Source organism: Cygnus atratus, chromosome 3, assembly GCF_013377495.2.
Source record: "Cygnus atratus isolate AKBS03 ecotype Queensland, Australia chromosome 3, CAtr_DNAZoo_HiC_assembly, whole genome shotgun sequence".
NCBI lineage: Eukaryota > Metazoa > Chordata > Aves > Anseriformes > Anatidae > Cygnus > Cygnus atratus.
In genome coordinates, this window is record NC_066364.1 from 25160356 (window position 1) to 25229569 (window position 69214).

Here is a 69214-nt window from a genome sequence, read left to right on the forward strand (position 1 = left end):
TCTCACTTGTACCAAATGCCGGTATATTTGTCCCTTGTGCCAGCTGCAGTTTTTGTTAAATCCTGGTCCTACCGTGCAGGAAGGCACCAGCCTGTCCCCACCTGTCTCCTCACACGTGCTGCCAGGAGAGGGCATCATTTTATAGTAAATCTCAGAAAGACCAAGCTAACACCACTTTTTTATACCCACTTACCGTGATGCTCACCCAATTTACCAGGTTTCGCAAGAACCTGCTCTGCTTCTCCTTCTCGAGCAGGCAGCAGGGTGTTAAAGGAGGTTACACCTTAAAGGAGGGTGTTAAAGGGTGGATTTTTGGCTGCAAGACGTGTTTGCTTTTTTTTTTTCCTTTACCTTTAAAATAAAATCATAAAATAAAATCTCATGTTGGCTATCACTTTTTCTAAGTGCTCTTGCCGGCTGGAGCCAGGCAGTTGGCTCAGCACTTCTTCTGGAGATTTCTGAAAACCTTGTAACCTCGCTTCCTTTCTGACCCAACTAAATGGGTGTTAGCCAATTCTGATTTTCCTGTGTTACAAAGGAACTTAAATGAAATATTGCATATTGAAAAAATGTTGACGAACCAGGCAGACCACTCATCACCAAATTGCCCAGTCTGACTCCAAGAGTTCCCACTCCTTTCAAAATCTTCTTGGACGGCTTTGTAACAGGGGAATGGACAGCAGTTTTCCCCAACATTTCCTGCTGAGCTGTACTTACTGTAGAAACCAGAGTGAGATGTTAAAAAGGCTTCTTAGCTCTTTATTTAAACTTCTGAGGATAGAGGGGCCTTTTTCATGATGACTTTCCAAAATCTTAAAAAAAAATGAAAAAGGAAACAAAGCCAGTAATAGTTACGCCATCTGTATGCACAGCAAGTATGCCCTGGTCTTTTCTGTAAACTCATCACTATTCTGGTGAGCAGGAGTTCATTTGCGTCACATGTCTGAAGCCTGTAATAGCTCAGTGCACCAAGAGCTGCTCACGCTCTTGCTCCCAACACCAAGTGCTGTGGGAAGCAAAGGAAACTGATAAAGTGATCTTTCAAAGAGGGAATCCTTTCCAAAGGTACACAAACACGTTGGGAGCTTAGCCCTAGAAAGACCCTGAGGGACTGAGGTCCCATTGGTTTTAATGGAAGCAAGATACTTAAATAAGTACACAGGCTAAAGCTTTTTAAAACTTATTCATTTCAAAAAGCTCCTTTTTATGCTATGTGATCTGAGATGCCGATTTCCCAAAGCAGCTGGTAAAACAGAATAGCATTTAGTAAACATTTGGCTTCTAGTGGCAGATAGAGTAGTTCACGAAGACAAGCTTCCTGCTTGCTCAGTGGGATGTGACACTATATGTCTAACCAGCTACGTTAATACTGTGATAATGGTGCTTCAGTATGCATGGAAGATATTTCACTTGCTTTCACTTTAAACACCTTGACCATGCAATTTGTCATCACATAGCATTAACTCTGTGCTGGCTAATCCTAGAGAGAATGTTGTGAATAAGGCAGAAATAGTAAAATTGTGCAATAACGTCTGTGCATTCCCCTTTACACCAAATCAGGAGAAGCAAATGCACAGATGGATACACCTCGTACAGGATTGCACTTTCATGTGAACAGATTAATTTCTCATCAAGCTTTACCTGTTCCCAAACAAAACGCAATGAGACTGATTCTCCTTTCCCACTGCTGCCCAGTCCCTGTTTGAAAATCAGAGCTCCAGCTGCCTCTTCTCAGTGTGAGGCAATCCCTATCTTGGGGAAATTTAGGTTTCTGCAGGCCATGGGCTTCCTCCACACATGGTACCCCGTGGTACCTTCCCTCAGCAAACAGGAAGTTCAACCGTTGCCTTTAAAAATTTTCCAAAAATTATAGGCCGGATTCCTGGAATAGAAGTTGCCTTGTCATGAATTAGACTTGGAAGAAACAAGGTAAAAAAAAATAAAAATAATTCCAGTTGCTTCACTCCAGAGAGCACAGTTTCCCAAATCACAAGAGCTCCAGCTGTACCATGGTGCTTGATGCTCTTTAGGCCTCCACTCTCTCACTCCCTCAACAGGGCAGGGGAGAAAATAAGATGAAAAGCTTGTGGGTTGAGATAAAGCCAGGGAGATCACTTACCTCTTACCCTCATGGACGAAACAGACTCAACTTGGGGAAAAATTATTTAATTTATTAGCAATTACAATAGATTTGGATGGTGAGAAACGAAGGCAAAAGCTAGAACACTTTCTCCCCACCCCTCTTCTTCCCAGGCTCAGTTTCACTGCCTTGTTCTGACTCTCCTACCTCCTTCCTCCTCGAACAGTGCAGGAGGGATGGGGAATGAGGGCTGTGGTCAGTCCGTGACAGCTCCTCTGCCACTCCTTCCTCCTCATGCTTCTCACCTGCCCTGGCATGGGCCGCAGCTCCTTTGGGATAAACCTGCTCCAACGGGGGCTCTCCATGGGCCGCAGCTCCTTCAGAGCTTGTCCATCTGCTCCTAGGTGGTCTACCATGGGCTGCAGAGTGGAGATCTGCTCCCCTGTGGTCCTCTGGGGGCTGCAGGGGAAATCCCTGCTCCAGCGCCTGGAGCACCTCCTTCTCCTCCTTCTCTCACCTTGGTGTCTGCAGGGCTGCTTCCCTCACTTTCGTCCACACTCCTCCTTCCGCTTGGCAGCAATTTGCTCTTCCTTGAACATGCTTCCACTGAGGCATCACCATCTCCTTTTTGCCAAAACGTGGGGGGGACACCGTGGAGTCCCATCCCCTGGTCCTACAAACCAAGCTGTGGTTAGAGCCTCATCCAGAAACTGATGGATACCGACGTTAAATGTGACCAGTGCCCCATCTTCAAGCAATCCCCTAGGCCTCCACACTACTCTGACTGGAAAACTGCTCCAGAGCCGTATTCCACTAACAAAAATATTCTTCCAATTTCGAGCCAAAGTTTTACTCTTGGCAAGCTTATATCCATTTGTGTTGTGTCAACACAATTAAAATAGCTCTTCTTCCTTCATGCAGCCTACTGTCATGGTGTGTGTGGAGGCGCCGATCGCATTCCTTCACAACCTTTGTTTTGCTCCACTCTCACTTTGCAAGACTCTGTTCGTCAGACCATCCCAGCAGCTCTTCTGTACAGCTGATCTTTTAGATGCAGCTTTCTTGAAAACGGGTGGCCACAGTCAGGGTTGGGGAAAGTGTATTCTTCAGAAGGAAAGCTACCAGAGCCTCACCCTTCTGCTGTAGCACATTCCTGTTCCTACTAAATACAGACTGGTTAGCAAATGAGATGTTTATCCTTCTCTTTTCGTAGCAGCAGCTGTAAGTTGTTGAACAGAACATTATTGATTTTTTTTTCTTTCTCTCCTCTTCAGTCATTTCCAACTAAAACTCCCAGGGAAGCAGTTGAAATTCTGGTACTGGTCCCTGAGGGTGTGACTTAACACTTACACTAATCCCATCTCTCTTACTGCAGCCACCGAGGACATCTGTTGTTGTATGTAATCCCCCTTGGCACCAGCGCTGCTTCCTAACATTGCTATCTGCAGACAACACTGCAAATATTCCTACTTTTTGTAGTCATTACTAAAAACATTATTAATAGGCTCCCTTCAGGCTGAAAGCATCATCAAGACAAACCATTTTCCCATCAGCTTGACCCTGGCTGGTGTGTAGAGCCTGTTGCTGGGTCACCATAGCCTTTAGTTAGATAATCAGTTCTGAGATCGAAATTTTTACCTATTCCCGATGGATGAAATACGTATTTCCTTTTAGACAATTATCTTTGTTAAATACTATCGGTAAGTTACGCGCGAATCACTTCCAGAAAACCATTTTTCCCATTTTCTGTTTACCTCTATGGACTCAACCACTCCCTCCATTTATTCTGAAGCCTTGCATCGTACTGAAATCGGGCTATGAAGCCTACCAGTTACTGGGTACCACTACTTACATTTTCCCTACAGAAAACATAGCATCTACATTATATATCCTTGAAACACGACGTGTATTTTTTTCTCCTTCTCCCCATCCCAGCTTGACTCAGTAATAATTTTTTTAGACTAGACATTTGTTATTATTTTTTCCCCATTTTGAGATGATTTTAGCACCTTCGACTTAAGACATAATGCCTCTTCTACTGCCATGTCTTTGAAGCCCCTGGGCACTCAGCTTCTCCTGCTTATCCAGATTTATTCTACTGAAATCAAGAAACATACAGACCCTGTTTTCTATATCCTTCAACTTACATTAAATGGTTTGAAAGTTTAAAATTGGATTCAAGTAGTTTTGGGGTTTTTTTTAGCCCTGTTCTTGCAATATCTTGGTAATTACAACTATTCACCTTTGTTGGCTAAACAATTCTTGGCTGGAGGGTGACAGTGACAACACAAAGTTAATCTCCTGTACCAACACAATTCTCAGCAGCATTTATCTAGCAAGAGAGAGATATCTCTATCCATAATTTAATCACCTCCTGCTCGGTTTCCAGCAGATTCCCAGCAGAACCCACACTGTCAAAGTAATTTGGCCTATGATTTATTTACATTTTCCTTCAGCATCCAGCTTATTTCTACATCTGTTTTTTGAATAATGCATGCCTTGTAACAGCATTTCGGTCACACACAACACACACATTTTTATCTGCTCGTGCCTCATCACGGCAAACAAACATCAGAGGTAGAGGCAACCCCTAGAAGACTCTCCATAGGGCTTTAGGGGCCTCTGCCCCAATGTTGGTTGTAAAAGTCCTATCAGAAGCTCCAGCACTTGTTTAATATCTGCTTTGTGTTAAGTAAAACTAACAATGAAAAAGACTTCCTAGATTTCCAGAGGTGTTCTCTGCTTTCCACTACCCTCTGCAAGCACCAGCAACCCCAGCACCTGGTGACCCCGGCCCTAGAGGTGGCTCACACTGCAGCAACACAGCACTCAAGGTACTTGCATCAGAACAGCTCTAGGAAAGGCTACGTGATGGACATCCAAGCTTACCTACCCCAAGCACAGTTCAACAAAAGCATTTGCCTCCCTCTCCATCATAAAGAGCTGTAGGGTCCAAGTACTGGAAGCTCAGTCAGCTCTTGATGGAACAGCTTGAAGCTTGGCCGCTCCCTTTGCAAATAGCTACTGAAGTGTTTTGTTCTCCCCAGCCTGCTTTTTCTCCAGGCCATTGGCAGCAGTTGGCCCTTTTTTTTACCTCTCCAGCCTTTACAACGTGAACAGTCTGTTCAGAGGACTCTGACAATCCCGAGCACCCAACCACAGCTTTATCTACTAAGAGAAGAGCAGGCAGTCAGGAAGCTGAGGCAACCCAAAGGCCCCAAGTCAGGTAACTGTAGAAGAGTGCCAAGGAGCCACAAACTTCTGGCCTGCAGCTGTGCACGTTACTGATGCTGTAGCTCTTTCTGTCCATGGCTGAGCTTGGAGCGCAGCTGCCCAGTCTGCCCTGGCTCCCTGAGCAAGGCCAGGTCGGTGCTGTGGCTTCTGCCTTGTAGGTACAACCTGCCGATTTGGCTCAGCATCCGAAGAACTGCATTGCTCTTGGTAACCCTCCTGAGCCCTGTTCAGAAAAAAACTCAGTTTCTTTCTTGTGTACTTGCAAATTCGACTGTGAAACTATCTTAGCAATCATCTGAAGCATCTGGAGCTCCCTTCCAGGAGAGACCAGAACAACACAAAACCTCTGAGATTTTCATACAAAATGCAAAACACATTTCCTTGGTCTACGCTTCTTGTATTAAGAGCCTGCAAACTCGAAGACAGACAGCTATGTAAGTAGTTCTGCTTTTGCTAAGTCCATCACCAAGCTATCTGAGCTTGTTGCAGTGCACTCACATGAGACAGAGCTCAGAAGTGACCACTCAAGGGCAAAAGGAGCTGTAGAGAAATTGCAAAAGTGTTCTTTAATGCTCACATTCTGGCTAGAAGTATCGTTTCCAGTTTACAGACAGTGTATAGGAGGCAGAAAGTCCCTCTCGGCCCCTGTTAAGTTTTCTGCCGGTGCTCAGCCTCAGAGCCATTTGGGATGCTCTGCTTTCAGCGAGTCACTAATTCCACTGGGAGGTTTAATCCATCACACAGATAATAATTTCTACAGCCAGGCAATGGAGCCGTGTTCAGTAACAGCCAAAGGTTTCTGTATGGAATTTGATACCAAATCTCTGGTACGCTAAATTTCTCTGAGTATCTGCAGCTGTCATTCGGCCAAGACAATTCCTTCTTGGCCTTGCGCAGGAAGCAGCAATGTGTCAGATCTGTACAAACCCACTATAGAATTCAGGCAGAGATCATCAAAAGTGTTTTAATGATTAAACTATGTCAAACATTAACAATGTAGGTATATTCAGATGAGCCAAGGGTTTATTTCTAGCACATTTAGACAGCCTATTTTGAACACTGTAGCTGCTGTACTGAGCTATGTAAAGACTCTGCAAACCAGTACCTAGAAATGAAGACACACACTCAAGCTTCGATAATGTAAACATAACAGACACTGTCTCCTTCAAAACAAGGAATGAAAACCCACAAGGCTAGCAGGAGAACTTATTAATTCCCTAAAAGATGTGCAAAAATTTTTTAAAAGATTTAATTTAAAAAAAAAAAAGAAAAATTAAACATGTTAAAACTGGCATTTACATAAATATCAAAAACAAACAGCTAAACTTGAGCAATGACCAACTGAACGTCTTGCACAATTTCATTTTTCAGAGCTTAATGAATAAGATATTCATAAGCCAAACTCCACCACGGCAGATACCAGAATAACATCCCAGCAATAGATATTGGCTTTGCAATTAGCTCCTCATACGTGCAAGGCAAGATTTTACAGGAAGGAGCAACTTTAACAAGCACTCTAAACAAATCCTCAGATAACAAGCCAAAACATTACTGGTGATATACACAACTCACATTACAGAAACAGGCATCTCCAGCACATTTCAGTAACATTTAAAAAACATTACATATGACTTAGACCGTTTCATTTTGCTTGTTTGGGGAAAAAAAAATGTTTGTTAGGCACATTTTAAAAATGAACATACGCTACATGAAGAACAGTACAGATACCAACTTAAATATAGACAATTCCGTCAGAAAAGCATCTTTCTGTCTTCGTTTTTAAATACGCTTTTGGATGTGTCACAGACTTAAACAGTAGCTTCTAAAGCGTGGATATGGCTATGGTAACAACACTTTGAAATTCTGCCAGTTTCCATATTAAAAACCACTCTTCATTTAACATTTAAGAATTCCCAGAAATAAGAAAAAGAAAGAGAAAATAAAAGATGGGTCCACCCTGTATATACCCTAAACCTCAGAGACAATAATTAAGTCTTCCTGGACTGTGTAAGCGCCAATTAATTTTACATTAGTGACATACTTCAAATAAAAAAATAAGATCTATTAAAAAGGTAAAATAACTTTTCCATCTGGTTTGTGACCGTTTAGTCAGTTAAAGCCAAATATACAAAACTAAATGTGCCATTTCCAATTTCACTGTATCATGTAAAAGATACTTAACGCTGTGTATCACATACAGAACAGTAAAATGATCAATGGATTCTTCTAAATGACTTTTTAATAAAAAGTCAATCAACTGAAAAGTTGAAACATACCCTAATTTTTAAACCAGTAATAAGCTTTGGGCCCTGCTTTTTAATTTAAGGCATGTGTGTTTATCTACTGAAACCAGCATCGTACAAATTACCTCTACAATCACATGCACGATCTACAGTAAAAAAATGGAGTTTAGATTACAGTGTTTTGAAATTGTGAATCATAATTCAGCACCTATCATATTGACTAGTAAGGCAACAGCAGTGTCGTATACTACAATAATACTCCCTTCCACAGTCTATAGCGGGGTCAGTGACAGCCCAGAATTATTTTTAAACTTTAACCTACTTTTATGTTCTGTATACAGTTTCTAGGGTGTTTGCACTGGTTAAGTCCTACATAAATCACACTATTCTAGGCAGGAATAGTTACAGTAGCCATTAGAGTATTAGTGCACAACTCTTATTGTGCTTACAATCAGATGATTTTGTTGTTGGGGTTATCAAAATGGTTTTTCAGTTTGGTCTTCAATCCTTCCTTTGTTTTCTTTGTTTCACATTGTTCTCAAGGGAAGAAAAGCTGTTTGTGTACCCGTTCACAGTGGCTGTAGAGCCATTCTGATACTCTTTCCTCCTCGAGGATGCCTTCTTGTTGTAAGTCTAGAATATACGGAAAGGCACGTGGTTTTGCTTAAACAGGTATAAACGACCACTTCCTCACAGTAGATCAAGACACACAAAAGCAAACTTGCATCCATCATTTTTAAAGACCTTGTGCTGGTGGCAGAGTCTAATAAGCTTTACCATTTTTTGTGTATAAGGCTATACTACGTGTTTCATTCATCACAGTAAGAGAATTAGTTCACTGGGCAAGAACAAGAATTGTAGTATGATGGTAGCATTGGCAGTACTGCGTTAACAGTCACTTAGAAGCAGGAAAGCAATTTTATGAGCAGACTACAGCCTAAGAATATACCCAAAATGACAAGTGAGGAAAGAGTTTGATGCAACACAGGTGACTATCTCCAGCAATGCCAGAAGAAGTGGATAAACAAGAACAGTTAGGGACATTTCAGAGACAGAAATGCAAAACAAATTTGCAGCAGCTGACGTGTGAAGTAGGAAAGAAGTGAAGACTAACAGCTCTCAGGAGATTCAGGGCACCAAAAATTACAGGCAGTGGAAATAATATATGTGGCAATCTTTTTGAAAGATTAAGAGATCTTGCCTGATAAGAATGCATTGCCCAAAGTATGTGTGTGTGTGAAGGAAAGTTAAAATCTGAGTAAAGCTGATGAAGAAATTAAAGCAATATTTGGAATATACAATCAAGTTTAATTTGCATGTTCCTACGAAGCAATTTATATGAACCATAGAACTTATTTTAAGAAGTACCAGATCATAAAGGTGAAGCCTGCTATGTTTTCCCGCTATAGTCTGGACCTGAAATATTTGACTCTTTCAAGAGACATTTAAAATATGTCTCAGAATTGGTTGTTTGGGGGCTGGACCTTGCACAGGTTTGATTTTTTGAAGATGGGGACATCTCTGCGCAGAGCCTGATTATGACCTACCCCGAACAACATATATCAAAGTCCAAATCTGTTCAGACATGAAACAAATTTCACAGAAACACAATTCCAAATGATAATTTTCCATACAGAAATACAAGCCAATGCTTGTAAAGGTGAACCAAAACCAGATTTTTGTATGTTGATAATTTGGGAAGTTTCCCTGGAAATAGAATAAGCATTTACCCTTGTAAGAACAGTAGGGAACAATTCCTTTCTGTGCTTCAGAGGTTCACAGGCTGCTGTTTTATTTCAGAATGAAAAACTGTTTCTTACATAAAGCTCCTCCTCTCCCTTATCTGCAGTTGAAATTGCATTAGTAAAATTTGTTTTTGTATCGTGATTTCTAATCATTCTGAATTATGCAGAGAACACACCTGAAGCTCTCAAATTTGAGGGCGCACCAACAAGTACAGTACTCTAAGAATGTATGCATATTACAGGAAGATAGAAAAAGAATACTTGAAGCATATCAACGGAAAGCTGTTTTTCAAAGAGGTAAAACCAGCAGAATGATACACAGAATTGATGAATATTACTTTTACCTGAATGTAGAAATTTGTGAAGAGGATAATCAAAGAAATCATATATGAAATCTGGAAATACAGCCACCCCTGAGGAAATGCACATGGCCAAACAACACCACAGCTGGTCTGGAAGATTGTCAGGACAAACTGAGTCTGGGGAAAGAAAAAAATAAATAAACAAGAGAAAACAGAGCACGCTAATGCAAGATGGAAAATAGCCATTACTGACCAAAACCTAATTAGTGATACACAAAGCAAGTCAAAATATGTCATCCTGGGTGTTTGATAAATTTATCTTCTCTGCCTTTCTAAAAGTAAACATGAGTTAGGAAGACTTTCAGGTGGCAGTGTTCTGTTGATTAAGCGCTTTTATTTAATATTGCTCCATTTTAGAGCACTAGTGTAACTCACATAGAATTGACTTATACTGAGGAACAAAGACCACCGCCTCCCTAGTGAGAGCTCACCAGGGTTTGACTCTACCAGCCTAACAGAGTAACTCTGCATCTCATTGCTTCAGTTGCGAAGATTTGGGTTCACATTTCGATCCTGCCACCCTCTCCTAGAGACTGGGACTACCCTACATGTGGCTCCAGTGGAGATGTTTTGGGGTTGAAAGCTGCACATATGAAGCAGGGAAGCTGGGGGTGGTCAGGGAGAAGGACTGAGGTTCATTAGACCTGTCTAACTATCTTCAATGTTCTCTTTTGGGAGAAAAAAAAAAAAAAAAAAGAGTTTGGGCTTAAGTACTGCACAGGCCCTTAGGCAAAAATTCACCCTTACATGAAGGCTACCACATTAGGGAATGTTTATTTAAAATAAGACAGCTCTGTTCTGCTATTTTGCTGCCCTAACAGTTATGCATGCGGAGCAGGCAGGGAAGTGGAAGTGGCTGTGACAATAGCCAGGGGAGCAGATAAACCACTGAGACACTTGCACTCTGCAGCACTCAGACAACACGGATGAAGAACAGGGCCTAAGTCTGGAAACGAAACAAAACAAAACAACCTGCAAAACCACAAAGAACTCCACTACTTAGCACTGTTCCCTCCTGAAGGATGGCTAAGAAAAGCAGATTTTGGGAATCAAAACTCTGAATTACTGGTCGTCACCAGCAAATGTTATTAAACCTATTCACAGGTCTGAGAGGGGACTTTCTAAGTGGGGAGAAAAAGATAATATAATCATAACGATAAAAATCATCTCTGGGCTTTAGCGTCCCTATCTATAAAATGGGGAAGACGAAAGACCCATGCACATTTTCTTGTGGTGTTCAGACATGTTACACACATCGAAACACGTAGTATCACTACAGCACGTGCCACGTTGCTTAATTTCAGGGCTCTTTTCATCTCCAGTACACAGCATTCAGGCTTCATCCCTGTACACACAGGAAACAATACAAATGGATGCAAGGAGTCCAACACAGAATTACAAGTGAAAAAAATCTGCCCATTTAAAGTGCAGAAGGAGACCAGAAATATTGAACAGTTTTTAATAAACCATTTGCAACTGCATGCAAAAATGGGACAGAAAATCCATTGTCCTGCAGGAGTAGAATGAAGGGCCTTGTTAGCTGCGGACTGTGTTGCACTCCATTTCTGGTCTGTCATCTCAACATCAGCCTGAGCAACAAGCACCCAGAAGAGCACACGAGTCAAAGTGGGCTTGGAAGAAAAGCTTCTCCCTCCTCTCTGGCTCCTGAGTCCCTGAAAACCCAGCAGTATGATTCCCAAATACATCTCGCCACAAAACATGGGGAGGCGGAGAAAGATCCTTCTAAGCTGCTCAGCACTGATTTGTGTACACCATCAGTCCCTGCCTCCCTTTTGCCCTGAAAGCAGTACAAACAGAGGTGCAGAAGCTGGATTTCTAAGGTGATTTAGGAACTTGAAGATACAGAAGGTATTAGCCTTCATTTCCCCTTTTACATCCTGCCAAAACTCTCTAACTCAGTAAAGACAAGAAGTTCCCACTGGAAATACAAGAACCTGCTGAAGCACTGAAGAGCTCGTCACTCACCAGCTGCCCCTGAGTGATGTACTTCTTCCACCACAGATAAGGACGCATTGCTGGAACAGCAGACAATCCATAGTAGGAGTACATGAGGACGTGGATAAAGCTGTTCAGTGTGGCACCAAAGTAAGCTAAAAGAGCAAACGAGAAAAAGTACACTGCATTACCATGAAAATGCTGTTTCTTGGAGCCTACAAAGATCACAAGTTCAAAATGTTACTATTTGAAATATGATTTCCCTTAGAACAAAGGCAAAAAACTCCACTCCCCTTAAACTTTTTCTGTTGACCCAACCGAGTGGTTGAAAAGCTTTGTAACTGCACACTTTGTATCAGCCTTCCGATTGTTCTATTTATTATTTTTCTACATTCTAGTTTCTCAAGGGTATTGAGGAAGCTGATAAAAAGGAGACATGTAAACATGCCCAGCAATCAATAGCTTCTCTGATCTAATTTTAGGCTGATTTCACTTCCTTCTAGGTGGGAGCCCTTTTTGTCACTTATAATCAAAAGCAACAGGCATCTTCTGAAAGCGCAAGTAGTGCAAGTTAATCATTTTATTTGTCCTTGTTTACAGCATCTTTAGTCATTAAAGAAATTTCTGTTTTAGCTCAGCACCAAACTGTGTAGTACTAGATGACTGAACCCAACATAGAGCTTGGAAAGGAAAAAGAAAAAAAACCCAATCGCCAGAAATAGCACAGAAGTATTTTCAAGACCGCAGAAACTCAAGATAGACTCTAAGTACTTGCACTTTTGACTGTTCTATAAACAGGGATCAACTTCTTTAGAGGAAAATGTGTTTCCACATCCACATTTTTCATAGGTTCAACAGTATTCACTGTTGTGCTAACAACACAAAACAAGTAAGAGTTTCTATGTTGTTTGGCTCGGAAAGCAGACTCCTGAGCAATCCAGCTTCTTGGTCTGCACTGCTGCTAGTTCACATCCAATGGATTTGCAAAGGTTTCTCTTGGAGGAGTGTTCGACAAAGCCAGTCGTAAGCTGCACATCTGAACCACAGCTAAGCCACTCTAATGCATTAAAGAATCAAAGCAAGATTTAGACAAGAGAGACATGGATATCTTCCATTTAAGAAGCATTTGGTCACATTCATTAGTGCTCAGGGGACAAGATTTTAATTGAAATAATAATTTATAGCTACTGGTATAATGAAATTAATTTAAGAAAGTAACATCTCAAGTGAACTTGACAGAGTCGAGGGCAAGGGTCACTATTAGACATCTTGCAGCTGAAACAAACTTCTGGCCCTAACTTGGAAAATAAGTATTGTTTCATCTGAGGGTCTCCATCCACCACAAAAATGAGAAAGCAAGGTTGACAAGCATCAGACCTGGACTACTGCAGCAGATAAACATCACACTGCCAAACAAAATCTTCAAACTACATAGCCATGTATTTTCTAGATGCTCTGCAGGCATCTTAACATCTGCAAGCAGTAGCTGCAATTCAGCAAAGCAGGTTAGTATCAGAAGGAACAAATCCTGCAGCTGAAGGTACCAGAGGAGTTGGATTTGACCAAAAGAATACCAACACAAGGCCTTTGCTGCAAACATTCCCCACCATAACCCAGTACTTACAGTGACCACAAGGCACCCAGTTCATAACAAACCACCAAATATTCAGCATCGTTGCATGGTGATAGACATGCAGAACGGTGATCTGATGATTATTTTTCCGCAAAATGAAAAAGAAGGTATCCATGAACTCAATGAGTTTGGAGAAATAGTACCACCAGAGGACACGTATGATCTAGAAAGGAGGAAACAAGTTTCAGAAGTATTGCACATCGTGGGGGCTTTTAACTCTTTTGCCAAGTAGGTAAAATTCAAACTCCGTCTTGCACTAGCTGGACTGAAGACTCTCCGCTGAGATCTTCTGTAACACTTTGGCACTGAGTTCTTCCATATGAGACCCAGGTACAAACCCATAACTACAGGTGAAAACAGGATGACAGAGAGTTTTACGAGGTTATTGCTGTGCACCTGTGGTGTCCTGGCAGAAACAAGACAACACTTAACCACAAGTGCTCCTGTAGTGCCCTCTGTAAAGGCACTGTCTGAATGGGGACCAGAAGAAATCATCACTATGTTTTCCCTCAGACAGTGAAGGGGTCATAACACAGTGACTGGATACAGACTGAAGACCAACTCCCTGTTTTTTGAGCTAGGAAAGCATGAAAATTCAAATACAGCTACTCTCTGAAACTGTAAATACCAAGTATATCGTGGATTAATCATTATGTTTAACTACACATTTCCCTTCCCTATTGTAGAAGGAGAAGAAAAGAACACATAATTTGAACAAAAACTACATAATCAATGCCTTTCTGCTCTCCACTTAGGCTCAGGGAGACAATCTGAAATGTAATTAGCTCTAAGTCTTGATTACATTACCTTCATATCAGCTTCACCTCCACTGTGTGTATCCTGACAGAAGAAATTGTATCCTCCTTCCCATACTCCTGTCACCAGCTGGGAAGATAAAAGGACGAAGTGTCATTTTGGTGACAACACCACACCTCACACCTTGACAGCTTTGTTGGGACGTCTGGTGTCAAGGCGTTCTCTTTGTGACATGAGGCTCCGGGCACTTATTGAATCATAATGGAGGGTGAAGTAACACAAATTCTTCCAATTGCAGCACACCAGCATAAAAATAGGAGGCAACATCTCATCCCAGCTTATCCCACATGGCATGCGTTTTGCATGGACATAATCTACACAGATTCTTAAGAAAGATCTCTCCTTTTTAGCTGATGATGTCATTGATGGAAAAGTGAACTACCAAAGAAAAAGTAAGCATATTTCTCCTCCGATTATAAATTTTATACACAGGGATCTGACTACAATTTTTTCAGCTGTGTAACAGAGCAAACCCTTCAGCTTTGCTACCCTTAACAGCTAACAACTGATGCTTTGCCATATTTTGATTCTTCAGGATCTTTTTAAATAATTCACTAATCCCAAGCACATTACATCCTTCATTGCCCAAGTGATTTCCTCCACGGTATCTGCTGTTGCCTGCCTGACTTCCTGGCACATCAAACACAACGAAATTACTTTTAAGAGCAATGACCAGCTACTAGCCACGAGAGGATGACAGGGAACCCTTTGCCTAGGAGCTGGCTGAAACCTCTGGGGAAGCAAGATGAAATCTGGATCAAGCTGCCAAGGAGGGTGCCCATGTCCCACCCTTTTTCCCAGGGCTGATGAAGCATGCTGCTGTGCCTGAGCTCCGCATATGACGGGGCTGTGGGGAGGAGGCAGACTGCAAAAGGAGAGGCTGAAACGGGCTCTGAAGGAGGCTGGAGGAGGGGGGAAGATGGAGGAGAACACAGAGAAGGAGACGGCGAGGGTGGGACTGGAGAAGGACGGTTATGGAGACAGGAGCAGATGAGAACAAGTGTGCCTTGGCCAGGGCACAGCTTGCTATTTAATTTATTTATTTTTAAAACCAAGGATGATGCCTCGGTGGTTCTGGCCTCTGGCTTTTCTGAAGCTGCCATCAGTGCTTCTATTAAATTAATAATCAAGACGGAAGGGCTTGCTTGATGTTTATAAAGATGTTTTTTTCCTCTTGGGAATAGCATTAGGAGTAACAAATTTAGACTACTCCCAAGTGAAAAATGATTTCTTTAGGTATCCAAAATACATTTTAAAAGCAGAAGCAGATATCCTGCACAAGAGACTTGTCCATTTTTGGCCTTATCTACACTCGTGCAGAATAAAAAAGAAAAGCTTTGCAAAGCCACAGTGAAAAACTCTGTACCATAAGCCATTTAAAATGATCAGTTGATGAGAAGACTACAATAACTGGTGCTATTAAACGCTGCTCAGAACTGCGAGTGGGAAACTAATTCTAAAAGGTACAATAAAGATAATCACTTAAACGGTCTACCTTTTCCTAATGTTATTTCTTTCATGGCTCATTTTCTCCTTAAATTAGCTTTTAAAATACCCAGTCAGCCTAGGTCATGATTTCTGACCTTCTGAGATAGAATTACCACCACTATTTAGGGGGAAAAAAAAGAAGAAAAAAGACATCTAGTTATACCATAACAGATAGACCTGGAATTACCTCATGTAATGGACAAAAATCAATATTGCCATGCCACAGTGACATCAGGGCAGCCTTGCGTATCAGCAGCAGACCCAGGCAATTCCTCTATCCAAGCCGCAAAGGGAAGGCAGCCATGGAGGCTTCTCCCTTCCACTGCTGTTTAAAGGCACCGGTTTTAAAGCGATGCACCAGCTACATCTCAGAGCAGGCCTTGCACCAAGCCGCTCTGACGGCATCGAGGGAAAGCCTGTACGGCTCCTTGGGTGCCCGCTGGAATATCAGACAGAAGCCCACATTGTGCTGTAATAGTGTTGCAAAGAGCCTACAGATGGTTTCATACAGTTCTCACAGCTCAAGGAAGTGTGAGAAATAGAGGAATAATCACGTTTACCCTGTGATTACTCCAAAGAGCCAGGCTCGGTGTCCTGTAGCATCCCTGTGCTCCATGAACTTCTCCGAAGCAAAGGCTAGAACAGTGAAACCCCAAGCACCTTTCCCTGTAAGGGACATAAGTTCTCCACCTACAGCTTGACATCAGGTGTCTGGATTGATTCCAGCCCTTTGAAGGGTAAAAGCATCAGTGTGAATAACAGGCAGCTTCAGCTAAACCTTCGTTTCCAGAAGAGCATATTGTAATATCCTAGGAGCAGTAGTAGTATCTCACAGCCAAAGAGTTTTAAATGATATAAGCAAAGCAACATTTGCAGAAAACGGTAGTAACTTTTAACATATAAATAGTATAGTTGCAAAAATAATTGAAACCCTCCCTTTCCAGAATAAACCCAGCGGTCAAAACCTGCTGCCACTGCCACGAGCTGGTGCCACTGCCCACAGACCTTGCTTTGTGCACCACACAACACACATCGGCAGTGCTTTTCCAGAGGGAGCCAGCTGCCCCTTTGCCCTACACCGCTATTTGTTACGTCCACAATACTTTCAGCACGTGCTGGAAGGCTTCAGAAAACAAAAAAACAATCAGTCACTCTGATACCTGACCAACAGCAGTTCCCAAATGGCTCTGCTGTGTACCTTCATCTTCAGGTTGGCAGCAGCCCAGGCTTGCTAATGGCACTGCTGATGCCTGACCACAGGCACATCTCTTCTTGAGGAATTAGTCTGTCTAGAAAAGGCTGACTGTTATCATTTTCACCAGAGTCCACGATTTTTAAATGGCACACAAAAGAGACAGCTCCCTCAATCCAGTTAAAATGGTACTCAAATTCAATACAAAGTTCTTTGGTTCCAGGGCAAACCCTGCAGTTCAAGGTTGCTTTTCTGCTTGAGCAGAAGCTCTTCCCTCTCTCCGGCCTTTCATTTTTGTATTACTTTCATTTTGTAATTCTGTTGCTGGATTCTTTAAAATGTCGCGGCATGTGCTTTTTATCACATCTGCTACCGAAAGAGACCAGCACGCTCACACCAGTGTGAAGTGGCTGTCACAGAGGGCTGACTGGGACGGGTTTGGTGTTCTCATGATACCAGCCAAGGTCTGAGACTTGCTGCAGAGGGCCAGGCGAGGGACCCAGCACTGCAGCACGCTGTCAGAGCGTGACGAGTTACTTTACGGGCTTCCGAACAGAGCTAGATCGGAGCAGAGGTTCACGTGTCCGATCAAAGAAAGGAAATGCTTGCCAAGACGCAAAACTGCCCCGGTGATTACCCGCTGTGAGCCACCTGCGGCCTCCTGCGAGCCCACACCCTGCCCCTCACCTTCGCTGCCTCACAGGGCACCAGCCCTCGCCGCCCCTGCCCACGGGAGGAATGCTGCTCCCACCAAAGTACAAAGCCAGCCCTACCTCAGCCTGACCCCACCAGGGGCATACGACACACCTGTGGGTCCTTTGGGCACCCACAGCTCACAAACACCCTCCACAGAGGTGAGTGCAGGGCCGGCGTCCCTTGGCGTGCACGGCCCACGCTCCCCTGCTCCCCTTACCCTCTGTGCTCTCAGCCTTGGTGTTCGAGCAACGCACCTGTTAATGACTGCCTCAGATTATAAACTCGACGTTATATCAGTTAATGAGGACTAACATGAGTCCACATGGCCTCTCTCAATCACTAGGCACTGTAAATTTACACGAAATACCCTGTTATTTCCCCCTAATGAGCATGCCCTCCCCCTACAGTACAGAATGCTGCCCTCTGCTACACTGGCAGGTCAGCCGAGAGGAACCTCTCTCACTCCCTCAGACCTGTCTTGCCTTTTAAATGATCTGGGACAAGCAGCCCACTACTCTCTTTTACTTGTACCAGAACACACCCCACCTTTGTCTAGTTATTAAATGCCTGAACAAATAATTTACAATAATGATGTACGTGAAATACTATCTAGATATCCCAAATAAGAGGTATAAGACTTTTAGTGACTTTAAATGAGATTATACCACATTACATCAGCAGACCACGTGGTGCAAGCACACAGTAGCTGGAATTATGCAAATCCCACAGTTTCTTTTCTATGTTACTGCATACAAACATTCAGACATAAAGGTCAGAAAACCAAATAGGTCATCTTTCTCATCCTAGCTGGGAGCATGCCTCACTTTAATACCATGCTTTGTTCATAAAGTATTTAAACTGCGCTGTGATGCTATGATTCACGAGCTGACACCCTGACAGCTGCAACTCAGGAAAAACTCCCAAGCAGGATTTGAGGTACGCAAGCTATTAAAACAGCTTATTTTCAGACAGGATATTGAACAAGTTCATACGTGGTGTTGTTTTATGCTGTATTTCCTCAAACTAGGACTGAAAATAGTTTAATTCAATTGAAATACAAAGTGACAAGGAAGGGAGCAGGGAGTAACATAAGCACTATAAGGTATTATCTCACCCTCATCTCTTTTTGAATGCTTCAGCATTTTAGCTTGAAAGAGAGGACATGTACCATGAAGTGCTGCTACTGACGAATCACTAATCCTTCAAAGGGAAATTTCAGTGCCTGATGTGATCTGAGCGAGGCTACCACCTGCTTTGCACTGACACGGGTAATTACAGCGGCACTGCAGCTAGAAAACATACCTGGAGGTTCAGGAAGCTGATTTTTTCCCTATCACCTGGCCCTTCGGCTCTCACCCTGCAACATCAAGCAGCACGATGTTATGTCAGTAAGGCTGTCTGCTCGGCAGCATTTTCATGGGATCAGTCCTTGCTGCAGACCATTGCTTGCCCTCAAGTCTGGCACAATATTGCTGCATCAGCAGAGATGCAGCATGGCATGTTCACAGCAGAGGACATCCAGTGGTCTTCTAAGACAACTTTGGCTTCAGAAGAGCAAACTTGCTTGTAAGATGTTCTCAAAAGCATTTTTGTTGTAACTATCATGAGTTTAATAGTCTTCATAACACTGCAGTTTCGTGTTCCCATTTATAAAGTATATTTCCAGTAATACCAACGAACAATCCCGTAATATTACGTTAAGAGCAACATTCGCTTTCATATGAAGTGTTTCACTTTATAGAAAGCAGAAACCTTAATATTTCACTGTATTTTAATTGTGAAGGAATGAGATAATATGAAGGCTATTCAGCTGGTTAGAAGTATGAGGACTTCTCTAACACACAATAATCAATCCTTTCTTGGTAACTTATTCACTGTTAGCAAGAAAAGTCACTTCAAATCTTTTCTATTGTTTAAATTTATCATTTTTTTTAACATAGCAGAATATTACAATAACTTTCACTTGGAAACTATGAGTATTATTCCAAGTATTCAAGAAAAAAAGATCGGCTAATATGAGAATTTTATCCATACTTAGTACAACTGAAGAAAAGTTTACACTTGTAAACCTCCAATATAATAATTTGTATTATTTTAATCTCAAGTTATTGTGTAATTATAAATAATCTCATCATAAAAATAATCATGCAGATGTAGTATATAAGTGCACAGCAGCGCTACATTTTAACAAATTAAAGAGATCAATATGCAAATTCTGGATGCACTCCTCACACACTTGTATTTAGAATATCCTGACGGGAAGATTAGAAATGTAAGCAAATCAAGAATGCAAGTTGTTCTAAGTACCTACTGAATCCCAAAATGCTCATCCTAAAGAATCAAGTGTCAAAATTCTCAATAATCCAACTGAACACAGTGATTTCTGAATAAACACTTCACTACACAAGAGAACTTGAAATTTAAATCACTTCCTGTCTAAACTCACTTTGTAAAACACTATAAGCTACAAACTTCAAGAATTATAGCTTTCATGTACTTCTAAGCAAATGTCCCCCTCCTCCACAAAAAGAAATTAGTAGTTTTAGTTCTTTTTTGTAATCTCATGTTGGAAACAAAATGCCTCCTTGCAGAAAGGAGAAACGCTTTTGGTTAAAAGCGAGCCAGAGTATTCTGTACATTAAAACCACATGCTCCATCGTTTACTGACTACATTCTTATTTACATTGCCACAGGTTTTTGGTTTTGCATTAATCAAAAACATGCAATGCTGATTAAAAGCAGCTAAACTGCTCTATGAAAGCGGAAAACTTTATAGTGCCTAAATCTCTGTTTTGTTAAGACAGAAATTAAGTCCACAGAAAGTCCAATTCAGTTTGAAATACATTTGTGTGTTCAGATTTCAACTTTCAAAACCAGACGAATCACAATTGCCTAGATGTAATTGTTTCAACAAAAAATAAGATGACACAAGAGAAGCTATTCCAAGCTTACAGAAATAGATGCAAAGAGTGCGTGCATGACTAAACACATTCAAATAAAACACGTTTTGTAGTCCAAAACAAGACATAGTTTTGCTACCAAGTACTTTGCACAATCCACCAAAGCAATCAAGTTAAGCCTGTCTTTTAGGCAAGCAGTAGTTTTCTCCTCTGAGAAGGGACATTGAAGAATGGTAGCAAAATTTTTCAGATGTTTCCCCAGATTTATGAGGAATATCCCCATAGATCATTTTCAACACATGCCAATATAATTAAGCCAGACAATGCAAAATAACCCCAGCCCAAACCCTTTCTCCTACCTCATAAAACATATACAGAGAAAGCAGCGTGAGTCCGAGGTTGTAGACCACTAGAATACCCCTGCATGAAAATGGTTGTTTGTTCCGCATGTACTTTGGTCCTAGCCATACGATTAGCAAGTACAAGACTGAGAAGATAAAGGTAGGTGTATAATTCTCCAGAAGAAGCCATCCTTTTACTCTGGGGTCTGAAACAAACAAACAAAATTACAAACGCTTAGATTTTTGCAAGTGGAAGAATTTAATGTGTCCAGAAAAAGCTCTACCCAAGAATGCTTCTAGTGCCAGAATTACCAGAGAAAGATGAAGGGAGAACAGCAAGTCCTTTCTATTAAGGGCCAGGTTGTTAATTATGAAAAACTTACACAAACAAGAAGATTTTAGTTATACAGTTGTTAAAGAAAACAGAAATAATCCTCTTCCTGAAACAAAGATATTCCTAAATTATTACCTAATTATTATGAGTGAAATACTCACTACTGTTCCAAAACGTCATTCATCCTGAATACCAAAGATGAATTTAAATGATAAAAAAAAGGCTTCAGTGACCTTTTTCCCCTTATTCTCTCAAATTAACCTTTCCAAACAGTACCCTTCTTATTTCCTCAGAACAAGCAAAGCTAGGAGTGAAGTGCACACCTTTACAGGTATCAGCAGATCATTTTTTTCTAGTCTACATTGTACCAATACTAACCCCAACAGATATCTATATGTGCTCTCAGGATACTTAAATTTTGGAGTCCTTGTGTTAGCAATGAAACACAGAACAGTCAGTCCAGTTTGACCAACCAGACCAGCTGGCAAAATGTCGACTCTTCAGAAAAAGCACGGAAACTGCTCAGAACAAGAGCACTTCAGAGGAACGCCTAAGGCAAGCACAAGACACTTTTCTACACGGTCACTGTTGACCTACGAGCGCATGGTCCAAGCCCAGTAACAGCACGGCATTTCACTCCCTTCATCTGATTCCTGCCCAAAGGACAGAAACCGTGCTTACCAAACCATAAGCCAACAACGTCTTCATTTTAAAGGAGTCAAATGTGGATCTTGACTGTAAGAAACGAGGCCTTAAAATGTAGGTTGGGAAATAGTTAAGAAAGCCTGGGAATTGTTTGCATTTGCTGCTTTCAGTTTCAAGACATGGCAAATACAGACCACATGCAAGCACAGACTGTAAGTTTTATCGCATCATTTGAACAGGTTCAGCATGAAGATGAGTGCAAAGAGGGCACAGAGCAACTCAAAGCAAACAGAAGACACACTTTGAAGGATTGGAGGCTTGTTCCACAGCAGAACAGGAATTCCCTGGTGGATTTCGGCCCCCAAGGCAGAGGCATCATTGCAGGAGTTTCACTTGGACAGAGAAAGAGGGTAAGAAGCAGTAGGAAAGATGCTACTGAAACAGCCAGAAGAAGAAAGCACAAGCCACTGAGGAACATTGCAGGGGTCAGCTATGCACACCGCCTACAGGATCATCTGAATACTGGATGAAAGCCCCCACCACAAGGGCATCGCCTGCTCTGGCCCCACTGCCTCTCCCTTCTTCACACTGACCAGGATTTCTGCTCTCCACCTGCGAACCTCTTCCAAGTGAAAAACCCACCAAACCCACAGTTTGTTTAAAGAGGTTTTCAAAGAAGCACAGGTTTCTAAAAATCACAGGTTTTTTTTTTCGTAAGTGAAAACTTGGTGAGCAGCTTTAATTATAAGGGCAAGAGTATTTTTATTTCAAAATGCAAATTCAAAAAAGTTTTATTTTTCCCCCAACACAATCTATTATTAACTTCTAAGAAAAAAAGTGCAAAGATCTGAGTGAGCTAAGTAGGTCACGAAGGCTAACAACATTGGCACTTAACTGGTAATAAAAAGAACGGCATTGCTGAACAACTAGCAGCTCTTCAGGTCGGAAAATTGCAAGCACTGAGAAGACATTTTCCATTTATTATAGGATCACACATTTTGATGTTCTGCCGATACTAAGAAAAGTGGTCACCTTTCAAAGTCAGGATGCTAGAAATGTCCTTTCTTATGCTCTGGTGTCTACGCTTTCATATCAGTCCTACTGTTTTATTTTTTGAAAAAGCTTACCTCTGGGTCCAAACCAAACGTCTAGGTAGCTATTGATTGTTTTATCCAGACGTTCCATTCTATAATCTGTTGAAATGAAAAGATGCAGAGAAAGTTAGTTCTTCAGCTCACGGAAACACTTTAATTGTCTGAGTACCAACTGCTATGGTCAACAGAGAAAATACTAACATACAAAAATTGCAGACAGGTACTGGACATTACTAGCATATATCAAGTATGGAAAGCTTACTCTAGTGTCAGAGAACCACTGGTGTAAAAAGCCGCATTTTCTGCTGAATTATTTAATTATGGATATAGAATAAAAAATGGTTTAAAACATTACGTTCAGATTAACCCAAAGTTCCCTCTAGTTCTGTATTTAAGAGTGCAAATACAGGATGACATCTTGCAAGATCCCTCTGCAAAGAGGAGGATGAGGCTTGGATCTTAAAAAAGCAGCAACACTGAAATTCCCAAATAAATACTATGAAGCTATTTTAACAAAGAATCCCAAATAGCTGGCAACACTAGCTGAGGAGAAAGAAGGGAAAGAAAAATGTAAAAACTGGCTCTACTATCACTTTTATGAATAGGTGACTGATTACAGCTATGATTAACAGCCCATAAAACTAACAGATGAACAACTCTGGAATGAATGACATAGAGGGTTGCAGAGGCGAGGGAGGAAAATATTGCAATTCACAGCATGAACATCTCCAGTTCCCCAACTTCCTTACTGGCAAAACATTGTGAAATAAAACTCATCAAATATCAGTACAGAAAAGTGATTGAGTCATCTGTCATCTCCTTACATGGCCAATATTTATCGGGAGAACCTGGTACACTGCAGTGTGCAGGTCTGCTGTGCCTTCATACGGTTAAAGCAGGAAAGAAATACACAAAATTGTTCCGAAATTGTTCTTGTGAGAGTGGGAAGAAAATTTATTTTTGATTTAAAAAAAAAATTAAAAACTCCTTCCAATTTCCTCTTTTCTATCCAGAATTCCTTCCAATTTCTTCTAATTATTACAGATGCACTGAGCTTTCACTAAAGGAATTTTGCCCATTTTCACTAGGATAATTTTCACTTCTTGGTGTTTCTCTTCCCTTAAGTACTCATATTAACAGCAATTTTTAGTTACATGGAAATAACGTAAGCAACACATAAGCTGTCAGCACACCCACAGTGAAAACTGAAATGATTATGCAAGTTTATGCCTCGCTGCCAACAACAAAGAAATTCATCTTTTTTTTTGGGGGGGGGGGGGAGGGGTGGTAAAAGATGCATTTACATCACTTGTTGTTCTATATAAGCCTCATGTCCCTCCTACCCCATTGCAACCTCAAGGCCCCCATGCTCCTAGAGGACTTCTGGCTGCAACCCAAGCCCATCTTTCCCCACTGCAGTCTCAGGGACACACACAGAAGAGGATTTTCTAATCTGTGTGCACAAAGTATTTTTTACTGGTTTGGACTACACAAGCACACAGAAACTTTCCTGAAATTCTGTCACCAGAAAAAAAAAAGAAAAAGAAGAAAAAAAAAAAAGGGCTCGATTAAAATAATCAGAAGCCTTAAAAGACTCTTGTAATCCTGATTCACAGCAGCTGTATTTTCCAACTAAGAATCCTGAAGAAGTCCGGCCCAAATAACTACACACTTCACAAGAATGTACATTTTTTGGATTGCCTTACAGCACCAATTATGACATGAATTATGAATGCCCCTGGCATGCTGGTATCCTAGGAATAGTGGCGTTTAAGAAGGCTATTCTATGCTAGCACAAACACGAATATCAGGAAGACTTTTAGAAATAAGTATCTAAATTCCAAGGAAAAGAAAGAAAATTATCCAGAGCATGTTTCTTTCTTTTTCTCTCTCTTTTTTTTTTTTTTTTTTAAATCTGTTAGCTATTAAATATCCGCAGGAAAAGTACTCCTCAGCTGATAAATTATTTTATTGTTTGAAATCCTCACTTACTCAATTTGTCACTTGTTCCTTTGATCCAGTAACAATTTAGTTACATACTCATCCAATAAAACATAACCTGCTTCTAACTTCAGCTTTGAGGACAAAGACTTCAGATGCGGAGTTTGATTGAAAAACAATAATTTGTTACACAAACTCAGCTCGGTTCATTACTGGCGTGCTATTTATTCTTGTTTGCTGGACCCTATAAAAATTCTGGTATGAAAATGAAACAACTAAGAAAGCAGAAACAAAGCACACCTCGCTATAGCACAGAAGGCAAGAAGTGAAACTCCACGGCCATCCTTTTTCATAAAACTGGAAGGAACATTCATTCCCCAACAGGAGGCTTTCTGCAGGGGTCTCACCTCGGAGAGCTGCTACCCCAAGAAGCTTTTTGTTGCGCTGTTAGCATACAGCGGATTGTAAAAGGAGCAGCGAAGGAAGAACTACTCCTGGTGTCAATTTCCAGAATTTGCAGAAAACGAATTTATTTCAAAAGGACCTCATTTGTATAATGCACAAACAGAGTGAAACAATCTGCTTTTGTTCCAGAGGGGGTCATGCGAAAATGCATCAAGTCTCCTGCCAATAACTGCACAACATTAAACACTGCTTCAACTGCAGCAACTACAAGGGCTCTTTTTTTTAACTGGAATAGTTTCCCAATTCAGAGGAACATCAACTTCCAGAAAAATTGAACCAGTTGCTATTTGAAACACTAACCAGCACATTTCCTAACACTGAAAATAAACAAATCCTGCAGCTTGTCACATACACGAACAGATAACTAGCAATGCTCCTTTATCCAGAAATCATCCCACAGCAAGGCACACAATTTGGTACCTAAAGTTAGAAAAAGGAAAAAAAAAACAACCAATTATGCTACATTGCTTTTTAAAACACATTATTTTTCCTAACCTACAGTGGCCAGGAAATGAACCATCCTCTCTGCTCCCAGACACTCCATTACACTCTGAATGCATTGCGCTTTTAATGCTCTCCCGGTACACACCAAGACCGTGGTAGTGCACCTAAATAAGCCCCATCGAGGTCATCCTAAATGAAGATAAGAAAGGTTTCATCCTAATTACCTGACTTTATCAGTTATGTTCAGTAGCATGAAACCAGCTCCTATTTTCTCTTGCCCTATCATTTTTATGACTGTAAGCGAGCAGTTCAAAATTCATCAAAAAATCCATTAAGGCTACTAGGAAAAAGAAGTCTGTGATGTGCCCAGATCCATTTCTGCTCAGGTTTAGAACACAAACACCCTCAACATCTCTGCTCACCAATCCTGTGCTGAAGTTGAGCCAAATGTGTGAATATTTTTCTTTAGTCCAACCTGAAGGATAGTACTACAGGAAATTTGAAGTTACTATGAAAATCTTCAGAAGTATTAAAATATACTAAATGTCAAAAGTAAAATTACCAAAGGACTGGTCAGAATTCAGGGCTCAGACATCTACCTATTCACAGGTGACCACCCAACCTACCAAAAGTCATAGTTCAGGGGACTGTGAAAACAGAATCACAGAATCATTCAGGTTGGAAAAGACCTCTAAGATCATCAAGTCCAACCTTTAACCTTTAATCTTTTTTTTTCCCAGCAGTTTGCTTTGTCCCTGACCTCCTGAGGTTAGATGCTTCATCGTATCGATGAGGGAAAATTCACGCTGACTAGGTGGCGCGGAGCATGGACACATTCAAGTTACTCAGATGACACAGTTCATGAGAAAAATAATCCTACATTTTTTAATTGGAAAAGGAGGTGGAGTACAAAGCTGTTCCTAGGAGGACTGTCGATATGAACATGAAATGCAGAACAGAGATGACTCTAACTCGGCCTTTGCCATCAAGTAGTACCAAGTACTGTTCCAAAGAAGCAACAAACACATTGAGAGATCACATCTTTGACCTTCTCCATATTTTTAAAGCTATTAGGCATCTCTAGGCAACTCTGATTTTCATAAAACTATTCCCATGTCCTTTTAATTACTGGACTTGCAATTCTCCAACACAAACACAACAAAGGCCAAAGTTTCATCTTGCTCCAACCAGATTGAGGCCTCTCATAAAAATACAATTTTTTTAAAAATCCTCTGGACTTACCTAAGTAGCGGTTTTGGACATCTACAGAATGTTCTGCATGCTCAGTCTCCTTCTAGCATGCCCATGCATATCCTCAATACAGTGCAGGTGGAAAATTTGAATGATATTGAGCTGCTCAGTCTGAACATGAGTGACCCTTGGCAGCTGAAAATACAGGCCAAAGGCTACGCTCAGCTGTGTTTTTCTTGTTGAATTTTATTTGTTTATCAATGTTTTTTGTACAGCTTAAAAATACTGAGAACCTGCTCTTTTACGCACATCACGACTCCCCGACTGAAGAGCTACTGAATACTGCAGTATTTTACCAGCTTCTTCCCTTCAAAGGAAATTCCCTCCTACGCTTTCAACAGAAAACACATTCTGGTGGGTTTATGCCAAAAACTGATCTAAGAATTCTTGGTTCATCTTCATGTTGACTTTTTCCTTGGAGTAACTTCAGTTTCCAGGTCCAAAGACCAGTCACGGAAGCCTGAAGCTTTTCACCCCCTGCCTCACACCACCCTTTTTTAAACAAACCAAGCAGCAGCAACAAAACATTTTGGGCTGAATGCTCAACATGTTAGGGGCCTGCTCCCTTTAAGCAAGAGGCTTCACTTTCATCCTGCTGCTCCAGAATTCCCCAAAATAACAGATCCCATTTATCAAATGTAAGTGCCTGAAGTCGAGTTCCAAAAAAAACCCCAAATAGGCAACTAAATAATTGTCCTGACTTCTGAGCGCAACGCGTAGTCAGGCCTGGTTGCTCGGCATTCTTGGAAATCAGCCACTTTCTCAGTTCTTAAATTAGGACTTAGAAGCCTAATTTTAGGTACTTGATTTTGAAAATGGTGAATGATATTTTCTAGTTAAACTGGTGTTTCCCAATCCTTACCGCTGCGGAGGTGACTCCTCTTTTCCCTCCTCCGAAAGTCCAACCAGCCCCTCATCCAAAAACACAACCATCACACCGCTGTTTGCAAATGCTCAGCTGCTTGACACTGGGAAGGCAGCACTAGGAAGCAGACTTGCCAGCTATTACTGTCTCCTTTACCAAAGCCATCCAGATTCTCCTTCACATTCCCAGATCTTTCACTTTCACACATATTTTGTCTTCCAGCTTGCCACCAGCCCCAGATTCCTTTTTCTGCCTTTTATGAACAGGACTCGAGCATGCTTGATGCCAGCAGTGAAAGGAATTTTAGAAGAAGCCACGGTCCATACTGATCTGAAAGTGCAAGTACATTTATTTTATCTGAAACCATATGAAGTACGAGTGCTGTGGATTTTGCAGTTTATACATTTTTTTGTGTGTGTGAAAAGAAATAAACTAATTTTAAACTTCATTTTGCAACTGTATCCCCAGCAAAGCAATGCAGATTTTCAGCCCACCTTGCAGCAGTGGCAAATCATCCCGGCTGCTGCTGACTCACCAGGACTCAACAGTGCTGAGCTTTCATGCTCACCATCAGCACAAGCGTAAAGAAGCTTAGAAATAAATTATGTGTACAAAACTCAGGGAAGTGTGGGGAAAAAAAAAAAAGGCAGGACAAAGGGGAGAAGCCAGTCTCAAGCAGTTTAACCTCAATGGTATTTCAAAAACTTTGAAAACAAAGGGAGTAAGGGAAAGCTTTGCCCAGTTAATTAGGGTGTGATTTCATGCCACTACCTTTTCCTGTCATCCCTCCCACTCCTTGCCAAATCCTTCAGCTGTGACTGCCTTCATACTGAAGCACAACGGTGGTAATTGAAGCATTTTACAGAACAGAAACAAATACAAGAAAGAATTCAAAATTCTGCAAAATGGAATTAATTGTGCTCGGTGCTCATACCTCATTAAACTAGAATCTAATCATCACATAGACAATAAAGACAAATCATGGATCCTTGCAATACAATTCACATTTTCAGCAGATCTAAACAAGCTCAAATTAGGATCTGAACATCCTAAGATTAGGACACTCACATGCATTTCATCCCTTTGCGGTCAACAGTTTGTGCTGTGCTGCGGGACAACTTTAGCCTAAGGGAGAGCACTGAGGACGATGGCCAAGTGGGAAAAACAAACTGGAAACACTCAAATAAATGCACGCAAGTGCTGAGAATAGGTGGAAAAGGGGTACACCATCACCTCTCAATCCCAGAAGGATGCATCCAGCTAGAAATAATAGTCTCCCTGTACTGCAAAGTCCCCATTAGCAGCAGAAAAGCTAGTACCCATCAGCGGTACGATAAAATGCTTTTTGCAGCAGCATGCATTTTCCAGGAGTCGAGCGTTTGACACGGTATCCTTTGCCCGGCTGCTGCGCCTATTATCCAGTAACCACAGAGCTGTTCATCACAGCTGCCAGCTTATAACGTTGTGGTGTTGGAGTCGTAAAGTGCACATTGCAAAAGTATTTACAGAAATCAAAGGAGGAGGAAAAAAAAAAAACAAAACGGCAAAGCACGCAGGTTTATTCAACTGCTCTGTTTGGAATAGCCCATAACTACAAAATGTGCAAGGACACCAGCAACTCCCTCTGGGCTGTTCAGAACTGATTTTTTTTTTTTTTAAATGGGAAAGAAATCAGGCAGAAGAGAGGATAAAACTGTAGCAAACTGCATTGGGTGGAAATACACACACACACACAGCGGATGAGTTGCAGGCTGACTGTTTTGGAAGTGAAGCTGACACACAGCATTTCCTATAGAGCTTTGCTCCAAACCCCTCCTCACCCAGCAGTATCAAAGTACTTGGTAAACAGCTACTGTTTAATGGGAAATTCTCTCTTTTTCAAAAGCTTTGCTGGTATTGCAATTGCAAAAATATTGCTAGCTGTAGTTTATTTGTCGCAAGGCAGCAACAAGCAGCCTGGGAAGCTGAAGAGAGAGCTGACAGAAAGGAGGAGCCACGGGCTAAGCCCAAAGGGCCATAAGGACCACAGCTTTCATTTTGGGTCTCCACCTGCAGCAAGGACTGCAAAATTCCTCTGTTAATAAAGTAACTTCTCTAACTTCAGACTGTGCTTATCACTCGAGCCAACATTTTACACCCACAGGAGAAGATAAAGGCCCGGTCCCTGAAGCAGTTTGTAATGAGCCTTCTTGACGAAAACATCACAGCCCCACCACACTCACGCACTGGCACTGAGCTCTATCAAACGACACACAGGGAAGTTATTTTCTAGTAGCAGAGCCAACAAAGTCCAAAGGACAGAGAAGCCCAGTCTTGCATGACCACGATGAGCACCCAGCACCTGCAGCAGAGTTCAAGGGTACTGCACGGCTTCAGCAGAGTGAGCTTCAGCCTTTTTTTTTTAAATATCCCCATCATGTAATTGCATATATAAACATAAAAAAGCATTAAAATAGCAATAAAAAGAGTAGCAAGTGGAGCCAGGCAAACCTTCATTTCCTCCAGCACCCCACAGCAGTGTCACTGACTCCTTCTGAGCCTGGCGGACATCTCAAGAGCGAAACAGAAAGTAGAGGACGCCTCAAACTCTTAATTATTTTCTTTGCATTTATTAGCTTGATGTACAAAAGCTTGCAATCTGCCCCATAAAGACTTGAAACACCGTGCTAAGCAAGAGAGCACCATGCATAGTTATCCAGTAAACAGGGCTAGCTATAAAGAGGTTATCTGGAGTCCACACGGTGACTAGATGCAGTAATCCAATTAAAAGCTGAGAAATTTGGGGAAGATTGTGAAAGTGAGGGTGATGGTCACAAAGATAACACTACACCATGCCATACTGATGAGTACTGGCATAACACAGCACACAAAACCAAAACCAGGATGCCCTGCTAAGCTGTGTAGCTACAACCCATGTTCAGATGGGTAAACAATACCTTTTGGAGGACCACTTGTGCTTGGGAAACCAAATCCCACTGAAAAAACACCTACACAACCAAGTCAACGTTAGGCAAGTTACTGCACGTTATTTGTTTTGAGTGCTTCTCTGATTTCCACTGAGCATGGATTGCCAGGGGAGATGGGAAATTCCCCAGTGGAATATAAGATGCAGAAAAATACATGCAATACACTGCATTAGCTACAGTCCTCAAAAAGAGTTTCTATACCTTTACCCAAAGGAAGAAAAGATGCACATTGACACTGTAAACCCAGCCCACAGCTTATCTTGCTGCCGTTTCTTCACACAGCCAGTCACGCTATGAGAAGTCACTCTCGAAACTTTTGCATTCTCCTGCTGTACCCCTGGAAGACACGAGTTAATCATCACAGTTGTAGCTGCACCGATAGTTGGTGCCTTCATTTTACGATGCTAAGTATCCTGCCCAGTGGCACCATTCGCTACACACAGTTGTGCTATCAAAAAGAGTCAGGCAAGCGTGAATGACTGCTGGCTTTAAATAGAAGAAGGTGCCAAAGAAGTTCTCAGAATGGTGGGAAAAGTAACATGGAGAAGAGAAGAAGGAAAAATATTTAGGGTACCACCGTTAGGCCATGGCAGCGTGCCACTCAGAACAAAACCCTGCAGCTAACAAATTCTGCAAATGCTTTCCTGGCGCAGTCTCTGCATTGAAGAATTTTCAAATTTCCTTGATGAAATGATTGACTCATGAAACACAGACTTAAGTCCTGTTAAACCCCCCTGCCTTCAAAAATATGGTGCTCATCACTCAGAAAAGCAACTGCCTTTGAAGCATTCAGATCTTACTCTCTTTTCCACAGGACAAAGGAGTTAAAACTCATCGGTGGAAGACAAGATGGATTTTTTTCCTGCCCAGCAATGACGAGCAGTGTCAGAAGTGAAGATGTCATGTCCTAGTAAAAGAGCAGAGGAAGAGGGGGCAGGAGATTTCTTACAGACGCCTCATTCTCATCACTCCCTCCTTTCCCTTCCTGTACAACACGGGCACCTGGCAGCACTTCACTTACAGATTTGCTAATAAGCCCAGCGGGCAGCCAGCTGGCAGCATTTCTGTTACAGAAGCTGAGAGCCAGGGGGGGCCTGAAGAGCTTTAGGATGTACCTGGTGCGTGACCCTACACTGACTTTGTGCTCTGCTGCCAAGAACCAGCATTTGATACGGGGCACCAAGTCAACAGCCTAACAAGGGCTGCTGGAAGAATGACTGAATCCTGGATTAACTAGGGAAGAAAGCAATTCTACCTGTAGATTTCCTTTGATGCTGGCAGCACTTTTCATAAGTACTGCTTCATCAGAAGACCCTGCTCCAGGATGCAATCCCTCACGTCTTCTTGTTTGCTTTTGGGTGAGAAAGGCCAACCAAGGGGAAAGACAGTCATGGTAAAGCTTGCTGTGATCTTACCACTGATTCTTTCTAAGAACTTTAAAAAGATTACTCAAAGGAAAAACACTGTCCGCAACACCAACAGCTGCCAAGCCATTCTCTACAAGTCCACAATACAAAAAATTCAGGCACCTGCAGAATCCAGCAGGGAATTCCAGCACAGTGATTTTCTTTCCTATAAAGAGAAGGATGTCCCTATTTTTAAAGCCAAATTATAGAACACTGTTCAAATAAGGCCAAAATGAAATGCATTGTACACACTGCATTTTACATGTGAGAAAGGTTCTGGGGGAAAGTGCAAGAACCGCAGGCAAAAAAAAAAACAAAACTTAAATAACAAAAGGTCATACCAAATATGCTAATGTCATGCAGAGCTAGCTTGTAGAGATGCCTTAAATATAATTATTATAGCATGAACTGACAGATTATTGCACTGAAAGAGCAGCAACAAAAAAGAGATAAGATGTTCGAAATACAAAATGAAGTAGAATTTAAGATGCATCACTATCTTTCTGTCTTGAAAAATGCAGGCCCAGGGATGGACTCAATCCAAGCCAGCTGTGAGAGTGCAGGGCTTAAGGTGAAGGAGGACAAAGTGAACCATCAAGAGAATGCACAGCTGGGGACTAAAGATAGACTTCTTTAGCGGGTGTTAGTTGACAAGAAGCTCGACATGAACCAGCAATGTGCACTTGCAGCCCAAAAAGCCAACCATATCCTGGGCTGTAACAAAAGAAGCGTGGCCAGCAGGCTGAGGGAGGTGATTGTCCCCCTCTGCTCTGCTCCCCTGAGACCACACCAGAAGTAGTGCGTTTAGATCTGGGGCCCCCAGCACAAGAAGGATATGGATGTATTAGAATAAGTCCAGAGTAGGGCCATGAAGATGATCAAGGGGCTGGAGCACCCCTCCTGTGAAGGAAAGGCTGAGGGAGTTGGGGTTGTTCAGCCTGGAGAAGAGAAGGCTCTGGGGAGGCCTTACAGCGGCCTGCCAGTACCTAAAGGGGGCCTACAGGAAAGCTGGAGAGGGACTCTTTGTCAAGGGGTGTAGTGATAGGACAAGGAATGATGTCTTTAAACTAAAAGAGGGGAGATTTAGATTAGATATAAGGTGGAAGTTATTACTCAGAGGGTGGTGAGGCACTGGCACAGGTTGCCCAGAGAAGCTGTGGATGCCCCGTCCCTGGAGGTGTTCAAGGCCAGGCTGGATGGGGCTTTGGGCAACCTGGTCTGGTGGGAGGTGTCCCTGCCCATGGCAGGGGGATTGGAACCATATGACATTAAAGGTCCCTTCCAACCCAAACCATTCTGTGATTCTATGACAAGGCTACTTAAATGCTTCATTTTATCTGCAAAAATATTCTGACAGAAACAGAGATAGTGAAAAGAAATACACAGAAAATTATAAAAAAGCTAAACACAGGGCTTTGGGTAAGTATGACCGAAAACTACTACACAACAACAGTCAGTCTGCAGCTAAAGACCTTAGAAGACAGAGGGGATACTCATCAGTATCCTAACTCTCAGTGTTAAATCGCATTATACTGTAAGAAAGAATAATCTAAGTCCTTAGTAGCGATTTGAGACAAGCCTTGAGTACAGCAGCCCAAGACTGAATTTCAATGACTTTCATTTCTGATAATTCCAAACAGTTTAACTCCATGCCCAGAGCTTATAATTAAATTCATTATATAGAAAAACACATTGCTAGATAATTAGGAAGTGATTTATAAGGGAAAATGAAGCTTTCTCCTTTCTGCTAACAGCAAAGTGAAAACCTAACCTACGCTACATTTTATAAGCACTAATATTTTGCCAAGAGTGGAAGATGGGAAAGAATTAAGTTGTGCTTCATTAGCCACTCTTGTAAAGCAACTCTTCAAACTCTAGGAGAAAGATAAGCTCCTTAGCCTCCATAGCAGAACTTTATGCACACCTATGACATGAATAGTAATATATTAAAAGTTGCTCAGGAAGCAACACCAAACCTTTGCATTCTGTGGTGCACCTATTTTGTGTATGTTTCGTACAGACTGTATAGGATACTGAATGTTTCAGACAATAAAATTTCTTATTAATAATGTTGGCAGCTCTGTGAAAGTTCCCCACCAATCTCTCGCCACCACCATGACTCTATTTTTCATGTACATTAAAAGCAAAACATGCTTTTGTCCAAAATAACCTCTTCCATGAACCAAATTTTTAAACATTAAAAGACGATGCTGGTGGCTGGAGGCTGTTGTTCCACAATGTTTTTATCACCACGAAACACAAGTCCTACAAACAGGTGTGCCATCTCTAAAATAAAAGACAGAAAAGGGACTCTTCATTTAGGTAGGCCTGCTATTCCAGACGAGAGAAGCGAAATGCTCGAGTTCACAGCCTCACAAAGCAACTGTTACGTGGTGGAGGAACAGAGAAAGAAAAAATAAACTGTTTAACATCCTGTTCACATGTTCACAATGAGAATAGCTTAAGGTGGGGATTTGGTTGGGCTCTTGGCAGAGAGGAACCACGTCTTTCACCCGCCGATCCCAGCCCAGGACTCCTCCAACAGCTCAGCACAGACCCCAGCCCTGCTTGTTTGTTTTGCAGAGCAACCTCCCCGAGCACCTGCTGAGTCAGCTTTTACAAGGCAATGCTGGAAAAACAGATAAAGAGAAAAATAGAGAAGAGAGAAAAGGCACAGCAAGGAAAAATGAAAAGGGAAGTAGGGTAGAAACCCCCTTAACTTTACTGATTATCTGCTGCATGCACATGCCCGGCAGTTCACTTACAGTCCCCAGCACTGTAGGTTCGGGTACAGCTGTCTCCTTCAAAGGAAGCACAGCACTAAAGCATGCACATTCGTCGCTCCAAAATGATCATTTTTCACACTCTAAATGGTGGCTAAAGCCTGGTGAAATCCCCATGTTCTCACCAAGTGTGTCCCTGAGGACTCAAATCTTTATCTTAACAGCTTCTTAAATATCTATTTTAACAGGCAAAGCCAGTCCACACAAACACGCAGAGACCTGACCCGTGCTACATGCAACTGATGCCTAGGTTTGTGCATCATTTGAGCCTGATGTGTGTTTTGTAAAACCAAGAAGCATTTAGCCTGCAAAACCGAAAATTCATGATAGCTTTGCAGTTACTCAACTAGGGCTTATACCTGAATACGTTATCTAAATGAGCTCTGCACTGAAGGCAGAAGAAACAAGTCGATTAGGTGGTCGACTTCAAAAAAATGATAGAAAAACCTTTGGAAATGACATTAGTGATCCCTTCCTGTATCTTAATGCAACCACTTAGCAGCGGTGATAGAGCAAGAAATCAATATAAAAGATAAAAAAGTATCAAAGCGTGTTATTTTTGTTCTGCAAGGCATTGTCAGGCTCACAGCTTGCCTTTGCTTGCTTCAAAGGCAGCTGATGATGGCTTTGAAAGGGCAGAAGAAAGGGTAACGAAGTTAAAGGTTTCGGGAACCTGCCAGGTAGAAGCGAAGCACTGAGTACTGCCTCAAAGACCCCTGGAGGTTTCGGGACTACTCGGGAACCTGATAAAGGTTGCAAAACCAGAAGACAGAGCTAGAGCCATGTAAAGTCTCACAACAAGGGGTACGACACCACCATCGGCTCTAAAAATGGCTTATTTCTCTGCCACATTTTTACATATAAGCAGCTATTGCATTACCAGGGCAATAATCTAGACCGAAATGCGGTGACCCTTCTGGGACAAATGTATTTTTTTTTTCCCTTTTTTCTCTCCCTGTTTGGAAAGACAACAGGCAAGGCTTCCAAAGGCAGTAGGAGTAGGAGTAAGTCCTTACTGACTTGCCTGGTGTCTTTTCTCTCCATCACCGGGTATTGGGTCTGCCACTCCATATATCGCTAGTGCTCCCCTATGGTTATGTTTCCTATACCCCTTATGGTACCTTTTAAGAAGGTGATGGGAATACTTGCCCAGAATTTCACCGTAAACATCGACTACCCTGCAACTGGCACAGCATTGTAAGCACGTGCACAAAAACGCAAGCATAACTCACGTTGTGGCCTCCAAACCAAATCCAGCTTCATGTCCCTCTACCCACAGTTGTCCTACAACTACCACGTAATGAATAAACTGAACGTACGTGCATTTAGCTAAGTGCAAGAGCCACACAAAAACTGCCACGCGAGTTAAACTTCAGCAGGCAGGAAGGTTTCTCAAGTTTCTTTTTCTAAAGGGCAGGGTTAAGCATCGCAGAATGTCACCCTGCGAACTGGTTAATGGTTTAATTATTGTTATTTAAGTCAGAGGACTACTGTTTGGTGAGGAGATGGAGATGATCAGCACTTCTAAAAGCCAGCTGGGAACAAGAAATAATCCTTCAGGAAAAGGCTAAGAGAAGCTTTCTGATTAAATTGCGTGCATGGAAATAGCATGCCTAAGGGGAAGCCTACAAAGATCAAGGTACAAAGATTTACAGTTTCCCAGATCTTGACTGAAACAAAGCTGAGGACACAGGACCAACACATGACCCACACCCCTATGCTCGGATAAGTCTACTGACAGTTGACAAAGTAGTCACAAACCTACAAGCAGATATTTTTGCCCATTTCTAAGAGCTTCAAAGCCTAATTTCTCCCTACCTAAGTAGGAATTCCATCGTTCAAGTTTATTTCGCAATCTGGTGGCAGGCTATTCTTGCTGGAATAGCCTCAGAGTTGGTGGAGGGGCTCTTCCACCAGGCCATGGTCTGCTCCAAGCCTGCCAAACCCACACCGGTGCCTGTAGGGCACCCAAGGGATGTCAGCATCTCCCCGTCACCAGCCCGAGCCAGGGACCCCTTCGGCAGAGGGGCACAGACTGCCCTCATCTTCCATGCTCCCCAGCAGGTTTGTAACAGTATTAACAACAACAACAAAAAACAAAACAAAACAAAAAAACACAAAACCTATGAGCAAAACAGGCAGCAATGCAAACACGCGTGTTTATGAATTACTAAGTTAAACTTACAGGATGCTGTAATGTGTACTTGGTCTAATACGCCTTAAGGCAATATTCTGCAATTTCGTACCTGTTTTGACCTATCGTGGGTAGCATCCCTAGGAATTGTGACACCAACAGAAACATCTCAGCACATACATTCCTCAAAAACTTGCGTGTTATTTGAACTCAAGCCCATCTCCTTCGCTTTACAGCAGAGCCCTCAGCTTGTGCATGGGAAGAAAGCCCTTATCCTCCAGTCACAGCAAATACAGCTGGCAAGAAGAATAACAGTTTTCTCAAGGTCACGAGAAGGAGAAAGAGAGAGAGGAGCACTTTGAAGCGACAGCAGAAGAGGAATAGTCACTTTGTTTAAACAACTGACCGCGGACCCTCAAGGATGCAATTGTGTAGGAATCACAGAGCACGGCAGAATTTAAAACTGCAGGAAAGAGAAGTTTATTCCATGTCTGCTATTGCTTTTCACAATCAAGTCTTGTTTCCCGAAAATATTACTACAACTTAGCATGTTTAGTCATTGCCCAAAAAACATCCCGCTTGGCAGACAAGTGTTCAGCACGGAGCCTTAACAAAGAGGTCAATTAAATCCAGACAGCTGTAGTATAAATACAAGTTCGTCAAAGGTTTTTGTATTTCTACCTCCTCGATATGCTACTGCTCGTTAATGAAGCTATCATTACCGAAGCACAACCTATATAGCCAATAAAGCTTTAATAAGGGCAGGCAAAACATCAGATGCAATGGGATGATGCTGAGACCCGATCCCAGTTTACCTCAGCGAGTTCAGCAGAAGCAGGGTGATTCATTTGTTCCTGGAGAAGTGACAACTATATCCAGCAGCCTGCATCCGTAAAAACTGTACACCTGGTGAGGGAATTTATTAGACTGCCATTGTGCTTTCCACATGCTCGACGCTTTGTGCTTGGCGTGAGTCAACCATTTGATCGAGGAAATTAAATAACTCTTCAGCGCACAGACCGCGCTGGGGAAGCGTTCACAAAGCGCATACTTTGGACAAGTTTGTTCTTGTGCTCTTATTTACCCCGTCAGATACCGTGCCCTAAACACCAACACACAAATAGAGAAACCAAGGCAGTAAACTTTAGGAGGTAAAACTGATTTAAGCAGAGTCACTGCACACGCAGTCCACTGCAACTCCGAGAGGCATCTTGGTAGCAAAAATGACGGCGGCAGCGATCTGAGCGTGGCACCTGAGCAGCACTCGGCAAAGCAGCTGAGCTGGAAGCCAGTTTCCAAACAGACTAGCTTCGACGTAATTCCTTAATTATTCTCTTCATTTGCCTGCACGTGGACGAACACATGTGATCTTTAAGGGGAAAAGCGTTTCTGACGCTAGCATGCAGAAGCCCTGTGGACCGCAGGAACAGCGCGTTTGGGAATCACAGCACAAATCAGAGAGTACACTGCAGATGACAAGACAGCTACAGATTACAAGGCTTGTTGTCAGTTTTGTGCAGCGTTTTGGAGCCTGAAAGGCATGCAGTAAGCACCAATTTCTTAAGTCGAACGGCTTAAAAGCATGTGTTGCATCCCGGAAGGATATAATCTCGCACTTTAAAGACAGGAGGATGTTGCTGCGAAGTTTAGGCCTGCAGCCTCAAAGCACTCGCATGTTTAAACAGCTTTAAGGATCTCGCTGTGAGACTGATTTCAGATACTGCAATGAAAGAGGACGAAGATTAAGAGGACAAAACAAGCAAGTTGTTTGGCTGCTCGGGGGAGAGGTTATGGCAAAAAGCACCGGAATAAATACGCGCCTTCATGACCTCCGCAAAGAGATGGCAAACCTCAAGAGGAACTTGGGTACCTCAGAATAGGCACAGGGTCAGCTCGTGCACGGCCTCAAAATAAGCAAGAAACGAGATGCAGAAGTACTTCCCTGGAGGTGTTCAAGGCCAGGCTGGATGGGGCTTTGGGCAACCTGGTCTGGTGGGAGGTGTCCCTGCCACAGCAGGGGCTTGGAGCTGGGTGGCCTTGGCTCCTCAGCAGCGAGGCAGCCCCCCGGCCTCTGCGACAAACCCTCACCGCGGGCAGTAAGGAACCCACCAGGACCCTGACTGCTCCTAAAGGCTTTTCAGGTCTTCTCTCACAAAATATTTCCCTTAGGTGATGCACGGATGGCACTAATCGGGGGGCTCCACGGAGACCACCAGGCAGGGGAAGGCAAAGGCAGCGAGTGCTTTAACCTGGTGAGAGCTCCTCTACTCGAGCACTGCCTCTACACGGGTGGGTTTTTGAGATATGCAGCAACACAAGTGTTTCGTGTTGCAATGCCTGTGGCCCAGAAATGAGGAAGGTAAAGGAACGAGGTCTGCCTGTTGTGTGAAAGCATTTAACCAGTTATCAACTGAACAAAACTTACAAAGATCACACTCCTACACAGGCAGCTCTGATTCACCCTCAGCACCGGGCTTTCCACCTGTCACCACCCGAACGGGAACACCACAAGCAGTCTGGAAACCTAAAACGTTCGGTTCTGCAGCCAAAAAATCAAGATTTTTCAAACACATTTCCCAAACTCTGCTCCCAGCGAGCTGCAAAATGAGCAACTTAAGTTAGCGCCCAGCAGCCTGTTATTTCCACCTGACACATTTACGTGGTTTGTTGTCCTGCTGAGGGCACCTTCTCTAAGCTAATTCCTCTTGTAAGCAACACAAAAGGAAGGTCAGCAGGAAAAGAAGAGATAAGAGAAGAGAATTCAAAATATTTTATTTCAGCTCCCACTGCACTAAGGGCGAGGAATGCAGCAGGAGGAATTCTTGCTGAGAGACGTGAAGGCAACAACTTACTAAAAATACTGCACTGAGCATACCCAAAGGGCGGTCAGAGAGCACACCAGCTAAGAAACCCTACGGATGCTGCGTTTACGCTACAAACACACACACATCGAGATACTTCATCTACAGCTGCTACGTAAAATACCCCAAACTACACAAAGTGCAATTGCTTTTTACAAAGAACATGCGCTTCCAGCAGGCATCACTGGTGCTGTTTGTAAGACACCCAGCCCAGAACCCACAATTCTGGCACCGTTTTGGGGCCACAAGCCCCGTTGGTGGGTGTCACTGAGGACGAGCCCATCGCTGACCTCGGCGGTCTCTTTTGCACCTCCGTCGGCTCCTGGGGAGCTGGAAGGGGACTCCCACCGAGCTGATCCCCGCCAGCTACAGGCACCGGAGGTTTTGAAGGGAAATCCTCACTCTGTGCACGCAAACACGAACACCCCAACAGACAGAACCACGCTGGGGCCATCCCCAGCCAGCAGCCAGCAGCGTGCTGAGCACGAGCCCCGGCGAACACCACCACCACCACCACCACCACGTCCCCCTTACCCTGGGAGCGACCTAACCCCAAACTTTGCCACTGAGCCCTGGCAGGAGGAGCCCCGGGCGCTCACCCCGCTCCGTCTCCAGCCGCAGGGCGTGCTGCCATCCGCACAGCGCCGTTCGCCGAGGCTTCCTGTCCGGAAGCATCCTCCATGCAGCTGCACCCGCTGCTTCGGGGGGCTCCTTCCCTTCCCCACCATTTCTTAGCCTCCTACCCACCAGCGCCAGCACCCCACTCGCGATTTTCCCCCGTTCCCCACGGCACGGGATGCTCGGAGCCGCCGCGCTCAAGCCACATGGGGAGCTCGGAGGCCGTGTGGCCGTCCGTGGCCGTGTGGCCGTCCGTGTCCTTCCCACGGGCCGGCCAGTGGGAAGACACGCGTGGCGGGGTTACGGGGACAAGGGGAACTCCCCGCCCTTCCCGTGCGCGTCTTTTTTTTAAATTTAATTTTTTTTTTTTTTTAATTTTTCCCTTTTTTTCATGCCCCCCCCCCCCCCCCAAAGGGCTTCCCGTGCCCGGGCAAGGCGCAGCCCCAAGTTGGGAGATGCGGTAGCCATGGCGATGCGGGATTGCATCATGCTCCCCAAGCTGTCTATGGGGGGACCCCCCCGGCTGTCCCCCCCGCGCCCCATCGCCGTCCCGCACCCCAAACCCCCCCCAAACCCCGTGCCCCCAACCACCCCCCCGGGCCGTACCTGGGGCGCGGGCGGCACCGGCCGGCACTGGGCGCGCTGCGGGGCCGGGGGGCGGGGCCGGGGGCGGGGCTTGCGCGGGGAGGCCCCGCCCCCGGGCCGCCCGTGGGCTGACTGTGACGTCACGGTGGTGCGGGTGGGGAGAGGGATGCGAGGGGGCGGGCGGGGCGGGAGGGGGGCGCTCTATGACGTCATGGGCGGCGGGGGCCAATCCGGCGGCGGTGGAAGGTTCGGGAGAGGTTTGGGAACCTCCCGGCCACGCCCCCGGCGGTTGGCGCCGGACCGGGCCGAGACGAACGGACCCGAACGGACCCGAACGGACCCGAAGTGACCCGAACGGACCCGAACGGACCCGAACCGACCCGAAGTGACCCGAAGCGACCCGAACCCATCCGAACGGACCCGAACCGATCCGCGTGTGGTGGCGGGGAGGGCGGCCCCGGGGGCTGCGGGGACAAAATGGAGCCCGCAGGCCCCGTCTTACCCTCGCTCCCCACGTCTGCCCCTCTCAGGCTGGCCCTCACACCTCGTGCCAGAAGACGAGCTTTTAAAGAGTTCGTTCCGTCGCTTTGCTAAATAAATGAAAATGTTGTCTAAGTTTTCTGTCTGAATGTGAGGGAGTGCTTCTTTGCTGTGAGGTGACAGAGCACTGGGACAGGCTGCCCAGAGAAGCTGTGGAGTCTCCTTCTCTGGAGATATCCCAAGCCTGCCTGGATGCCATCCTATGTAACGTGCTCTAGGGGATCCTGCTCAGCAGGGGTTGGACTGGATGGTCTCCAGAGGTCCCTGCCAACCTCGGCCATGCTGTGAAATAGAGAGCAGCCCTGCTTCACGAAGGAGAGGAACAGAGCAGAAATTTGCCCGAGCTGTAGTCGAGACCAAGTGTCCGTGCTCAATGGGCAGCAACAAACTGCACGGTTAGCAGTTTCAGAAAGCTGCAGGAGCAAGGAGGTGCTGAACTTTTCCTCTGGGTTTACAAAGAGGCCGTGCAGGTGAAGCCACCGAGGCTAACCTTGCCAGCCCGATATCCTACAATGTCCCTTTCATCCTGTAATAATTCACTGTTCCTATGTCCGTGGCCACTTGGTCTAAGCAGAGTGTTGCAACCTGACCTGGTTTGAGTTCAGAGTACCAAGAGTTCCTAAGGGTGATGCTCTGTTGTAAACAGGCAACGTCATAACAGCTTGTTTGCCCTGTGCGATCAGAAAAACAAACAAAAACCAAACAAATAAAAACCTTTCTTTAATATTGGGACAAGAAAAAAAAAAATCTTTCTCCAAATATCTTTCTCCATATTGGTCGTCAGGGCCACACCACAGTGTTACCTTACTTCTTGACCACAGTAAGATGTTAATAGGAATGTATTTTGGTTTTAAAAGCCAAAAGTTTCCCATTTCCCTTGCTCTTTGAAGGAACAGCCCCCCCGTATGATTATTTTGTGTGTGACTTGAGACTGTGGCAGTTTTCAGTAAGGTGTGAGCAGTCACAAGTTTTAACACTTTTGGAAAAAAACATGAAAGCTAACATAACTCTCAAATGAGTACACCCTTCTAGAGACCCCTTGCCCAAGTCTGTATTTTGGATGCTACAGAAGCATTCCTTCTGCTTTGAGGGGAGATCCTGTGATCCCTCCTATCTTGCTGGCAGCAAAGTTAACGGAATAAAGTACAAACCCCCTTTTTTCTCACTTTCTCATTAGCGAGCTAAAATATCATGCACTTGTTGAAATGTGACCAACGTTAGGTCTTTTCACATCTATAAATCTGAACTTGACTTTGAAATGTGCTTTAAATAAAGTTGCTTCCCAACAGACGTACCCATTTTTTTCCCATGGTTTATTGATGAGATATGATTGCACCGGCTGTTACTTTCACAGCCAAAACAGCTTTCTAAATCTGGAAGATGCCTAAATAATTAAGACTCAATCTGGTAGCTTAAAAATAAAAACTAACAGCCCCTGCAACTTCAGATGCGAGAAGGGATGGCGCAGAGTGTAGGGAACAGGGTGTAGGGCTGGTAGCGGCTGGAAGGCGAGCGGTTCCCCGCGCAGGAGAGGGACGTGCTGCTGGCTGCCTCCCTCGTGCCTGCGATGTGACCTGCTTCTGCCTGTGTGGTGACAAGCAGCAGGGCACATGGCAGCTCCGTCTCCCTCTGACTCAGAGCGTGCTCTTGTCCCGTGGACTTACAACGTGCTCTATATACCTGAGGAGCCCGGGTGCTTTCCTTCAGTCGAGCAGCGGGCACTGGAGAAGAGAGAGTTACTGACCAGGGGAGAGGAAAGCTGGGGAGTTTTGGCTTTACTGGCACGGTACCGGCTCCTCAAGCTGCTGTTTCTTTTCCTCTCCTGACCTCTCTAAAGTGCTCGTGTTCTTATCAGTCGGAAAATGAGAGCGAGGTCACGCCATGGGAAATCTTGTTTCAGAATTACCCAGTCAGGAGAACTCTGAGTAAACAAAGGGGTTGTTTGTTCATGCTTGTTTAAAGAGTTAAAAATTTGCTGAATAGTTTTGGCACCAAGCATTTGGCACCTGATGAGGGGCAGGGGCAGGCCAATGTCATTCTGGGCTGCAGATCTGCTGAGTCTTGGTCTTCCAAGTGTTTTGTTGGAGCATCTGCAAGTTTTTCACAAGTGAGCGTTGCTGTTGGCCTCACCACCGAGTGCCGATGAAATGCTGTCAGTATGTTTACCCAGGATGGGCTTCAGAGACCTCGCTATCAGAGTGGGATCGATGAAGCTGGAGTTCACAACGGGGCCGATTAAACATTATCAGGGATTTAGACCCAAAGATTGCCAGGACAAGTGTAAAATAAATTATGCCTTTCATTTTGATAACATTATTCCTCCAGAGGTCTCCGACTAGTGGATTTACATGCCTCTCGTGACTATCATAATCCTGCTTTTCAAGAGGGAGAAGAGAAGAGGCAGAATGCTGAGCACGAGTGGCCTAGCCTAGGTAGCAGCAGCAGAGATGACAAGGCCTCAGGAGACACGGTTGTCCTCACTAAATCAACTTCTCCTTACGCAATGGTTAGCAAAGGGAACTGGTTAAATAGCTGCTAGTGTTTGGGAGTACAGATAGGAGGACAAGAGCTGGAACAACTGAAAGTAGAATTGAGAGTCATTGGGGGCTATAGCGCAGGAGAAAGAGTTTGGAGTAGAAGGTCCATCGGTGTGATGTTTGAAATTAGCATGGATAAAGTGATGGAAGTGTGCATTGCAGGGAAATGAGCCTAAATTTCATTATTTGGAGGGGCAGGTGGTTAACTTGACCTTTTGTTTTTTAAAAGATCAATTAGAAATCCTGGCTATGCCTATTTAGTAGTGCTTCATCATCCGCGCTGTAATGAATAGTTCTTTGTTTTGATTAGAAACAAATTAATCCAGTTTTTCTAGAAATGAACAAATTGATTTGGATAAACAACCATCGTTTGCGACTCAGTCATCTCAACACAAATCCTCAGCTCTGCTTGGGTTTGCCTTGGCTTCTGTCCAGGCTGACTCCGGCAGCCCCATGTTCTTTATCAGTGAGATAAGTGGGATATGATTATTGTTCCCTTTAAATCAAACACTGGACTAAAGTATCAGGCCTGAAATTTCAGTATCTCTCTGTGTAGAATATGGCATTTTCTTCTTCTGTGTGAAGCACAAATGCTTTATGCTGTTTGTAAAACTTTGTCTAACTCTTTTAATTACATGGTCCTTGTGAAAAAGGCTCATGGCCAAGGTTTTCTTGATGATTTCGTACTTGGCAGGTATTGTTAACAAGTGGCTGGGTGAAGCTGTTGTTTTCATATTTCAGCACAAAACTGATGTGAACACACTCGCTATTCTGAGGATGATCCTGTTACAAACTGTCGTTAACTTCTGAGAACTTCTGCTATCTGCCATCGAGGGTAAAACTCTCACACCTGGACTGGAGGCAGGATTTTGCCCCAGTGTTCCTAATCCGATTTCACGCGTTTCCCATTAACAACAGTTACGTTCCTGCATTTCCTCTTCCTCTCCTTACATCTGCCTTCAGCGTGCAGTGCTGTAGGCAAACGACTTTTTTCTAAGACCGCATCAACTCACCAAACTTGCAGTGTAATTGAAGAGCCAGGTTTACCCCAGAGGCAGAACAGATGGTGTCCTGCGATAGCAAAATGTTTTATTTCTAACCAAATAGAGCACAGGTCAAATAATTGCAAACTTTTCTCTGCCGTTGTTGCTAGCACGTTTTTCTATCCCACGATGCCGCTTGTCATCTCAGAGAGAAAACTTGATGAAAACCCACCCCGTCAATGCATCTTATCTTTGGTGCTTGGGCTACGCTCGTTTTCATTTGGTGCCGTTAATTGGCTGCTGAGCTTTGATTGCCCCGAGCTTAGAAAATAACAAGCCCTGGGAATCTTGCCACTGTACACCAGCTGGTTGGCCCCCGTGGCACTGCGAGATAGCTGGCACCGGCAGCTGCTGGGGCTGCTAATAGGAGACACATGGGGAGAATTAAAAGGCGTTTCTGGTGAGCAAGTAATAACGGAGCAGGTAGTTTCAAAAGAGGGATGAGGGAAAAATAGTCACTTAACCAGGGGGTACACAGCTAGCCCACGTAGGCAGTGCCCACGTGTCCTGCACTGATCGCTCCTCCTTGTCAGCATCTGTGTTACAAATGACCGTCAGGGGCAGCTAATTTTCAACACCATGCTCAAACTGTTCCTCCTTCTGGGGCAAACCCAGTCTCTTAGCAACTTAGCTCAGCCCATAAGTGGCTGGTTGAGGCGGGGAGCGGGCTGTAAGGATCATTTCAGCCCCCAGGCAGGGGCCGTGGCCGGACCTCTCTGTACTCTGTCCCGCTGGCTTTGGTCTGGCCCCAGAAAGCCCTGGCAGCCTGGCCCTGCTGTCCTGCCTTCTTCTGGGTATTCCCCTCACGATTTGTGCACATCAGCGGTTGTTAGAAGCTCTTCAAGGGAGAAAGTGTATTGTGACTTCATCTAGAAAGCTGCCAAGGAGTGATGTTACCAGAGCTAATGGTAATCATAGCAGGGTAATTAGAACTGGAATCAAAGTATAAACTGCATTATTTTGCATTAGTAATTGGATGCCTGCTCCCTGACTATTCCTTTTATGGTGCATTTTTGTTGACTTGCTGTAGGGATTGCAACATCTAATCCTTCCAAACAACATTCGTTCTTCCAAAACAACATCATAGACATATCCTTGTCCACTGCAGCCTGTCACCAATTTTCTGTTTTATCTTTTATTGCTGTCCCAACTCAAAAGTAGTCAGAATGGCATTTGGACCTGTTACATCACTCAATAGAGCAGAGCTGGTAGGAGCACACCACTGTATTTCCATTAAGACTATTAGATATTCTGGTTTGGAAAAGCAGTTGAAGGCAGCATTCGTTTTGGGGGAAAAAATGTGAATGTAACTTTTTGTTAGGTTTTCTTATAGATGGCTGTAGGCTAATGTAGCTTTGTATAAGGAATAAAGGAATGAAAGAGTGAAGGACAGAGAATAAATAAGAGAACAAGGAGGCGAACCAGGCTGTCCTCACTGCTGAAATAAGGTTAGCGCAGATTTCAATACATTTACTAGACAATATACCTATTTGACCCCAAGCCCTGGGGATTTTTTTTTTCCTGCCTCGGAAAAGGGAGATTGCCAAAGGTTTAAAACATGCTCTCTTTAACCACTGGATATTTAATTAAGATAGCTGGAACACTGTCTTTACAGAGAGCACTGGCAGTCAGCGGTGGTGCTGGTTCTCAGCACTGTGCTCCCACGTAACCTCAACTGAAAAACACTGGCAGCTGTTCCTCAGGGGAGATGCGATCCCTCTTCATGTGCCATGTTCCCTGTCCACTCCTCTTTAATCACAGCCAGTGTACACCATTTGAGATAGTTTTGTTGTTGAGAGAGAGCACTGTCCCACTGCTTAGAGCTAACTGTAAGTCATCCTGTCTTAATGCAAAAGCAACAGGGGAAAGGATTTTTGTAAATACCCTGATTTATCTAAAAACATGTCCATAAATCTGAATGGTTGTCATTCCTTGCTGGAATCGTGCAAGTATTAAATCCATTCACATTGTCTTGTGGCTTCACTTTGTGCCACCAACTCTTGCCTGAACAGTCAGTGTAGTTATTAAGTCATCACTGCAGTCATATTATTGAGGAGAATGTTTCCCAACAGAGCGCTCAGGTCCTGCTGTAACTCCTCTCCTTTTTCTCCTTTTTTTTTTGTGTTTACAAAAGATCTTTTCAAGAAAACCATTATACCTGGACATTTGTCCCGAATGAAACCCACTGCATGTGATTTTAATAGTCTGCTTTATTCCAGGATCGCTGTCTGCACAGCCCAGCTTGAAGCCTCCCTTCCTGGCTGCAAGATAGTAAAGCTTCAGTATGCAAAGCTGAGCCCTCCCCTGCATATCTTCTCCCCAGGAGCTGAGTTCACTGCATATCCAATGTGCTGTCTCTGGTGCTTGCTCGGCCTACGTATTAAGGCGAGGGTAACTTGTTTTCCCCAATATAAAGTGTTTGGGTATCTTTTCCCACTCCCAAGCACTGCTTCAGTTCTGAAGCAGAACCTGCCTTTGCCCTGCAGTCTCTGCAGCCTTCTTAGGACCTTCGCTCACATAGCCTGGGAAGGAGAAAGCCTGAGAATATATTTTACAGGCAATTACCAAAAAACACCAAGGTAGAGCTTAAACATATGAAATAACATTTTTTTTCTTGTTCTCATTGATCATTGTGGGCTTCAGAGAGTCCACTCCGAAACACTGAAAACTCAGTCACCCAAAACAGTGGAGAATTGTGAAAGGCCCCTGAGTGTGTTCCCTGACAGCAAATTACCAGCAGTCGGGAATAATCCTTGGTAAGAGATAAGGCCACAAATCCATGTCAGCTTTTGTGTAGGGGATACTTTAGCCTAAGTTTTCTTTTTGTTAAATGAAACGTAGTTTGGTTTGCCTTGTGGGTGATAGTATGATAGCTTGGATTGGAAAGGACGTTTAAAGATTATCTAGTCCAAGCCCCCTGCCATGGGCGGGGTCAGAAGGAAGGGTGGTTTGCTTTTCTCTCCTAGGAATCAGTGCTGCATTTTTTTTTCCAGATGTGAACAATAATGGATATAAGTAGACACTGAGATAAATAAGTGTGGATATTCATCTCTTTCTCCCTCACCCTTTACCTTGTTTGACTGCTTTAGACTCTAAACTCCTCAGGGTAGGGATGGTCTCCTGCTATGTATGCGTAGAGAGGACCCTGATTCTTCAGGAGATAGGTGAAAGGTATAAAGGCGTTGCACCCCCACTGGAGTCATTTGGTTAACGACCCAAGGAGCATTAAGGGAATAGTCCTGGAGGCTTTCCAGAGAGGCCTCACAGACTCATCACAAGGTCCGTAAGTAAGCAAAGGTCTTCAAGCTGATCTAATCCATTCCCTCACCCTTAAGCACAGTGAGATTTTCTTGAGTACAGCAGAAGACACTAAACTGTTCCTGCTGTGCCAGGTTAGCAGCCAAAATGAACGTCCCTCGTCACAGAGGTTACCACGTCCCAGGTTTACAGGTTGAGACAGACTGCCAACCAAGGCCCTGCCTGTGCTAAAGTCAACACGAGGTGACAGTGGGGTCCTCAGAAAGAAGAAGTTTTCCCTTCAAAAAGAGGCTGTTGTTGTAGGGGGAATTGGGCCTCAGGTACAGAATTTGGCCTATAATCTTAATTCCCATTTCCTGCTTACATTTTTTTTTTTTTTTTGCATTTAGAAAATTTCCAAGATGCTGTCTGCTGACACCTGTTTATTTGTCTGCTTCAAATTTTATTTCCAGTCCTTTGACACAAATCTCATAATTATTAGGGTTTCTTGAAATATATATATATAGGGTTTCTTGAAATATATATATATTTTTATATTTTTATATTTTTATATTTTATATATATATTTTTAAAGGGCAGCAGGAGCAGAACTGTAGGTGAATGACACGCTTGCACTATTATCAGACACTATGTACTAGCCTGTAACGTCAATATCTGTCCTACCAAGCTCCAGTGTGCTGAGTGTATTCTGTAGGTTTTGATGACTACTTCTAAGAGTGGAAGGTTAGTAGATCTACACATGTGAGCAGCCACTTTAAGAAAATATTGGGATTAAGAGACCCAGTTCTTGTTGTGTTTTCTTTCTTTCCTTCTTTCCATCTTTTTTTCTTGTCTGTCCTTATTTCTCTTGCATAGCTTCAATTTAAATGAGTCAAGTTCCTCTTTTTGAGACGGTTTTGTCTCTTACATTTAACACTAATGTTTCCAGTGATTTCTGTGGTAAAAGATTCTGTTTCTAAATTTGATCTCGTTTTCTCGTTTTCGATGTCTAATAGCTGTATTGTTATTATTTGCTAGCTTTAAATAGCAATTTTTTTTTCTGTAACTGGCTTTTTCTCATTCAAAAGGAAGAGATTCAATATGTTTGTTCTATTAATCTGTTTTTATTATTATTATTGGAGTAATTTTATGCACTGTTTTTTTTTCTAAAATTGAAAGCTGTAGTGATATATATCCAACCTCAGTTTATGTTTGTGTTTTGAAACAGAAACCAGAAGTTGCTTTCAGTGCTCTGAAAAATTGACCAAAGAAGCCCAGATATATTAAAATCAGCGGTCTATTTGAATTTTGCAGCAGTGCAAGGAAAATAACTTCTATTAAGTGTAAGTAACTCCTGCGGAATAACAAAGTTGTAGGCTCGCTGGAGTTTATTTTTCTCAAGTTTCATGTTGTTTATTAAAATAAGAAAGAAATTAAGTATCTTTGTGTCTACTTCTCCTCAGCTCTGCAATCCCAGACTTTATGAGACCTCAGCTCTTGTCAGCCTGAAGTCACCCTTGATTTAACTTATTAAAACATGGTAAGGAACAAACATTTCTGAGCAGTCGCTGTGGCTCCAACTGCAGTGTGGGTGGGAATTGCTGCTCTGGGATGTCCCCAGACTCCTTCATCTCCAGGAGGGCTTCTCTGTGTCAGAGGGAAACAGCTGGAACTCAGAAACTCCATGTTACTGACGTTTAATGAGTTCCCAGGCGTCACTTCAACCACAGAAATAAATTGTGTGTACTCTCACTTCCTGTTGGAAATGAGAAATAAAGTATATAGCATAAATCTCCACAGGTTGAAGCTGGCATGCATTGCTCTTGCTGTGGTGCAAGCTTTTAGCTACTGCTCGTGCACAGGAACTTGTTCAGCTGCCGGGACTCAATTAGGTGTCTGAGCACTTACATACATTTGAACTACAAGTAAATTAGCACTGTGTATACCAAGGACACTTGTGGTTGCTAACAGCTCTTCTTGGCACCAGAAGCTCCTCTAGGCATATATATGAGAGTGCCTCCATACTTGTAATTATAGTATCACTACCGACATGCTATAATTAGACAAGTTAAAAATTGCCTGAACTCCTGCGTATTGGTGAAGTGTGCTAAATTCCAGATGCAGTTGTTGCTGAGAAAAAACACTCTGAAGCTTTAGCTTAGCATAGGCGGTATCCTCACACCCTCCTCACCTTTCACTTGAATGGAGCTTTTTGTTCGGACTTAACCTGCATGAATGGTCACTGTAAACAGCTCTGGTCATCTTTTTGTTATGTACCAGGAGAAGCATTACAAGCTCAATGGAGCATATTTAAAAAGATATATTCTTTTATGTATAGACACCTACCAGCCCTAAGTGTCAGGATTTTATTATATTATTGCAGCAGTTTCACACGCACACACTCACTGAATATGTTTATCTTCTGTGCTGGGCACTGCATAGAGCGTCCTCTGAAACAGGGGAGGAATAGCCAGTTCATCCCTTTACTCTGTGCGAGGACTCTGTGCTCCTCGTCCTTTACCTCTTGCACATAGCAGGTGCATGCTCTGCACAGCATGAACAAGAGGTTCTAGCTTTGAACTGCTGCCAAGTTCAATACACTGTCAGCTTCAATATATCTTGCTTTCTTCGACCTCCTTTTATGAGAAAAAAAAAAAAAAAAGCATCACCAAAGCCTATTTGCTTTTTGCTGTAAACTGCTCCTCCTCGTATCGTCTTGACAAGGTAGCTGCCTTGTTACATCCCTTGTATGGATCATTGATCGTGTCTCTTTCTATAAACATCACATTTTTGCTCCAGCTCTGTTGTTGGAGCACCAACCCTACAGGAAAGGCAGCTCGGCGTTTCAGCTTCTGGCCCAGTTCTCATGACTGCAGTGAATTCATCATCAAGGGCTCTCATCAGAAATCCCCATTCCTCAAATAGTTTCTTATTTGTCTCTTAGCTCTTGGCAGGTTTTCGGCTTCCGCCCACATGGTGAAGGCTTGTCTAAGAATGGCAACAGCACGAAACCCAATAAAATCAGAATTACAAGCTAACTGAGCGTAACTCCCCCTTTTGATAATGGAGGTTTGTCTTCTTTAAGGAAAGTAGGGGAGTGCATTTTGGTTTAATAATAGTAGGGCTGGCTTCAGACATTTGAGCAGCAGTGTGTGTGGCCCTGTGGGTGCCTGAGCACTGAGTTAGAGAGCTCTTCTTCAGCTGTGTTTGTAACGTGCTTGGTGCGGTGATTGAGGCCTTGCTCCCTCTCTGGGGAGCTCCCCTGGGCCACGGCCTGAGGGCAGGGCTGTTCACCGCCCAGCTGCTTCCAGCAGATAGCTTTGTTATACTCAGATCTTGCATTTATTTCAAGATACAGCACTCGCCTTTCCTCTGCCCTTTCCTGAGCCCTAATCTCTGCCTGACCGACTGGAAAGTCGCAGTCACTTGCTCCCACCTGGGGTGATGGTTCTGACAAGGAGGCTTAGCGTTCCCACCACCAGCACTTCGGAGGACGTCTGTCCCCAGGGACAACACGATGGGCCACACGGGCTCTGAAAGCCTTTGAACTCCTCTGTCTGTACGTTAGCACCGCAGCTTAGTTCCTGTGTTTAATGCTTACATTACTCAGTGTTTCTCGCTACGCCAATACACTCTATGTGCAGTGTGGATTTTGAATCAGCAGGGGAAACATATGGTCCCAAAATGAATTCATGTACACAACATAACTTTGTAAAGTATGCATCCCCAGTTCATTATTGCAGTACAACATCCCATACCTGATAACACTCGTGCAGAACTGTGCCAGCAACCTGCTGGGCAGCACTCAGTCAAGGCGTTCATCTGTTGTGATGAACCTGTTTTAGTTTAAACATGGAATAAAAGTTTCTGGGAAAATGAAACCTAGCTATTTAAACCCTTTTTTTTTTTTTTTTTCCCTTGTGAGCTGTATGTGTGGAATTTTCATTCCTTTTAAACTCCAGAACACATCAAGCAGGCCCCAGATCAGTAAGACAGGTCCCTTCCCTTGAAAACTAACAACTTGTGTAGACATCCTGATAGCTGAAAGACTACAGAAAGGCTGTAATAAACGACTCATTGCCATTCACCTGATCTCGGGCTGACCTTGGGCTGGAGTCTAACCTAGCACAAGCAAGGAAGAGTTGCAGAAAGGCTACACCAGAATTAGGGAGCTAAGCTCGTCCTCCTGGGTTGTTCTCAGACACCGAGGCCAGCCAACGTGTGGCTGCCCATGTCCATGCTGTCAGACCTACCGTCTGGTCACCGCCCACAGCAGGGTGTCCACATGCAACCTGTCTGGTGAGAGTGGTGCCTCCTTGTGCTAAACTCCAGATCATGCCCAGGAACTCGTCTGGGAGATGGCCAGAAGTCATTGCTTTTATTATTTAAGCAGAGATGCTCAAGCTCCTGTGCCTGGTTACCGTTTCTGGCACAGCTTAATTAAATGAATAGGCATAGGCCTTAATGTGGCCGTGTGACTGATCAGTGAACTCCTACGACAAAGGAAGGCTCAGAGGAAGTAGGCAAGGATGATGTTCTTATGAAGCTCAGGAAGGAATGTAGAAAGTGACCACAATGATTGTAAAGGAAAACGAACTTATCTCAACCCAAGTGGACCGGAAGATGATCATTGTTGCAGATAATCAGCTCTATCAGTTGGGTGGATCAACTGGTTGTGTAAATGGCCTAAATTCCCTAAAATGGTCAACAGAAAGTATCATCTTCGTGAGCCAGCCAGGCCAGCATGGGGGAAGTGTATATGTAGCTCAGCACAACATGGGGTATAAAAAATGAATAACCATCAAAACAAGCTTTGAAGAGAACAGACTTCAGCTGGCTTCAACCCGCCTCTTCCTTCATGGCGACTGGGAATGCAAGGCATCATGATTGTGTACATGTAGATACCCGTAATGGCAGTCATGTTTCTATAGTGATTCAACTGTATATTGCAATTGCTGTATTGTACTTGTGAGTTCAGTATATTGGTGCATCACTCTGGTAACTCAAGATCCTGTGTAATGTCAAGTATCTTCAAATAAGTAAATTTGATATTAAAACATTACACCCTGCTCATGCGGAATGTCTAAAAAGAACGTGTTCAGAGAGTAATGGGCTCTGGCAGGCTTCATGAACACTGATGTTGGTGCAAGGGAGAGGATGGGAATGAGAGTTGGGAGCAGGGCAAAACCACCCCTTCCTGCTCCAGTGAGCACTTATTCAGAACTAACAGACCATGGAACTACAGCGTCAGTTGTCACTGCAGACAGATGTGGGTGCTGTGGTGCCTACTGCAATGTGCTCCTGATGATGGTCTCCTTTTCTATGAGGTACCTAGGATTAGACCTTTCATCTCCACCTCTTGTTTCAAGCAGACTTTTGCAGGTATTGACTTCTTTTTCTGCTTTAATTGCTTGCAGCCTCTCAAAAACAGGCACCTAATACATTTTCTAATTTTGTTCTTCAGTATGTTTTGTTGTTGTTATTGTTTTTCTTCTCCAGAAAGGTTTATTTCCCTGCACTAGCTCCTCTTTCATTGCCTGAAATTGCAAGGAGGAAGAAAACCGTGCTGTCAGATCTCATACAACAAGAGCTGAAAGAAAGCAGCTCTACAATAGCGTGTATTGACTGGACCTCTCTCAGTTCAATCAGTTTTTCTATTTGTCAGGGAAGCCTTAGAGCAAATGAATGCTGTGACTAGCCTCAGAGAATCGCAGCATGTCCGCAGGTGGTAGGAGCAATGGCTGTGCTTTGCAGGGTCTCAGGAATGTCTCTGGAGCTTGTTAGGATGTGCAGGGTAAGACCCCTGAAGTCACACAGCTACAAAAAACAGTCACGTACACTAAAGCTGTCCAGTCCTGTGTACTTTGGAAAATTCACATAGAATTGTTGAAAATCCACAGATCCAGCTATATGGGTAATATGATATAAAGGAAATATTTGAGTCAAAAGAGCAAAATGTTTTTGGAATTACCTTTAGAAACTTTTATTTAGAACAGAGTGAAACTTAACGTGGTGTAGATTTGCTGACTTTTTTTTTTTTAAAAAAAAAAAAAGAACAGACCTAAGAGAGAATGATCTGGTTTAGATTTTCACAGAAACAGGTCCCAACTTCTTAAATTGCCATTGATTTTAACAACAGAAGGCATGAGCCTCACATTGATTTAGACAAAACTAAAAATTAGATTTCATCTGGCAAACTCTTCTTAGATCGTGACAAATTGTATCACTTTGGGTAAAAGCTGTTAAGAATGCCTTTGGGTAAAAGCTATGTATGTTCCTCTTTTAAATACCATTTTATCTGAAATAATCTCTCATGAAGGAGAAAAACAAAACAAAAACACAAATTCGTTCTTCAGTTCAGTTGTAATTACTGGACAATAATTCTGCATTCTGTACAGAAACAGAGAAGTGAAATTACAGATACCACGGACGATGATCGGAGAGCAGTCAGCCTGCCTTTATAAGAAGTCAGCGCTCACCAGCTGAATCACAGAACATGCCAATGTGCAAATAAAACACGTCATTTTAAAACTCCTTCAAAGACAAGGCTGGGAACATTGCCTCAGGCACTTCTTTAAATTCAGATGACAAATGGTGACTTGCCAAACTCTAGTCACCCAGCTGTTTGCAATCCCTGTTGTAAAACGCCAGGTGCCAACCCACCAGTCCTTCTGATTTTGTTCAGACTGCTTTAAATCTAGAGGAATTCCACTAAAGCCAGGGGATACGTTTTGATACCTTTTTGGATATATTTGTAGCCTCACCTAGGTTCAAATCTAGGCATTCCCAGCTGCCCTTTCCTTTGCTTTCCATTACTGCCTTACCACTCTCCTCTAAATCAAGCATTTTTGTTTCTTAGCTGTCTTGTTACTAAACTGACAGTTTCAACAACAAAATTTAAACAGACCTTTAATACTGTGAAAGACACTTGTCAAGTTCCTGCCCCTGAGCATGATAAAGACACGTGGCTCTTCCCTTGCAAAAGCTACTTGGTGGTTGGCAGTATATAAACTCTGAGCTTGAGGCAGCAGGCTTATTCAAGTGCATTATCCCTTGGGAAAGGAAGGAGAGCCATTAAATTCCCCTTAATGTGGTGATTTAGGGTGGTTTAGGGCCTTGCTACCCTGCAGCCATCTTGTCCCAGGTGTTGGACCTAGGGTATTTTTCTCGGAGGCTCAAAGGGAGGATCTCAGCAGACCACTGCCGTTTCTGGTGCCTTGCACGCTCAGCATTGTCACAATGTCCCCTGCTGCCTACCCTGAGAAATCCTGGGTATTTTTCTTTTGCTTTCCAGACTTGAAGAAACAGATAAAGCACTAACTGCACCACTGGTGCCAGCCGAAGCGCTTACCGTTTGCACAGAGCTCCATGCCAAGAGACTGGACGTGATATCCCTTTTCCAAGGGTGTGAAGGAAACGTTGAAGCAGGGAGCCCCTGCCAGGGCAGACGGGCTTTGAACGGCACCGGAGATGAATGAAATGAGTGGGGTTTCCATTGCAGTTTCCACGCAGGGATGGTGTGCCTGTGGTGCAGGCCGGGCCGGCCCTGGCCAGGAAGCGCGTGGTTGTTTTCCCGGCCGTGAGTCAGGGCTGCCTCTTGGCCTCCTGCCTTGAGATGTGCGGTGGCAGGCCACTCCCTGAGGTACTGCGAGGCATGTTTTCCTGGGGAGGCTGAGGGATTTGGGTTAAACCCACAGACAAGCAGCCGTTCGGCTTGGTTCAAGCTTCCCTCCTCTCCCCAGCTCTGAGGCGCCCAAGGGCACCGCAAGCTGCCGATAACATCCGCGGCGGGGACCAGGATGTTACAGTAGATTTGTAGGGACTAATTGCTTCTGCCCTGTCTTCTTTGCATTGCTTTGGCCTTACCTGAGGTGCAAGCATGCCCTGCCCTGCCTCAGGGCAGGCAATACCAACTGTTTCCCTGAGGTGCGAGGTGGAGGCAGGACGAGCGCATATTTCTTGCAGTGAACAGGAGGGGCGAAGTCCTCCATGCTTCTCTAATATCTATTCTGTTGGTCTCACCCATTTGCAGGGCAATTTTTTGTTAGTAACATGAGCAGCTGCTTGGGATTTTCTGCCCCCGCAGTCTGTCCTACTGACTAATGTGTCTTGCAGGTTGAGTCCATGCTCTTCTGACCAAGGCTGTTGACTGTAGCCTTACAGCCCAGCATTGGGATGTGTGGGACTAGTTCGCCAGAGCAACACAGACTTCTCTTCCTTCACACTAAAACTGTGTGGTCATGTTGTCGTCTTAACTTAAGAACAGACTGATCCCTGGGGTCAGGAGATAAGTTCCTCCATCAGGCCAGAATTCATCCCTCAGATAAATCCAAGTCATAAAAGCATCCATTGCACACACAATTCTTCCAGCACCCCCATTGTTGGCCTCTCTCTGCAGGTACTTTCAGAGCATCCTTTTTTTCTTCTAAAATACGTTCTTCCTTCCTGTGCCTCCATTCTTTTTACGTTATAAAGTAACACCACAATCACACGTATTTATGGTGTTGGCAGTTCATTTTAGTTAGCTGGGAAAAAAAGGATCAAAAAAGAAGCTCTGAAAGCAAAATTGAAAACCTAAGGAAATGATGCAGAATGCTGGAAAGGGAAAACAGTGAAGAAAACAAAGGAAAGACACCTGAAGAACAACATTTGTGCAACAGAAAGAAATTAGATAAGGTTTGAAGAAATTGTAACAAGGAAATGCTGGTTGAAGAAGAGGATGAAATTTTGAACAGGCTGAACTGTAATACCAATAAGGATACAGGCAATCATATAAAATCTGTTTTAATATTCTCTTTTGAAATACCAGCAGTGAAAAATAAGACCACTAATATCTTACTTTGAACCAGCAATAGAAGCTATAAGCTCAGCTTTCTTGCAAATACTCCCTAGTGCTAGCAACACAGCCTACTGAAGGCAATGAGTTCAGACTTCACTGAACCTGAATCCTGCTCCCAAAGAAAGGCAGAAGAGAAGAAACAAAAAAATACCAAGGAGCGTAACTGCTTCCAGCCAGCACTCAGGCCAGGCCATGGTACAAAGGGCAATCCTTTATGCACCAGCAGTGCTTTACTTTTCTGGGAAACAGAGGGTGTATTAACATGCCTCAAAGCCCTGTGCATGCCACGGAGAGGGCACACGAGGGTAAGCACCAGGAGAGCCACCAAGCACGATGGAGAACACAGCGCTCCACATGCAGAACACAGCAGCAGCAAATCAAATAGTCCTGATCATTAGCAGTCCCCTGTGGCTTTTTGTAGGGTGCTAATCAGCACCTTGGCTATTTTCCAGCCTGCATGATTACATTCTGCCTGCTGAAATTACTTTCAGCAGTTTAAACTGAATTCGACATCTTTTTCATTTCCCAGCCTGAACTGCTAGGTGGAAGTGCTTGTGCTGCGTGGCAGATGGCAGACAAGACTCCTGACCCAGGGGATGGTTGTGCTTCGATGGTAGGAAATGCCCTCGTACCTCTATCTTTTTTTTTTTTTTTTTTTTTTTTTCCCCATGTGTTAGTAAAGCAAGTTGGTTAATATTTCTGCTGTGGTTTCCACATGGCTGGAAATTGCTCTCAAAGTACAAAATGCAGCCCCAGCCTTATTAAGGGCTGATGTCTTCCAGTGCAAATGCCTTCTTTGAAAGCTGTAATTGCCATCTAGTACTTAAGCAAGTGTGCACGCAGGCAAGCAGGCAGGTTCCCAGATGACGGCCTCCACTACCTGTTTGCTGTCAGCCCACGGGATTGTCATGTAAAACCTGTTAGCTGCAGGGATTCAACTAACTGAGCCTTATTTCACAACTGCCACGGGCTGAGAAGACAAGGCAGAGCTCGCCGGTGCTACACGCGGAGCAGGAAGCTGCCTGCAGGAACAAGCTGCTGGGAGCCGCAGGCTGCGCTCACTTCCAAATGGCAGGCACCTGCCACCCACCCTGATCACACCTCGTGCCTCCACCTCCCCAGACCCACGAGCAAAATCTGCTCTGCCACTGCTGCAAGCTTGAGTTTTGCTCATGCTGCTGAGAAGCCTTGAGCCGGCTGTCGCACACCCAGTTACTGCACTCCTGTTGACAAACATTAACTCATTAATCATGGTAATTTACCCTCAGAATACCATTGCAAGAAAAGGGATCAAATTCTCTCAGCTCGTTTTGGATAATTGCACTACTTTTGGGAGCTTAGCGAGAGGAGTATCTGACCCTTAATCTACCAACAATCACAGTTGCTACATGGAGCTCCTCCTCATGAATCCTCTAGGTTCTCAGGCAGTTCTCCTGTTCCAAATTGCTCTGAAATTAAAAATAAATAAATAAATAAATCTGTTCAGGCAAGCTTGGCTGAATGTTTCATTGTTCCTTTGTTTCCAAACACATGGAAACACATTTACTTCTGCTGCTGTCTAGCTAGAGAGGAACGGCTACTAAAAAAACCTCTCAAAATGCAAGGGGAAACAATGGGGTTTTGAACATGAGAAGCTGTAAGCCCCAAAAGAATGACTTCTGACAAAGAAAAAAAAGTATAAAAAATATTTATTCCTGCTATATACAAAGCAAACTCTTTTTTTTTTCTTTTTCTTTTTTTCAAACCCGTAAGAACAAATGCCCTTTGTTTTCAATGTATTTTTGAAAATGGTGGCGTCGATAGCAGGGAAAAACAGTTTTAATGCCTTGTTTGGGGAAAATGCATCAGCACTTCCTGTCTTTGTCAATGAAACGTTCCTCAGCCTTGGCAAACAGGCAGGGCCCTGGGCTGCGCTGCCTGAATACCCTTGTATTTCTCCCGAAAGCTGTGTTCCCCCTCTCCACTTCCAGCTGTCAAGTTCAGTGTTTGCTCTGAGGTCACCGAGCAAGCCTGTTAGGTGAGCACAAGGTATTGTTAACACAGAAATATTCCTAAGCTGAACTTGTGACAGACTTTTTATAATGCTACAAAGGATATGCCAGCTCAATATTTTTTTGCCGGGCAGCAACTGCAAGGAGCCAGACATATGATAGTTACAAATGTGTTTTTGTGGTCCATGGTGGGTTTTACTGAAGGCAGAACAATAAACTATAATGTATGCACACTCCTTTTGCTTGATTTCTTACTCTTTCTTCCAGGATCCATGAGAAATTTAGCTTGTAGCAAGAGGTAATTTTGGTTTTGCTATGAAAACAGCACAAATGAATAGTTTTCACCTTAAAAATCTTAAATTGTTCACTAATCTTAACTACCAAAAGATGACAATAATTTAAGGGAAACCACTTGGAGCATTTTGTGACCTAATTATGCTTTTGTGTCCTCTGGCAGCGAGAAAAAGCTTTAAAATATAGATACACTGCAGGCTACTTTACCTTGCCAGAAAGATGTGTGTAAGTATATGTGTCAGTAGGGCAATAACCACTGTCTTGTGTTGCAGTAATTTGAAATTGTATGGCATTTTCTTATGTCTGCTGTGAAAGGGAAATTAAGGACAAAGTCTAAATTCAGCAAAGTCAAATGTCATACCTTCTGAATTTTGTGAAGGATGAAGCTTTTATCAAATCTGAGCTTTTTGACTTTTGTCAAAAAAGTCTTTTACTTTCCCTATTCCTGTAAAACGCACAATTCATGTGTACGGTTCTGCACAATACTGAACATTCAAGAGGGGAAAATATTCCTTTGAAACAGCTTTATCTCTCTACCCATTTGGTGCTAATATCTGCTGTAGTGGAAAGGATGTGGCAGCAGACAAATGTGCCGTACTCCTGGTCTGCCTTCCCCTTGTAAAAATCTTAAACAACATTTTCCCTGAAATAAATTCGGTATATTTGCAAGGGACTTTAAGGACATTGCCTTTATATGTTTACACAAACCCTGACTACATGTGTAGGTTACATAACGTTGCCAATGAATGGGTAAGCAGATAAGATCAACAAAAGATAATCTGTTTACCCCTTTCAATTGCAGAACCCTCCTGCTGGATGACATTCTGCTGTCACTTAGCGTAGGCATAATGCTGAGGTAACCTCGGAGCTCTAACCCTGCTTTTATAGCAACACAGGTGAGAGAATCGGAATTTGGCTGCCTGCCTCATTTGGTACAAAACGCTCTGGACATCAGTTACCATCAGGCAACGAATCAAAGATCTGCGTGGCTCTGCACAGTCTTCACAGATGAGCTGCTTTTAGGTGCCATCTTTTTGAGATAAATGCCATGCAGCTGGTAGAAGTTGAGGGGTGAAACTTTGGCATTGGAAACGTGCCTTGCACTGGAAATCTGTATGAACAATAAAAGCCTGAAGGAAATGTGGATGGGCATTTGTGTTTGAAAGAGCAGGAAGGTTTCTTCAGGTACAGCAAATGGTCTAGAGAACGGGCACTGAGTTGGAAGTTGAAAGCAAGCATCAGTGGGAATATTCAGGAGGAATGATATGAGGACATCATTCAGCATGAGATGGACAAATGAGGAGATATGATCTGTTCTGAAACAGCTAAAACCAAATTGCTGATGTGACTACCTGTGTGTCATCTGACACAGGTAAAGGCCCTGCAAAGCATTCATAGATACAATCAGGCATGTTGAATTTGAGGAAATATAAGAACTCCCATTAAAATGACACTTTATCTTCTGTCTTTTCTCCTCCCTTCTGCACTCCTCCCTCTCTCTTTGTTCATCCTTTCCACCATTCTTTCCATCTCAGGCCTTCAGAGGAATAAAGGTTTGTTTTTCTGCTGCCAGCCTCTGGCCTCAGGTTGGTCGCAGAGGCAAAAGGCATGAACTGCTCACAGACCTGTAGTTTTCCAAAGGTTCTGGGTTTTTGCATAGGTCCTGAGTATGCTCAGAAACAGGTTCTAACATTAAAAAAAAAAAAAAAAAAAAGTAGAAGAGGTAGAAGCAGGGACAGGTGACCCAGGAAGAATATAGAGGAACTGCACGGGATTTGAATATGGGTAACATTTGAACATGGGTAACAAGTCAAACAGCAAAAGGAAGACTATGTGAAGACTATTTGGTCCTGCTTTTGAGTGGGGCAAAGGATGTGGTGACAGACTGAAAAAGGTGATGTACTCAAAGCCTTCTTCACCTTGGTCTCTACTGTTAGGACTGGCCTTCAGAATTTAAACAAATTGGACATATACAAGTCCATGGGACCTATAGGATGCACCCACAAGTGCTGAGGGAGCTGGCCAATGTCATTGTGAGGCCACTCTCGATTATCTTTGAAAGATCTTGGCACTCAGGAGGGGTTCCTGAGGACAGGAAGAAAGCAAATGTCACTCCTATTTTCAAGAAGTACAAGAAGGAAGATCTGAGGAACTGGGATGGGGCTGGTTAACCTTGCCTCAAACCCTGTAAAGGTGATTGAGAAAATCCTCCTGGAAGCCAATTCCAGTCTTGTGAAGGACAAGAAAATGGCTGGGAGTAGTTACTATGCATTTATGAAGGAGACATTATGCTTAACCAACCCAATAGCCTTCCACAATAAGATGAGTGGCTTGGTGGATGAGGGTGAAGCAGTGGATGTTGTTTGTCCTGCCTTTAGCCAGGCCCTCAGCCCTGTCTCCCATAACATCCTCATAGACAAGCTGATGAAGTATGGGGCTGGGTAGGTGGACAGCGAGGTGGACCGAAAGAGGGCTGACTTGCCAGGCTCAAAGGGTGGCAATCAGTGGCACAAAGTCCCGACCAGTCCCTAGTGGTGTAACCAGACATTGATACTGAGCCAATATTATTTAACATCTTCATTAATAACCTGGGTGATGGGGCAGAGTGCTCCAGAGAACTCCTGGAAACTCCATCTGAAACTTAAAAAACCTTTTTCACTGTGAGAGAGATCAAACACTGGCACAGGTTGCCCAGATAGGATGCAGAGTCTCCATCCTTGGAGACATTCAAAACCCATCTGGACATGGTCCTGAGTGACCTGCTCTGTCTGACCCACCTTGAGCAGGGGCGCTGGACCAGATGACCTCCAAAGGTCTCTTCCAACCTCAACTGTTTTGTGCTTCTGTTCTGTAATTTCTAAATTGGTGTGCATTTGAACTGCACTTTTCTTTATCAGGAAAGCAAATCAGTTCCTGCTCATGCTGTAGGGAACAGGCAATGCTATTAGACCTTCTCCATGCCTGAGAACATCTGTTTGTTATTTCAGGCACAAAGTCTGGATGTAGCTTTTCAGATGTTTTACCAAAAATTGGACTTGGAGACAATGTGTACCAAGAACATTTATTATATGAGACTCAAATACTGCTTGACTTTCACAAGGTTGATTCATAAATTTCTGAGTCTGTGCCATTGCCTGGAGCTGCAGTACTTGACCAGCCTCCTCATCTGCGAAGGGCTCCTTGGGTCCTGTACAGTACACGATGTGCCATCAAGTACTGCTGGATATAACCACAGCAGCATAAAATTCTAGTTTTCTAGAGAGTCTAGTGGCAAAACCAAGAAAAGATGGGGGCACACAGAAGCTGAATGTCATTATGTCTAATTTATGGCTATTGCCTGCTTTCTCCAGTGGATGTTGCTGTGATGTACGTAGGCTACATCTGTACTAGTAAATGAAACAGTCCAAAGAGGCCAATTCACCTTGAGGCCAGTGCAGCTCATGTCCATACAAGCAGACACTCTCCCCCTCTGAGCAACCTGCCTGCCTGCATAACTCCTGGGTCATGCATGGGCATAGGCTAGCAGACTGCTGGTCAGATCAGGCCAGGACTGTGCCAGAGAGCAAGCTAACCATATGTTTTTTGTGCATATATCACCACCCAGGACTGTTTGCTTTCCTAGGGCTATATCTGAGCCCCCAACTCTTTGTCCACTTCATGGGAAGGGCTAGGTATCTTTATGGTTCAATGCAACCTCTACTTCCATGGAAGGGGCTAGTTAATTTTAACAGGCTGTTGGAGCATGGTTTCCCAAGATGTGGACTGTACCTGTTAAGGAGTTTAGAAGATATAGCTGGGAAGGTAGTTGGGCATGAGAGTGTAAGTACATTAATACATTACTAGTGAAGGAGAGGGGCAAGAATGAATGAGTTCACCTAGAGCAGGAGCATGGAGCAAAACTGCTGGAAATGCTGCTCTGTAGCAAAGTCAGCAGGAAACCGTGAGGTTTTCTTACAAAACACTTAGTCAGTGTTGTTAGAAGGTTAGCACTATGAGAGCTCTGAGTCCTCTGGAGAGGAAGAGCCTACCTGCTCTGTGCGATTGCTGGAAGAGCTGGGCAGACTTCACCCTTCCGTCAGGGAACATGGCAACGTTGCTGCAGCTGGTCTGGGTGTCTTCTGCACAATACTATTGGGTTTGGAGGGCTCCCCAGAAAGCCAAAGACTTGAATTTAGATGCACCTCAGCCAAACGACGTTCAAATCATTAACAACCACCCCACAGAAGGAGCCCTCAGGCTGTGTTCAAGGCTCCCACCAGAGAAGAGCACATGTAGGTCTGGTGATTGGGATGTTCACCTGCTAGGTGAGAGGTCTGAGTGGTCCATATTCTCTTTTTCTGTACTCTACTACTGACTGCTTAAATAATGAACCCGCTCCCCAAACCTAGGACTCCTAACCTAATACCTGCCTGCTAGGCCGCAGTCCTTTCTGTCTCCTATGCCCTCTTTTCAGTTAACATTGAGTTGTGTAAGAACACAGAAATTGTTTAATTCAGACAGACCAGAGAGGCAATAGTTTCCCCCTTACAGATGTGGATGCTTAGAAAAGAACATGAGAAACAGCCTGTACAGAATGATCCTTCCCTGACATATTTTCCATCTTCCAGCAGTGGTTTGAGGATTTCCTTGGACAGAGATGGCACCCAGACCACGGCAACCAGAATGCTAAATATTAAAACAAAGAACAACAGTATCAATAATAATGATGAAGAGCCACTATCTAGCTACTGTAGCTACGTCTTCTCTGTTCGTTTGGCTAATCACTTGCTGAACAGTCTATATTTTTGCCCGCATAACATCTTGCAGTGATCAGTTCCACAATTTACTCAGATGATTTAATTTCATGTACCCCTATCATATTTACCTCCCAGATGCCTGTTTTCCAAGCGTACAAACTCTAATTTACTTAATCTCTCACTTTCTTTCTTTCCTTTTTTTTTTTCTTTTTTTTTTTTTTTCCCCTCCCTGAAAGTTCTCTTTGCCCTTAGCCATCTCTAGCTCTATTTTATGTTTTTTTTTGTTTGTTTGTGTTTTTTTGTTGTTGTTTGTTTGTTATTTTTTTGTTAGGCAGGCAGAACACTGAATGGTAATGAAGATGTCAGTACATTACAGAATTATACAGAGGTTTAAAAAAATGTTTTGTTTTCTATGGTAGCAAAGTCCAATGGGAAGGTTCGAGAATTTGCACCAGTTCCAGAGACCCCTTAGAAGATACATTCATGAATTGGTTTAGGTGCTCTGTGTGGAGATAAAGTGTGTTTGAACTCTCTGAGACAGCAAAGCATCTGGCCTTCCACTTTCTGAGAAGTCCTAACTGCAAGGGTCTCCTATGAACTTTAAGACAACACCTTTTATTTATTTATTTTTTCTAAGTCTTCGTTGAAAAGAGAGAGGCCACTATTGCAGTTTGTGGACTGCCATTGCCCATTGCTTACCTTCCAAACTGAGTCCCTCTGGGATGTAGGCATTGCTGGTTTGGACAGTGACTGGATTTACAGAGGTCTTAGAATAATAGAATTACAGAGTGGCTTGGGTTGGAAGGGACCTTAAAGGGATCACCTAGTTCCAACCATAGGCAGAGACACTACCCACTAGATGAGGTTGCCCAGGGCCTCATCCAACCTGGTCTTGAACACCTGGGCATCCACAGCTCCTCAGGACAACCTGTTCCAGTGCCTCGCCTCTAATAAAAATCTCCCCTCTTTTAGTTTAAAACCATTCCCTCTTTTCCTGTCACTGTCTGCCCAAGCAAAAAGTTGTTCATCTTTTTTATAAGCCCCCTTTAAGTACTGGAAGGTTGCAATAAGGTCTCCCTGGAGCCTTCTCTTCTTCAGGCTGAACATCCCCAGCTCTCTCAGCCTTTCTTCATAGGAGAGGTGCTCCAGCACTCTGACCATCACCCGCTCCAACAGCCCCACGTCCTTCTCAGCACTCCAGGTGGGGCCTCACAAGGGCAGAGCAGAGGGGCACAATCACCTCCCTCACCCTGCTGGCCACTCCTCTGTTGATGCAGCCCAGGATGCAGTTGGCCTTCTGGGCCGCAAGCATGCACTGCTGGCTCATGTTGAGGTTTTCTTCCACCAGAACCCCCAAGTCCTTCTCCACAGGGCTGCTCCAGGTCTTGTGATGCTCCCCACTGTCTGGAGGTGCCTGGGAATCTTGGAGATGAAATGTGAGAGGAATCTGGAGCTTAGGCCCCTGTAGAAGACAGCAAATGAGCAAGTGTCTGCAATCTTGGCCCATCGTGGATAGAACTGTCAACATAAATGGACTTTTGTCCCTCCTGATCTAGATAAAACATTGCTCTAAGCATACAAAACCAAATTTTGTGTTAGGGTCACCACTGTGAGTGTGACATAAAGCTTCAGCTGCCATCCCATGGCAGGGTGACACAGCCATTGTCACGGTGCTGTGCTGGTTGCATTGAACCCAGCCATCCTCCCGCTTCACCCTCACAAAGCTCTCTTTCCTCAACAGCAAGTCCTGAGGCACTTAAAATGAATATTTTACCTCAGAAATGCTGAAGTCCTTTTTGATTTACATATATCACACAGGAAGAAGCGGAGGACGGAAAACCAAGCTGTCTTCAATGCGAAGGAATCGTTAGGAATTTCAGGAAAAGTGTTGCTGGTTGCATATCAAAAACCTGTTCCACATTAACCCCACACAGAGAAGCTCCCTGTTTGCCACGCCACATGCCAAAACTAATGAAGTAAGAACGCAAAAACATTCCTTGGCAATCATTTGTGGACCTCTAAGTGGCAAGGAGTGGCTCATAATTGGAGTGGTTGGTTTGTTTTCAGTCGTGTATTTAATTTTCTTTTCGAGATAAAATTTTGCAACCAGAAAGGCCTTCCTTCAGTCCTAACTAGAGCACTAGCTTTATCTCCCATGGACCATCAGGCTCCACAGACGCCCTCACCCTTGCTCCATTTTGTAGTCTTCCCTGGTTTTCTCTTGTTCTGCCCAGCTTGGGGTTCCCTCCCGGCTACCTCCCACTGTAACAAGTTGCCTTTGGTGGGTTCTCCTCCTCTTCTCACCTCTCCTATACGCCCTGAGGGTCTCCATGTCTGCCGTCTCTTCTCCTGTCTCTGGTTAAAAGCAGAATTTCATTTGCCTGTCTCCTGGCAGACAATTTACAGCTATTTCAGACTTCTTCTTCTGCCCACAACGAAATCTCAGCTTGTTCCTTTGAGATTAGCTGCCAAATAAGCTGAGCTTGGCCAAACCAGGACTCTTCAGCATCTCCCTCTTTTCCTTCTTCCTTTTTTTTTTTTTTTTTTTTTGGTTAACCATGGACGAAAAAAGACACACACAAAGGGGCTTGTTGTAACTTGGGCATTTAAACTCTGCCCTCTCCCTCAGTTCCCACGTCCAGACTGCCTAAGCCTTGTGGAGTCCTCTTGAGTAACAACAAAAGATAATGAGGCATTTCAAAGAGGGCTACGGGGTGGCTCACTCCTGTGTCTGACTCCACAGCTTTTCCTATCTCTTCCGTCACTTCAGCAGAGGGAAGAAGTCACCATCTCCTGGTTTTCTTCCTCCTGGTGCAGGGTTGCTGGCGTGCAGCTGCAGAAGAACATACAGCCTCCTTCTTCCCAGGCAGGCAGGGAAAAATCAGGAGGCAGAGCTGATGCTGGAGCGAAAGGAGCGCTTGGACAGGAGACTCAGTGGTGGAGAGTCTACCTGGGGAGAAGGTAAGGCTGGGCAAGTGGGAAGTAATGATGAAACTAAGCCTTCTTCCCTGAGAGCCATCTCTGCATTTCCTCTCAACTAGGTTCAAGAGCTGATGGGAGCTCTGGGGGAGCAGCTGAGGTTTGCTCCCCCTCCTACCCAGGGAGGAATCATCATACAGGTCGCAGAACTGGGAACCTCGTGTTAAGGAAGTTCCCATCGAAAGAGCTTTTGAAAGTAGCTGCTAAATCACTGGCTGTAGGGCCTGTCACAGCAGCTTATCTCTCGTTGGAGATATGCCATGAAGGCTCAGCACTAGGATTTAATGATAATTAAATCTGTCTTTAATGTCTCCTGAGAGGCACACATAGCCTGTGGTACCCCAGCACAGCTCACAGATGTCTTCTCAGGGTAGGTATCAGATAAAAACACATCTAGCAAATTACAGGTCCTTGCGGCCAGTGGGCTCCGCCAGTGAAAGATGTCAACAAGGAAGTTGCTGGTACAGACCAAATTTATACACACTCTGTATTTTCTCACGATAAAAGGTAGGAAATGGGTGTGTGAAGCTGTCGCTGTGTCACCTCTCTCAAACTCCTTGCATGGCTGAGGAAATGCAGTAAAGACAGAGCAGCTCAGTAGATAAAATCAATTATGTTAATTGCAATTAGAGCATCAGACTCACCACACCACATCATCTCTAGGGTCCGTCTGGACCAGTACCGTGCCTCCAGTTGTCACACATCAACAGGAGGCGCAGCCTGCAGCGATGCATGCCTCAAGCTGTGCATGGCTGCAGCATGCTGCTGCAACAGCAAATGCATTTGGCAACACAGTTTTCAGACTACTGAACTCTGTTGGCTGCATTAGGACAAAAGGAAGATTAAAAATTCCCTTTCAGGATGGATGTAAGGCTGGAAACAGACGCCAGATCTGGTGGCATCCCAAACAGTGATGTGCCTGGCAGATTGTCCCCTCCTCTGGACAGCAGGGCCCTGGAGGAAGTGTTCTTCTCCTCCCAAAGAGCAGCTCACCCTGGTCCACCTCGCAAAGAGTTACAAAGCTTTATAAAAACACGAGCACAGAAGGCAGCCAGCGACAAACACAGCGGCCCTGCAGAGCCTTCCCCTGGGTACTCTGGTACACAGCTTGAATCCTCCGAGTTTCCTTTCTGTAGCATGGATTTTGCTTTTCCAAGGCAGGATGAGGAATAACGTCTTATTCTAGTGCTGGGTTTGGTTTCAGGGCAAGCACGGCATTGCATCAGCTCACGGCAAGGCCAAACACGCCATGCTGTTGGAAGCCGGAGTCACAGCCCGAGGGATGCAGCAGGACTGCCGTCCCTCCTTCTGGTCACGCCACACCTTCATATCCTCACAGCGTGAGTGGAAACAGGCACATACTGATGATGATACCACGCGTGCCTGGACGACAGGGAAGTGGGAAGTCAGAACAAGTTCCCAGGATCGTGTGGATGCCTCGGAAAAATCCCTCCTGCCCTGCCTTGCCTTGCCTTGCCCAGGCTCTGCGTTGCACATCGCTGAGATGCTCACGGCGCGAGCAGCAGCCTGATGGGGTTGTGCCCGGGGTGGGGGCAGAGGGGGAGCCCAGCACTTGCTTTTCCCCTCAGAGCTGCCTCAGAAACCACCACGGGTTCCCCTGTGGCTACTCCGAAACCAGCCCCAGCCCTCACCCAGCAAAAGCAGCAGGACTTGTGCCAGCCTGGCTGCGTTGTAAATAAGGGGTGCTTGCTGAGCTCCCCGAGCCATCACACTGGGATGTGATGGGATTTGCACGGGTGGCATGGACCGAGGCTCAGACCAGAGGCAGACACTTGGGGACAAAATCCAGAGAGGATTTGGAGCTGAAATCCTGAACCTGCGGCTCTTTAGTTTTTCTCCTTATTCCTCCCAGGAGTTATTTTCTCTCCCCAGCTCACTGCGTTGCCTCTGAACTTAGGAGGCCACCTAGGGCCGGCCCT

The 69214-nt window shown here is 44.0% G+C and overlaps 1 protein-coding gene across 3 annotated transcripts; it reads right to left on the reverse strand.

The window, feature by feature from the left end:
* Positions 1–6264: 6264 nt before the first annotated feature.
* On the reverse strand, positions 6265–55951 carry ELOVL5 (ELOVL fatty acid elongase 5). Of its 3 annotated transcripts, none has more exons than XM_035543113.2 (8): positions 55787–55951; positions 22793–22858; positions 20705–20892; positions 14061–14138; positions 13245–13416; positions 11651–11775; positions 9647–9781; positions 6265–8190 (listed from the first exon to the last, which is right to left on the reverse strand). In XM_035543113.2, the coding sequence occupies exons 1-8, from the start codon at positions 55929–55931 to the stop codon at positions 8059–8061; spliced, it is 1041 nt and encodes a 346-aa protein (XP_035399006.1). In that variant the 5' UTR covers positions 55932–55951; the 3' UTR covers positions 6265–8058. The 3 variants fall into 3 exon arrangements, with proteins under 3 accessions (XP_035399006.1, XP_035399008.1, XP_035399007.1); XM_035543115.2 differs by lacking the exon at positions 55787–55951 and adding an exon at positions 41100–41193; XM_035543114.2 differs by lacking the exon at positions 55787–55951 and adding an exon at positions 40475–40774.
* Between the last annotated feature and the right edge of the window lie 13263 nt (positions 55952–69214).

Bases quoted from the DNA above. Each gene is read 5' to 3' on its own strand.
- ELOVL5 (XM_035543113.2), bottom strand. From the start codon at position 55,931: ATGGAAACCCCACTCATTTCATTCATCTCCGGTGCCGTTCAAAGCCCG. The intron at 14,139-20,704 runs GTAGGAGAAAGG...TTATCTTCCCAG, and splicing joins CTCTGTATATGTTTTATGAG to CTGGTGACAGGAGTATGGGA. The intron at 11,776-13,244 runs GTAAGTACTGGG...TTGCTCTTTTAG, and splicing joins CTGGGTGCCTTGTGGTCACT to CTTACTTTGGTGCCACACTG.